The sequence below is a fragment of the Anguilla rostrata genome, chromosome 15, assembly GCF_018555375.3.
Source record: "Anguilla rostrata isolate EN2019 chromosome 15, ASM1855537v3, whole genome shotgun sequence".
NCBI lineage: Eukaryota > Metazoa > Chordata > Actinopteri > Anguilliformes > Anguillidae > Anguilla > Anguilla rostrata.
In genome coordinates this window covers 6240510-6308658 of record NC_057947.1, presented here as the reverse complement: position 1 = coordinate 6308658, position 68149 = coordinate 6240510, and the positions used below count along the sequence as shown (strand labels likewise).

Genomic DNA, 68149 nt, shown 5'->3' with positions numbered 1-68149 from the left:
CTTGGGGAATGATTGGGTTGCCAGATTGAGAAAGATAATCTGGGAATTTATCTAGGATTCTGTGAAACTGCTAATTCTTTTCAGAGAGTGTCATGAATTCTAAAATGACAGGGAAGCAAGGGCCTCAAAACTAATCTACCTTCATGGCTGTACATGAATGGTACCACTCCCCCTGCCTGTAGTTCTCTGTCTGCCTACCATTATACCTTTACTGAGCATACTATGATAACAATTAGCATTTTGTCAATATCGGCTGGAGTTTCTGTGCATTTCTGTGTGTAACTGTTTTCGTGAAATTATTTGAAATAATAGCCTTCTACATAAATTCAATTAAAAAGTTTCAAATTAGAGTAACCACAAACAACATTCATTCAGTTACTATAAAGAGAGACCCTTATAGTGTCCCAGCAGTAGTGTTATTAAGCTGAAAAGGGTTGTTCGTGTGGGTTGCATAGACATTGTGTAAACTTATTCACACAGTTCTGTTTCGATAAATAACCGTGCTCCATGCACGTGCAATAGAAATTCACACGTCTGCTGAATACATTGATCTGGTAGCTGCTGTTCGTGTCCAAAACAGCCTGTCTGTGTGCATCAGTGTGTGCTGTTTGCATTAGCTAACAGTGCCCTGTAGTTAAGTTTACAATGTCACTTCTCGATCCACAAGTAAAAGGTTGCAACCTCGCTTAGATCCTTTCTTCCTGAAAGGAAATCGTTCCAGCAGTATGAAGTCAACATTCATTCTCTCTTTGAAAGGATACAAATGACCCCTCTTGTTTCCAGCTGTGTGCCAGATGTTTGCTAAATGGCCAAACGTTTACCAACATTAAAATCGGTATTAATAAAAAGTTGCAGGTTTTCCAGTGATTTATTGTAAACATGCTAACTAGTGAACTCTCCTTCATGAATACATTCTCTGGCCATTCAGGTTCCTAATCCAAATAAAGACTTACCTCCAACTGAACAAAACGTTTCATTCAAAATACACATTTTCTAATAAATATCTCGGACTGCTGATTGGCTTGTGCAGAGGCCACAGAACCAATGGAGAGGACCTTCATGCACACGGTCCCTTTTGTTCAATCCCTTAGTACCATATCCTGATGAAAAATACAAAACTTCAATGATGTCAATGTTCACATACTATGTATGGATTAACAACAAAGTTAAATTGATCACCATTGCATTACTTTTGTACTTTTGATCACGATAACATTTCTTTTGACATACACTCCATTTGCACAGCTGGATGTGTACTGGAGAAATTCAAGTTGAGTGCCTTGCTCGAGGGTACAACTGCAGCAGGGCTTGAAAACAAAAATGGAAATGAAAACAAAGCCAGAAACGAATTTTTAAAGAACAAAAACGAAAACAGAAACAAAATCAATATTACTGTTCCTGAGCAAAAGTGTTAGGTGAAAATTTAGGAAACCGTTAATAACATTTTTTTCTCTGTTCTGTGCAATTTAGCAATGCTTAGCCTACACTTTCACTGGCCCAGCTGCTAAAATAAATAACCTTTCTTTTTTTCAAGAGATTACAGACTGCATGCATTCAAATGCATTCAAAATATAGTTATCAAACATGAAAATCTGCCAATTGCCTTCGCCAAATTATGGGTGGGCTTCACATCTTTCTGAGTACCTTCGGAAAATGGCAGATGTGGTTATTTTATCATGGTGCTGTATTAGCCAAGCCAAGTTATTCAGTGCTAAAGCAGAGTGATATTGTCTGCCCACTGTGTTTTTCATCTTCCGTAGGGTTCTTTTTCTAAACTGGGCAGGCGGTGTTGGGGATGGGACTCCATGTAGGCAGTCGTGATTCCTACCACAGCCAAAAGCCACTTGCATCTCATAGAATTACTGCTGCACAACTAAAAAAAAACAGCTCAATATTTTACTTTTGTGTTTAATATTATTTATTATTTAGGCTGGTTTCGACATTTGCGAAGTGGGAGAGAAGGAACAAAATTGTACACAAAGTGCTGTAAACAAATTTAACCAAAGTTTATAAAAATGCCCTTTAATAAAAGCCGAAAATGTGTACATTGTGTACATTAACCACATGTGGATTTTCAGATTACTAATCTAAAATTGTGGGATACAGAGCCAAATCAAGAAAAAATAGGTCTTTGTCCCAAATATTTTGGAGCTCGCTATATGTAATAATTTTGTTACTGTGAAGAATCATGATAGTATTTCTATCGATGAAAGAAATGTTAATTTCCTTTTAATTATTATTATTTATTTTTTAAAATTTTATTTAAGGGCCAATAATCAACAGCAAGGGCCAAAGTCAGTCTTTGAAAAGTTAAAGAAAAAAATGAATTGAGCTGAAAACATAACTGCAACTGCGTTATACTGCGAACTGATGCATAGCACATGAAAAAGATGCCTTTTGTACTTGCATTCAAACCACATCATGTTTGGTGTGGCTGACAAGGACTCATGCTTAATATATACCTACACTGTTCTGTCTCAGTTGTTGAAAAAATGAGGATTTTATTTCCCTCAATGTGTGATTTCGGATTTCGGATGACGACAGATGATGAGCTTTGATCTCATTGGAGGGTGGCCCACCCAGCTCCCACCAATTATAACCCTGTACTCACATAATGCTTACAAGTATTTACACATGTAATTACACATGTAATTACACTGCTACGAGTCAATTGGGAGCTTTAAGTGTTACCCTGTAACTTGCTCAATAATTGAGGCATTTGACTATTTAGTGTAAACACTGGTTTTGCTGCAGGTGATCTGTGTTTAGATTACAGGGCTCATGTGAGTTACTGAGAGTCAGAAAGGCGTGTTTATATAGCGTGAGGCTAAATGATCTTTCCGTGGTCTGCGCCATCCTGACCCTGCAGCTCAGTGAATTTCCATTAAACTCGTCAGCAGCTGTGCGCAGAGATGTATTATTGTAGGAGAGAAGCCCCTCTACGTGACAAAGACACAGAGCGTAGGCACAGGCATGTTCCTAAGTTTTATCGCACAGCCTATATATCATATCAGTCTTTATCAGATTTATTTTTGCTGACTGATGTATGTTCTGTCATTTTGAGAAAACACACACGCACACACACACACACACACACACACGAGCGCACGCACACATACACACAGACACACGCACTAATCAGTTTAAACTGTTTAAATTGGGAGACCTCTCCCTCTGTTACGCACTGGTTTGGAAGGAAGATCTGACTCACGGCAGTGAAAAGCCTGCATACATAGAGAACACATTTGTAAGCTAACAGACTCCAGTCTGGGCATCTGTTTATTAGTCATCATAAGATGAGAGCTTCGTGGAACAAAGTCCAAATGTCTAACCTGCTTCTCTCCCGCTCAGTTCACACAGCCTCATACTCTGAAAGAGGATACTCTGTACAGGGTTCCTTCGCCAGTCTCCCTCGAGATCGCAACAAAAACGCAATTTCAGCATACAAAAACGCCAAGTTACCCAGGCATGCAAAGCACTGGCTATAAGTCATTAATTCAGACTTGCAAAATCTAGGCCTGCCTTTTAAACATATTAATATCGAAACGAGGTTACAGCAAAGTTACAACAAACAATACTGGCTATCTTAGCTCACACACATTAAACAACCTAGATTATTTCATGTAAATTGGTCCTATGTTTTTTCATCTTACCATCTAAAGAGAATGTGGTCATTCAAACATTGTGCCACGTTAAATTGTCAAATAACAAAACTTGCCTCATGGAAGAAGACATTTAAATGAATGTTTTAAACAACTGTTGGAAACGTACACTCCAGAAAGGATATGTTTATACTTGGTTGTCAAGTAAATCTTACAATATGTACAAGTTCTCATGTATTCTTCAAATGAATACCGATTGTAATATACTGTACACACATATATAAATAGATGGAATACTTCATTAGCCCCATGGGCACATTGTTCTAGAATCATGTAACATTCACATTTATCTGCCTTATCATACCTGCCATCTTTTATAAGAACTTTGGGTGAGTACATTTTAACTGTTTTCAGAAGCTACGATTTAGCTAGTTCATTTAAAATTAATTTCCTTTCATACACTTTCAGTCCTTGAATCACCACTGTTTTTAATGATTAAATAATTTTTGGTACATCGATCAGTTATTTAAGCCCAAAATGTGCAGTTGTAGTAATTGTGCTTTTATTCCAGGCACTTTTCCACAGTCATGAATACTTCCAAGTGTACCTTAAACAAGTAGAAAGATAATATGATTGGAGTTATGGCCCTTTCTGGAAAATAAAGCAGGCATTAATTATCCTTCTTTTTCATTTGTCTTGGTAGACTCATTTATCCATGGTGAGGGAAAGGAACTGTCAGTCGCTGGTGGCCAGGGTGATATTCCTCTTTTCCTGCGAGTTCACATAAGCCTGACTGCAGTTGGCAGGGCGACAATGGAAACTCTTACAAACATATATCATACAGTCCCATCATTCTCACGGAGCTCATCCCCCAGAGATGGCAGTCTGGTGACATCCGGTGTCCTCGTGTACGTATGTTTCCTCTGAAAATTTTTTATTGTATTTCTGATCAGGTTTTGGACTGCGCTCATGCCTTGGAGTGCTGCTCGCAGACGACCTTTTCATCGCTACCATTATGTCTCCGGCTTGTTCTTGGCTCGAAGCTCCGCGAACAGATGTGCTTCTGATCTCGCGATGTCACAACATTCACACATAAATGGCAGAATTATGAGTTGAAAAATAGTTTGGAACGTCCACCCCCTGTTCAGGCCTGGTGCCCCGCAGACAGCAGTAATCCGTACCTTGGCGTTGACGCACCACGATGGGCAAGCGGCCCAACTTCTCACTAAGTCCATCTCAGGAAGGAAATGCCTTTTACCATATTATATTTGAGTCTATAACTCTGGTGGTCACATTTGCATCTTGCAGCATGCAAGTAAGTATCACAAGTCACATGCATGAAGTGTCCAGGAGATGGTTGCATATAATTTGGTCATCGGAAGCCTGACGTCAACGTTGGTTGCGCTAGCTAGACGCCGGCAGGTGCTATTTACCATAGACGTTCACATACAAAGTCAGTCAGCATGAACAGTGTGAGCTTCTGATCTGCTTACCATGGAACTTTCTCAGATTCCTATAAAATGGCTGAGGCAAAGTCTCAGGGGAAAACCATATTTTACCGATAGAAAAATCCATTCTCTTACTGGTTTGTTTGCTCAAAACAAAAATATATATTATTGTCCAAACGTAATAATCCAAACACAAATCAAAAGAAGAAGAAAGCTTGTTTTGTAATTATGGCAGCAGTCAATGATATGCCTGGCTTGGGCTTATCCCCTGTTAAGAGTAGAGTTTACTGGTGAGCAACTTCAGATGTTTATGCTTCTAAATTGTGCTCCAAAGTTGAAAAATTTAGTAGCATAATACTGTATCGCAATTAGTCGATGTCCTCCTAAATCATTTTTCCAGTTAGCGCACATCAATTTTTAGGAGCAAATGCCCCTAAAATGGAAGCACTGCAGAACCCCGACTAAGTCCCGGGTGTAAAGTTGTTATGCAACCAGCACCAGGTGTTTTTGCTATTCTAGAACTGCAATGTAAAACCACAACGAACCTGCTGCAGCCATTTGACTTAAAATGTAATTTCAAGCAAACGAACATGGCGGTGCTTGTGCTCTGTCCCCACTCTTGATCCATTTGTGTGTTCGTTCAGAATGCTCTTCCAAGTAAAATATTCTCAGTTGTAACGCTGAGCCTGCTGAATTCATGATGCTGTACTCAAAATGGGAGAAACTCGTTTAAGTTAGGCAGCCGTGCAGCTCTGTACAACCATAAAGCCACGGAGAGCCCTCCAGATAGTCTTTTGCACACTACAGTGATTGCTTGTAGATGTTATATGGTGAAATACGAGGTGAGAATGGATGCCTAATGAGGTGGACTTCATGGAAGGGGACAGGAAGTGCAAAGGTCAAGGTGATAGGCTGGAATGTACTCTTTATTAGCCTCGCTTCTTCTCTTTCAAACATGCATAGTTGGACATGCATATGATTCAGGCCAATCCTACCAGTGCAGCCCTGACAAAGCAACTTTAAGCAACCTTTGGTCCCAATGCACTGAATGGAATAGCTGTATTTCCAGCAGAATGTCACAGCAAATTTACGTCAGCATACCATGACTGACTTTGCTTGTGCACAAAACACCCACCTTGGTTTTTTCCAAGTTGTGGGTATGAAGCACTTTGAACCAGCTCCACCTGTTGTGGTCAACAATAACGTAATTAATCTGTTACAAGGTTGACTGAAATGGGTATGGTTGATTTTTTTTGATCCAGCCAGTGAACATTACATTTTACTCCTCTTTATATTTGTGTTCAGTCACATCACAATTGGATTTAAATATAGGTCTGAATATCTGAGACAATACACAATTTGATTAGGTATGCTGCAAAAAAATTGTAAGCTAAAAAAAGTATAGCTACTGACTGACTGCCACATCAAGCTCAGATGCTTAATGTTCATTTTACACCTCCAAAATTGGGGCCTCAAACATACATATTTAATTGTAAATTGTGTGTGTACAATGTGATTTTAAAAAACTGAACTTAACACAAAAATGTGCTTACCTCTAAGGAAGGTTCAGACCATGCCTATATGAACTATCCCTTGTGAATTATGATTGGTCAAACATGGATGATAGAATGGAAATCTCAATTCGTTTTACTGTATTTCAGGCACTCTCTGGTTCATTCGTTTATTCAGAATAAGAGGCTTGCTTATATTGTCACCCGGTACTCGCCGTCAGCCAGCATAAAACTCTTTGGAAACATTGAGGAAAACTCTCCAGCTTGTAAGAAGCAATAGCTTATGCAATTCAGTTTTTGTTTCTATGCACTATCCACAGCTTGTGAACTCCCTTGAACTACCATCATCACTGCTAATACTTAAAACAGATGACGTCCATGACATCGAATAACCTAGCCAGACAGTTAGTGCACGTGGCAGTAGGCCAACAACGGACATGTCTCCTGCTAAATAAATGATTGCAGCTTAACTAGACTGGCTATAAAAGGGCAATAGTAGCCACTGCATTTTTGTTGATAATAATTAATATTTAGACCTGCGCATTGGCAATGAGCAGGCTTCTCTTTTACACACACTGTGGCTCATAGCAGTGAGATCCCTGCCTATGTGATCCTTTGGTTCATACATACGCATACCCACTTTAAAAAAAAAAAAGCCTGTTTCTTGTCATACACGTCAGATGCCTTAAAAGCTGCTCAAGACGACACATTTCAAAAAGGCCGTGCTTTTGACGGTTACAAATTCAGACTCGCAGAGCTCGTTCCGGCCTTGCCACAGTAACGACTCTGTTGGTTTTCTCATTACCGGTCATCCCCTGTGTCTGTGCATGTGAAAGGCATCAACCCAAACCCCTGATGGTGGAGAGCGGACAGACACACACTGCTAAAACTGCCACAGGAAACACACCGCTCATCCTGATTGGTGAAGCACCCTTTATTGAAGGAACATTCCCTTACAGTAGCTCTGAGGCTGTAATTGTCTCCAATAGACGAAGAAATCTTTACAAAAACCTAGTGGTAATGTCTTGTTTTTTGAGAGATAGTTGTACTTTCTTTTCCATGACAAAATATATAAAACAAACAAAAAAAAATAAACTAAGAAAATAAAAATAAAAAACACAGGAGAGCCTGAGTAGGCTCCACTGGAGACAGCACCACTGGATATAGTTACGTGATATGTAATTCAATGCTAATAAGAAAAATTGAATAAAGCACAATCATTGTTTTTTGCTGTTCATTATTGTAAAAAAAAAAATGAAAACAGATAAACGGGCAAAGTGTCTTCAACAAATTAAAACTTTGTCAGAGAATAGGTAGGGCAAACATTTGTTTAAGGCAAACAAAGTGATTTAATGCAATTTAACAACAGGTTCTTCTACGGTACAATATTGCTATACGATGCATAATCCTGGTTAAAGCCTTTTTAATGGGCAGAATCTCCAGTATATCCACATTTGTATAGATCATGTGTGTACAGTGCAGTCAAATAATACCCATACCCTTGCACACAAGTATTATCTTAATCAGTACATTTTTAGGCAGAATTGTACACCACCTGTGTGTTGCTAATAGGAGACAAATATACCAAAGACTGGCTTAACTTCTTGATTCAAAGGCAAACAACTGCAGTTATAGCGATTTTATCCTACGTGGCATGGCTTGCCTTCAAAGTACAAATTTACCCCATGACAAGTAGATGCTCAAATTGACCTGACAAATAATTGAAGCCTATCATTAAGATAAAATGGTAATATAAGATAAGCACCCAAAAATGATCAAGGAGTTTAAAGTATGTATCACAGAAAATCTCTGTGCTGAGTTTGCCTACCACCCTATTCTCAGGTGTAAATCTCTGGTGTAAGTTCTCCTGAGCCCTCCAACCCGCCCCCTGCCCTCTACACTACCCCTCCCCTCCCCTCCCCCCTCCCATTGCTTGCTTGTCGCCCCGCCTGTCTCCAGACCTCTCAATCTAGCGAGACTTTCCGGGACACAGTTTGGTAGAAGACGCCCCTGAGCAGAGACGGGTAGTCGGCGGCCCTGAGGAGGTGGCGCTGTGCGTAGATGACGTCGTACGCCCGGCCCCGGCTGGCCAGGGAGCGCAGGTTGGCCTCGTTCACCGGGCTGCCCACGGCCAGCACGTACATCTCCACGCGGGCGTCCTGGACCTCCCGCACCTTCTTCTCGATGAGGCTCTCCGTCACGCCCTGGGACCGCCCGTCCGAGAAGATCAGCAGCTTCCTCTTCTGGTTCCCGGTGCTGTTGCGCTTGAACTCCTTGATGGCAAAGTCCAGGGCGCCTGTGACGTCCGTGGCGGCGTTCTGGAAGGCGAAGGAGTCGATCTTGCCGGCCACCTCGGTGTAGCTGGAGGTGAATTTGCCCTCTATGGCGGCCTGCCTGCTGTACTGGCCCACCGCCACGCGCACCTTCACGCCGCTGGGCGAGTCCGACGCCAGGAAGCGATCCGCCAGGCGTTTCACGAACGTGCGGGTCACCTCGAAGTTATTGCCGCCCACGCTGGCCGAGCTGTCCATCATTAGGATAATGTCGGTGTCTGCCTTGAAGACGACTGCAGAAGGGAAACGGAGGGGGAAGTACTTATTATGATGCTAACTATCGGAGGGTCTGCTAGCCTTTTAAGGTGTAAGATCACAAATATCTGATTAGGATGTTCTTATCCGCATCACTACCGGCAAATTAAAGCAATGGAGATCTAGAACACTGAATTTTAATTTTGGAATGTTCATTCCAGAAAGCCTACTCTTCAAGGGGTTAAGTGAGAAAAGTGTTCAGTCAAATCCACATACAGTCTGTTGTGGCAGCTGAAGGAAGATTATAATTGTATTATAATGATGGTAATAACGATAAAAGGAAAATGGCAATGGTTATGATAATGATGACAGTGGTGATAATGGTGATGCTAATAGTAATGAAAATACTCATTGTAATAACAATGCTGATAATGAATCCTCCAAAGAGGGGTGCTGCTGGGATTTTTAAAAAGAAGGAATTAGAAGTTGACATTTCCTGGGTCTAAAATGATTATTTTAACAGATGAGAGGAAACAGTGATCAGAAATTGACATGGATTTAAAACTTACTTGGACATTTGTAATTGGGGGCCTTCTTATCTACAAAAAGCAAAAAAAAAAAGAAAAACACAAATGAAACAACAATCAGTCCTATCAGCAAAGGCTACGCCTAAAGGAAATGCTTAAAGTCTCTTGAGAAAGCCAATAAAAACAAAGAGCCTTAAATGTTTAAAATGCTTTCAAAGACTTGACTGGTTCAGCAACACACAGGATGTGGAGGGAAAAAAACCTTCCACTTCCTGTTTATCCTCAAATTAACCGAAATTTCTATTTGGATTTTTGTGTAATTAGCAATCAAGATTATTATCATTTAAAAGAAATCTTTGTTATATTTCAAACCAAAGTACTACTAAAACTGTTTTATAATACATTTAAAATAAAATCTGATTCCAGTCAATATGATTGACTCTCTCTCAAGAGGAGGTATATACCTTGGCAGATCTGTGCTGTCAGGTTCTGCAGGAACGTATCATCCAGAAGCTCAGCATAGTTGTTGAGCACAAAAGAGAACCCGGGCTTTCTGAGGTCATTCTGACAAACCATGCCTTCAATCTGCTCCTGATTGGGCACCCTCCCGGTGTAATCTATAACGCCGAGCCCGCCCACCTGTAAGACAACGCAGTGTGAGATTTCGTTTTTTTGGCGCGACGACGCGCTTCTGCGCGAGGAGAGGCGCCCGTTTCCCTTCGCCTACCCGGATCCCCTTGTTGCAGAGCACGTTGAGCGGCACGCTGTCCCTCGTGATGTCCGAGCGGCCGTCGGTCAGGACCAGCACCACGCTGTTCTCGGCCTTGATGCGGCTGATCAGGTTGGTCAGGGAGTACTGCAGGGCCTCTCCCGTGTACGTGGCCTCAGCAAGCCACCTGAAGTCCTTAACAGCTCTGAGTGAACAAACACAACGGTTACCTGTCAAACACTCTATGGTAATCCGTGGGTATCTAGGAAACACTCCATGGTTATTTTGCTTTATTTTCCCATCTTGGAAATTTGCTTGATTCTCCCATGAATTAGTAGCTCCGGAGGACTGTTTCAGAGGCTAACACCTAGGAAGAGATTTTTATGGGAATTTTATTTTTTTTAAATGTGCACTAAAGGTAGGATATATGGAACACTGTCTTTGGATAAATAGACTTAATGCATCAGACAGTGTCTAGTGTAGTGTATACAGGATCGGTCACAAAGGCATCGTACTGTTTGAGCTCTGTGAGGGTGTTGATGTTCTGGTCACCCAGCCGCACCACCTCTTGGGCGTTCTCCCCGCTGTACTGCACCACACCCACCCGTGACTCGTTGGCGCCAAACTGGGAGACAAAATTACATCACAAGGGCCCTCAGTGACTGACCTTGGCCCAGTGGCGAAAGTTCTGTAACATTAAGGTGCCACAGGCAGTTTTTTTGTAATCGGACTCACCCTGACGTGCTGGTCTTTCATCAGTCTGTCGATTACGGTCACGATGAAGTCCTTGGAGAGGGCAAAGTTGGCGGCCCCGATGCTCTCTGAGCTGTCCACGACAAACACAATGTCCACCGGGCCACACTTGCTCTCTAAAAAAACACGGATAGAAGAAGACAAATTTTTCAAAGCCCCCATTCTATTTTAGTATTTTGAAAAATGTTTTACTGCCCAATACTAATTCTAGCAGTGCTGATTTGGTCATGGTTTTTGGTGATAACACCATTTATTTTCCATTCTGCGTCATTCCTTCGTTTATTACGGCCATTGGTTTTTTCTGCGGCTTTTCTTCAGTTATTACGGCCATTGGTTTTTTTTATGCGCCTTTTCTTCAGTTATTACGGCCATTGGTTTTTTAATGCGCCTTTTCTTCAGTTATTACGGCCATTACGTTTTCGTAATTTCCTTGATTGAATTATACGCGTGCAAATCTCTTTTTACAGTTTGCACCTGTTGGCTTTCTATTTAAACCTCTAGCTAGCCGATAGATTTTGCTTCAGTGTCACTTACGTTACACGAGAGCCGGTGATCTGTCAAGTGTGGTAAAGGTATAGGATTGTTGTAGCTACAAAGTTAGCACAGCAGTCTTTAGCCTAATGGGTTGTTGGCAGCAAGTTAGTGCCACAACCTAAACTCAGAATTCTTCTTTTAGTGTCTTACTTTTTCAGCCTCGGTTCGTTTTTTACCCAGTACGTGGGTTGTTTAGAGGTTTTATTTGGGATACTCTCCCTTAATACGAGTGTTTTTCTTTTCATTCTTTTTCCCGTCATTTTGTCTCTTAAGATTGAGGCCCTGTCCACACGTATACGGATTTTTCTGAAAACGTAGTTGTTTTCCCTCCGTTTTGGCATCCCTTCCACACGAAAACGGCGTTTTATGTCACTGAAAACGAAGCTTTTTGAAAACGCCTTCCAAGGTGGAGATTTTTCAAAACTCCGGTTTCTGTCTTGGTGTGGACAAGAAAACGGAGCTTTATGAAAACTCTGACGTCAACTCGCGCATCAGTTACCATGGCAATTGGTGTATTGCGCATCCGGCAATCGTTCTAGCGTTCTCCTGTGGACGGAGTTATTTAAAACGCCGGTCGTGTGGATACGATTTTTTTTTTACGGAGGGGGGAAAACTACGTCGCGTTTGGTCTCCAAAACCCCCACTCCATCACATTTCTGAAACCTCTGGTATTGAATCAGGAGACCACAGATCATTTCCCGTCCAGTTGTGACCAATAGCCCTACAGGCTAATGCACAATTGGCTCTTGCATTGGCCGGAGACTGAAAGGCAGATCATATACCATGGACTATATGCACTCCTCCAAAGTGTTGGAGCCAGATTATCACATCACAGTTCACAGGTCAGGCTCACACAGACATGAGCTGGAGGAAGGCACTTCATGTGAAAATGATATGATCCATGCACTAGTTCTGAAGCCTCCATTCTAAAGTTAGAAGATTAAATTTGAAGGAACAAAGATACAGTAGTCATTCGTTTAAAAAATGTATTTTCCCATGCATTTGAAACAGGGTAAATGTACTCACCACAGCAAGCTGTTTAAAAAGAAATGAATTGCATTAAAACAATACATGAGTGTATATATATATATATATATTACACAACAATATTATATAACATTATACACATGATTTAAAGCATTACATTTTAAGTTGGAACTCCTTTGTGGCACAATTTATTGCTTACTGTTGTTTGTTACTCAACTAATTTATTGTTTTAGTAGATAAGTAGTTGTTACTGGTTTTAAAAATACTTGGCCATAACTAAATAAATCTCTTAGCTGCCTGTTGTGAAGTCCATTGCCCTTGAAAAAGAAATTGGGGTTCATAAAGTCCATGTTCTTTTAGCATTCCTGTACAGTCCACTCCCAAGATTATTTGTTTTCAGAGCCCCAAAGGCCTACTGAAAATAAAACATTCTTTCTGCCCACCACAGATGTTAAGCACAGGGTAACACGAATATTTTAATTTCAGCCAATTGGTTGTATTGCTTTTAATAACATTGTACTATGTTTTATCCTACTGTAAAGTGTAATTCATTTTGAAGTTGGAGCAGTTTAAAAAAATGTTCCTTCTGTCCATCCCATTGTGGACATGGTGGGATTTGCTGTAAATGTATTGCGACAAACTATGAAAGTCATGAATAAAGAGAGCCAGTACTTACAGCACATCCTCATGATAATATCCAGGATTTCACATTCCTATCAATCGTGATGAAACGGAGTACAAAGTTACACGCAGCTAACATCATTCACACAGGAAAAAAAAAAAAAGGTTTCATTTTGGTTTTGAGATTATTTTGATAGGCTTAACAAACCTGAAGAATGCATTAATGCAAAAATTAATTTGCAGACCTGTTAAGACTCTAAACTGCTTGGGAACTATCTGAGCTTTATGGGCAGTGTTCAAGTACAGTAGGTGTCAATGTACAGGGGAGTCTTATGGTACAAATGGCTCGATTTAATCATTATCAGGCTTACATCAGCCCCCGAAGGTCCAGGTGGCCCAGGTAGTCCCTAAAAAGCAGAAAAAACAGGTGGGTTAAGGGGACCGAGAGTCCTACATAATATACAGTTATGATCAACAGTCCTAATGTGGACAGTCATAACTGCAGCATAAAAAAATCAGTACCCAAGTCTTGAGTTCACTCTGTACATTACAATATACCATAAAGAGTATCCTGGAAATCATTGCCTCCCTAAAATTAACCTACGATAGTATGATTTGGGATTCATGTCAATCATATGGTAGATCTCAGTTGTCAAATGTAGGGACCACATAAAATAGTGTCTAAAAAAATGAATCTCGCTCATGATGTGGTTACAGCTTAAGAGGAATGCACCCATTTTCCAAACAACAGGAATTAAACAGATGAACAGGAATTTCTCAACAGAATTAAAGGCGTAAGTCTGAACCAAACTCCTCCTTTTCTTCCTGTCCACAGGATCAAAGTTGGCACATATTTCTGCTGACGCCTGTGTTGCAGAAGTGCTCTCCCTCTGTGGAGGTCATCCAAAGCCAGACCAGACACCAGGAAACTGCAATCCAACTTCAAACCACGCACCACAGGCACATAAATCAAGCACTCTGTTTACTGGGGAGAGGGCCGAAGACGTATGACCAATTCCTCTGGGAGTAAGATAACATTTAAGAGGGAGGGAGGAAGAGGCTTCTAATTGGTTGGCTTGAAGAATGAAACTTTTTTTCCCCCCCTTGATATTGTCCTGATATGTGTTTTGTAATAGGGATCTGAAAAGGAAGCAATGCACATTTGAACACTCTACTGGTGCTTAACTATCAAATATAGATTCAGGTTATTGGATACTTGACCTTTGACCAGAGAACACAACAAGCAAGTTTTTTTTGTCTTCTTTTTGTCATACGGAAACCACGCAGGCTCCATGATTGCATTTTTGCAGGCTGATTTTGTCAACAAAATCCCGCGGCCACGCCCGAATCACAGAGATGCCCCGGTAGCTCACCGGCTTCCCCTCTGGTCCTCTGTGGCCTTTAAGTCCTTTCGGGCCGGGATTTCCAGGCTCGTTGTTCTGCAGGAAAACAGAAACAGCTCACATCTCAAAATGCTCTCCTACTCGCATAAAGACCAGACTGCCTCTCTGAAACGTGTCAATAAGTACAGGGTTCATAGGACACGTTGGCCTCCCTGATTTATGCAATTCATCTAATAATTATTTGGTTATAAAACAAAAATACACAACTCAAAAAGGACTTGAGATGTAAATAGATATTACTTTTTTTTTTTTTTTCGCAAATTAACGCAGTCACAGTAATAAACAACTTGGCAGAGAGACCGCAAAGACAAAAAGGTGTAAGCCCTGTAAGTGGTGAGACAGTGTGAAAAAAACATGGAGCAATTATCATGAGGTGACTTTGTTCAAGAGATATTTTTGCACAACTCTTTCCCATACCCTGCTAGTTCCAAAAAGCGACATTCTAATTCTTCATTCCAGCAATAAGTTAGTATTGGACATACAGCACAGCCTTGTCACACTTGTCTTGTAAAGGGTTCAGATGTTTTGACTTGCGACATGAGACTGCTGATTTTGCAGCATTAGGACTACAGCGCTTAAAATAGAAGACGGGAAAGCAGACAGCTGGCAAACACGATTGTCGCCTTAACACAAACTCCATCTTTTATTTTAGCTGTGCAAACTGGCTAAATTGACACTTCAGTTTTTTGGGTGCACCAGTTCTTCCTGGGTCATGCAGGGTTGCCATGCATGTCTACGCTATAATGCCAACCACATGGTCTTTTAATGAGGGGGTTTCCAGACCAAGAATCCCCCCCCGTCTTGTGTGCTGTTTAAATTACTTTCAGATTCCTCACTTCACAGGGCTCTGATGTCACAGACAAATAAAGCTCTTCCAAGGAAAAAGGGGGTAGCTCGCAAAGGAATGGTGTCATTATTTGGACTTAAAAATGACCAGATTTAGTTGCCAAATCACTTAAACTCAGTTCAGTCATAGATAAGCAAGGTGCCAAACTAATAAAAACATAACAATTCAAAAGAAAATTGAACAAAAAGCACTCCAATTGTCAATGAAACAAATGAGTGGAGCTGAACATGCCTGTAAAAATGTGCAGGTGCTAATTTTAGGTCACCCACCCTACAGGAACACAGCTCTATCCCTTTCGCTAAGCTACAGAAGTAAAAAAAAAAAAAAAAGGAGTGACAACTGCAACAATGCAGAACATCTGGCACAGGGGCCTGCAGGGGGCCCTGGCCAATGCTTGTATATTGCAGAAGTACAGTTGCCAATGTGGATTAAACGGGACTGGTGTTAAATTATCTGCTGATTTGCAGAGCCCTTTGGAGCCTTGACCACATATTTAATCATCACAGCTAAATCTTTCATTAGACCTGTTTATTTGTTATCCAATCCTACAGAGTCAGAAGATCAAAGTCCCCTAGTCCAGACACACACACACTTCAATTTGAGAGTATTTACATTCCATATTAGGTGGTCCGTGTATGAAAAAAAGTAATTGGACATAATATGAAACTGAACTGTCATATTTAGTACTTGGTTGAAAATCCATTGCATTCAAAGACTGAAGACCTGAAGTCTACAGTTTTTTTCATGTACTGTTTAGTAAACTCTAACTTAGCAGTTCTTGCGGCTTACCAGAGGTTTGCATCTTGCAGTGAACTCACTGAGGTATTCTTCTATCATCCATTGGTCTTCCGTGGCCTACCAGGTTGTTTGCTATTGCTGAATTGTATTGTGCGTTCTTGCTTCCTAACAATGTATCAATCAATTGATTTTGACACATCTAATATGTTTGCTGTCTCTGATCAATTTACTCTGATTTTCCTGTCTCATGATGGCCTACTTCAATAGCATTGACACTTATTTAGTCTACATTTGGTCAGACCTTCTGTTAGCTTTTTTGTGCATGAACTAATGATGCAAAGACACACAGTTGCCCAAGAATCAAGTGAGCAGGCAATTGTCAAATTACTTTTTGTTCCCTATAATGGGGGAGACTATTTATAAACGGGGCTATAATTCCTACACAGATCACCCTAAAAGGATGTAAACACCCTCAAATTAAAGATGACAGCATGCACTTTATGATATTCATTGTTTTATTTCAAATCAAATGTGCTGAAGAACAGAAAAAAAAGCGCTGTCCCAATACTTTTGCATATACAGTTTAATACATTTAAATTGGGTATATACACACATTGTTTTTATAGGCACAATGTTTCTATTTTTGTATTTATATCTCTGTCACTACCACAAATATGTTGGCCCACCTAGGTAATAAATGGCAGCCATTTTTGAGGACTTTGTCAGAACACCAGGTGAACTCCATATTCTTGTGAGTAGGCATTCTGGCTTAGACAGCACCTCCTACAGTACTTTGTCCTCAAGAACAGAACATACAATCATTCAGCTTACTTTATGTGAGGCAAATGTATTCAACAGTGGCATTTTTAAGTTCTCTACTACTGTAAATAAAAAGCCACAATATGCCATAATGCTTCTCGCGCTAAAGATTCAAAAACATCTCCACAAACAAACGCATCTGTAACCTGCTATTAAACAGACAGAAATGTAAACAGACCTGAAAGTAGTTTACAGGAACAAGACGTTGCTCCTAGCGTTCCCTCCCTCCATCTGGTATTTCCAAAGCTCCCTGTTTGGCTGTGCTGAAGTCCGAAGCTGAAGTAATGGCTAAACTGATTCTCAAATGAACGCTCATACTCTCTCGCCAAAGTCTGAAATCCACTCACGGATTTGCCAGCAAATTATAGGGGGCACCTCTTTAGCCTCATGTTAAACAGGCAGCACTCCAATAAATTAACGCAAGAAGCAGCCTCTCCTGACTCCTGATCTTGCCAAGTGCTTGCTTACACTTCGCAACCACAGCTTGTTTATCTCAATCAGATGGCTGTCTCGGACAAAAAGCAGCCAGCTTAAATGTAAAGTAAACTCAGGCTGCGAAACAGGCCTTGTAAATGTGTTTACATATATCTTTTATTTTATAATAAAATTATTATGACTGTGTGTATAAACTTAGCACTTCCTGACTTACTGTACAACTCGACAGCTGCACATATCTGGGGAAAACCTTATGTGTGTGAGTGACTGTAGCTTAAGGCTTTATAGAAGGTATAGATGTTGTGAGCTCATGTGGATTTACATTACATTACATTACAGGCATTTAGCAGACGGTCTTATCCAGAGTGACTTACACAACCTTTGACATAGCATTTCCATTGCATCCATTTATACAGCTGGATATATACTGAAGCAATGCAGGTTAAGTGCTCAAGGGTACAATGGCAGTGTCCTACCCGGGACACGTTACACTATACTGCTGCCCGATTTGTTGGTAAAGGTGTTTCTCCCCATAACAGCAGTTGTCATTAGTGAGAGATATGTCTCCTCTGATCAGTGCTACATCTCCTGTGGCACTGTGTGGCCTGTAATGTGAAGGATAGCCACTATTTTATGTAATGTCTGCTGTAGGGTTACGTGGGGCACAGAGGTAACAAAGAGGCACAGCCGGATAAAATCAGGCCCACAAGTATCTGGGAGTTTAAAAACGCATCCATTCACAATAAACATGCCAACTACATTCACATTACGGTTTGAGATGGGATTAAACACGTTGTCAAAGGGAACTACAGGGAATCACATTCTATGGTATGACCAATGGATGGCAAGGCACTTTTGTGGCTGTGAAACGCAATACCTAAAGCATTACAAGCTAATCCGATCAAACACAGACTCGCTGTGGGCCTTCCTCAGCAATCCGATCAAACACAGACTCGCTGTGGACCTTCCTCAGCAATCCGATCAAACACAGACTCGCTGTGGACCTTCCTCAGCAATCCGATCAAACACAGACTCGCTTGCTCCAGATCGATACAGACTCGTGGACCTTCCTCAGCAATCCGATCAAACACAGACTCGCTGTGGACCTTCCTCAGCAATCCAATCAAACACAGACTCGCTGTGGGCCTTCCTCAGCAATCCGATCAAACACAGACTCGCTGTGGGCCTTCCTCAGCAATCCGATCAAACACAGACTCGCTGTGGACCTTCCTCAGCAATCCGATCAAACACAGACTCGCTGTGGACCTTCCTCAGCAATCCGATCAAACACAGACTCGCTGTGGACCTTCCTCAGCAATCCGATCAAACACAGACTCGCTGTGGACCTTCCTCGGCAATCCGATCAAACACAGACTCGCTGTGGACCTTCCTCAGCAATCCGATCAAACACAGACTCGCTGTGGACCTTTCTCAGCAATCCTGAAAATTCCATGACCAACAAAGGCAACCGAATCATTCTCTCTGCAGATCTGTCTGATTGCACTGTGTGATGGCACAGCACATTCCACAACGGTTTCTGTGCGAAGAGGATGTGAAAAAAAATGAGGGGAGTCACAAATCAGCCCAATTTATGAGTCAAGACAGTACGAAACTTCCCCCCTATAATCACAAAACCAGGTCTGGGAAAAGTGGTGGAAGCCTACGATGGGGAACATGATGCGTTTTAGAATTAAAGCTGCGTTAGGCAACGTTCTCAATGGTCACAATGTTGCGAAAACATTTTGAAAATCATAAAAACCCCGTTGGGCCTGCCCACAGAGAAAGAGACGCACACATCATAAAGCTTGAGAGTGGTGGTGCGGCTGGCCAAACATGCCGCTTGCCCAGCGTTGTAGTTCTGGGCTGGTTTTCATACAGTACCCGATAAATGAAGCAGAAAATAAATAAATGAGCTAACCTTTCAGTGAGACAGTTCAACTCAAACACTGCAACTGACAGAGACGATTACCAGAATTATTTAGCTTGCCTTTCTCAATGCATCTAGCTATGTGTACTGTTATGTGAACACACAAGGTCAGTCTCATTTTGATAGGTTCACAATCTCTTTGATTAGCGTTTTAAACCTGTTTTTGTTTTGAGAACTAGGGGGCTGAATCCCTGGTTTCAGAACACAGATTCTGAGGGTATAAACACAGTATACAGTGCTGGATTTCTCTGCTAATCTATACCTTTCCAGAAAAAGTTACCTACTACAGCAGCCATTCCATGTTTGTCAGGAAGTGTACAGTACTCTTATTTTAAAATATAATTCTTAAAAAAAAATCACAAGCAGAAAATGTGTTCAACCAGGAGTTTCCAGATCCCCTCTAGATTGCTTGGCGATTCGTTTCTTGTATATTAAACATATGGGAGCAATTATGGGCTGTGGGCCTTGTTGATGCAAAATAGGCCCCTCAGCTCCATAAAAGAGCATTCTTGGCAATGCAAGACTTTCCAGCTGCATCTACAGTGACAGCATACACAAGTAAGGTCGTTTTAGTACAACTGTTAATATGTTTCTGAGCAGTTTTAGCAAAGCTGTGCTTCTCACATGAATCATATGCTATAAATAGAAAACAGTAAATAAATCCATAAAATGTGGGCGTTAATCTTAATTTCAATTGATTGGCCAGTACAGCTATTGCATATTTGCATAGATTGTTGATAATGAAATAAACTGTATTCCACATAAGTATGTAAGTAAATGTAAAATGTTGATGTTTCTGTGTGAAAGACCAGCTACTTCCCCTTATCGTTTGGTAAGAACCTTACATTACTTCATAATTATCTCTGTAGTTGTACAGTAACTCATTGAATCTAGTTTCTACAGCTTACATTAGGATATGGTGTCCATTTGAAGCCAGGTGGCTTGTTTTTGCATTCTTAAAGTGTTTTTATAGTGTGAGAAATGTTCAGACATTTAGTGAGAAAAAAAGACCTTGTAAAAGAAAGTCTTGAAAGATCATTTCCTGTCCCCCCTCTGAATCCCACTCCCTTGTTTCCACAGCAACGAAACATACACAGCTGAACGAGCTCAAAGCAAAAGGCTGCAGGACATCTTACCTTTTACTGAGGGACGTAAAAGTAAAGAAATAAAATGATCTGCGCCTTGCTTCCAGTACTCTCACTACACTTTTAGAAAAACCGAGTTTGACCTGGTTCATTTATTTAAGACGTCTTGAAAGAGAGACCCAAAGGAAGGATGAGAGAGTTTGAGAGGGTGCATGTTTTTCCCATCAAGTTAACAGAGAAGCCATTTTGTGTGACTCACGTCTGCCCCAGGATCACCAGGCTCGCCGTCGTCTCCTTTGGGCCCAGGAGTACCCTTCCCACCCTGAAAAGGAAAGGCAGAGGGGGATCACCAAATCAGCGTGCAGCTGAAAAACCGAAGCTTCCCGACTCTTACTGCTTGAGTCTAGAACACTTATGTCTTAAGATACTCAGCCAATTCGGCTTCCTTCCAGCCATGCTTCCCACTCAAATCAGACCTTTATTTTCCATTTTCCATTTTTTAAAGATAAATAATACTTTCAATTATTTTCTAATTTTTACGATCCAAGTTAAAGTGGAAGTGAGGCACACACTTCCAATACTGTATATTCTGTCCTGACAAACATATACCAGTTCCAGGTATAATTGTACAGTACAGTGGCAAAATTAATCTCCATAGCTTAATGTGATAATCTTTTAACATTAAGCTTCCACAGTAGCATATTAACAACATACCGGCTCTCCTGGATCTCCTCTTGGACCTGGATAACCCTGCGGAAAAAAAAAATAAAAAAAAAATAAAACAAATCTATTCAACCAACACAACTGTTTTGTGTTACACAGTAGCACAGTGACATGTGAATATAGATTTCTGCTCATTGTCACACTGGAATTTAAATTACTTGGAAGCCATGGCATCCTGCAGTGCCATTTCCTGGAGCTCCATCTTCTCCCTGAAAAATGTAAAACAAAAATTAAAGTCTGCCATATAACCTATAGTTTTTTTCTCAGATGGACAATCTGCAATACCATGTTCCTGAAGTCAAGCCAGACTTAAGATATGTTTTCCATGGCCTACTAATACAAATTGATTCAATTATTGAAGGTAGGGGAAAGACAGACAGTTCTGACATGGTCTAATATGATCAGCTTGAACAACAGACAACTATTATTTGTACAGTGTGAAAACCGAACACGTTCTCTAACGTTCTCAAGTTATAAGAAAGCTCAGTAAACAACAGAACTATACTCATTAAAGGATTGACATCCAACCAACATAACTATTAATTTGTGGCTTAACTACAGAAATACTGAATGAGAAAGCTGAGAAATACAAGTGGCTCAAACAGGCAGAACATTTGGTTGTATCCCATCAGCTCTGTTGTGGTATCATAAATGGTTTGTCAATGCAATACCACAAATCTATTTTAAATTATGTCATGACCATCTTGCTTCATACCAATCTTCAGAACTGCGGCGTTGAGCTGACTGTGATATTTAGCTGAGAGCATTATGTGCCAGATCAGATGAAAGCTTTAACCTATCTCTGAAAACTGAGCGCTTGTTGGCTGGAGATTAGGGTAGTGTAATGGAAATCCAAATCAGCATTTCATACTTTAAATAGTCTTTTATTCGATGAGATTAACCATGCAGGTGTTGACCTGCATCCAAATATGGTCCCATGAAACACAGAGCTGAGACATCCCCCACGTTCCCCATGTTCCTCCCACACATCTTCCGTCCACGAGTCAGCTTTTGAAGAAGAGACGGGGACGTGACTCACCCTCTCACCCATCACGCCTCTGTCTCCGGGGGCTCCTTTGATTCCCCTTGGCCCTTTCACTCCCTGAAACAGCAATGGAAGAACAGACTAAGAAAGCTGTAATTCTTAGGAGAGATCACTCCACAGACTCCACAGTGCACCCCAGTGAACGTCTAAGAGAATACGGAGGGTTTTGAAATTCTTCGAGGGGACATCGGTAGGATGTTAATTTCATCGATGGCAGGCGGATATAGCTGGAGAAGTTGCTAGTAATGCCAGTCGAATTTCTTCATGATCTGAAATTGGGAGGAGCTTCAGGATATTCATTTATTAGTGTTAATCTAGAGGGTCACGTGTCCAGTGAGAAGATCTTGAGTTTGATTCTTCAGTCGCTTTCCTGGGCCCAATTCCACCCATTCTGAAGTGTCACAGTTCTCACCTCAGGTCCTATGGCGCCCTCATCTCCCCTGTACCCAAGTGGACCAGGCCGTCCTATTTCACCCTAAAAAAAAGAGAGATCCATTTGTTGGCCTGATGAAGAACCTGTTGTGACCCATTCAAAGAAATTTGATAAAAAAAAGTCATCATTCATGAACAATCAAAGAAACTAGACCCATAAATGATTTCAAATAAGGCGAGGTGACTGATTAGACATAATGCAAGTAGAATGGCTGTACAATTATTTAGGAAGAATAATGCAGGTCATTTGTAGTGTAATTCTAGCGTGAAGTCCAAGCAATTGGAGAGGATAGATAAACCTTAAACTCATTTTGTTCAACTGTTTTTTACGTTTCATTTTCTAATCATGAAAGCACTCATTGGCAGCAGAAGAAAAGAGACAGATGGAAAGTTTGAGAAAAAAAGTCCTCAAGGTATTAAAAGAAAACGCCTGAAACTAATTCAACAAGTAAATATGACTAGCACAGGGCTGAGTAACTCAAGTTAAATATTGTTTCTTTTTATTTCGTAGGCGGTAATGCCTTCATTTGACCAAGGGGAACTCTGGAACTCTGAAACATGGAAGAATTAAGTACGTGAGCAAGAAAAAAACCGAAATCTTTGGCTAGAATATCAGTCTATTCATGATTTAATTTGAATTTCCCCAGAATTTCCACCAAACTGGATATGCTTGGAAGCAGACCATTTCTAACCCCTACTCCTTCTGGAAAAAATGTCCCTGCCAAGAAAAAGGTTTTTCAGTTCGGACATTGACTCTATGCTCCAAATAAGCAATTCTATCAGAAACTGCTCCTTGAAGATTTAAGAAAATTACATAAATCAATTGCCAAAATGAAAAAAATATGGTGGTACTGTCTTTCAAGACCAAAAAAAGCCATTCTGGTCAGTATTGCCTAGAGAAAACTCTATAACATGGTCCAGTGCATCAACTTAATAGAAATGTCCATTTCTGAGATGGAAACTGAAGAGGATGCATGCATAGCTGATAGCACGTCATAGAAAATAAAGAACTGAATCTGTTGCCAGAAAGCCGCTGGTTTGATTCCCATGTGGAGCACTGCCATGGCCCTAATAATCTTCAATGGAGCTTCCTAATAATGCTTTAATGGACATCCAGCAACAGGCAGTTAATGAAAAAGGAGGGACAAATATGTACATGCAAAGCAAAAGCTACCGCAGGAATGGTTCATCTACTAATTAAGCAAATTACATCCCAGCATGCAGGACCTTCAGCAACCAAAGCAGAATAAAGCAAAAAATACAACAGGAGGGCAGCCTGTCTACCCTCCATAAAAAAACTATACTGTACCTTCATGACCATACAAAGCTAAAACAAACAGCCTGCTAATTCTAGAATAATCATGAGAGTCAAAATGTCCCATTCTATTCCAGGCAATATTCAAATAGATTAAGTTCAGTTTTCCAAGACTTACGACAATACAAACATACCCGACTAGACCTATTGTACTTCAAACTTCAGAGAACATCCATTTATCAATTTACCATGGCAAAAAAAGTGAATGAATGTGCAAGAAGCATTGATGATGCTTCAACATTTTGATGAAAAGGAATCATATCTACTCTTATTTGTTGTTTCTATAAAACTCCATTGTTCTCATTACCATGCATAGCACTTTAATTATGCTGCTCTCAGCATGATTTTTCCTGTTGTTGGTCATAAATTTAACTGTTGTATGCTGGCATTTCGCTTTAAAAAATGACGTTCTTATTTTACGAGCAAAGTTTTTGTCTTCTAAAGTGCCTTAAACGTATCCGAACACAACAAACTACGTGGTATGTATTACAGTACACGGAATAACTTCACCGTTCAACATGCAAACTCTCAAAAGGCATCACTTGGTCGATATAGATAGCGATCTCACTCTAGTGTAAAAACAAGCACTGATTTTTGTTGCCAGTTTTGCCTGACGTCACTCTTGGCCTCGCAGAGAGTGAGACGGGGCAGTGAAAGCGCTGCGGCCCGAGCAGCAAGATTGCTTCAGTAGTGTGTAATTGTGTAGCTGGCTGAGGCTCTGGTTCTCAGAGTTAACGCGTTTCCCTTGGCACGAGGCGGTCTCTGCGATGCCCGCGACAGCCCCCGGCACAGTGGCACACTCAACGCGGCCAGCTCTAATGGAGGCCACCTGGCGCCTCTCTCCACAGCCAAACGTGCCCATAAATCCTGTCCTCTTTTACTCTTTTGCTCTGCCCTCCTCTTTTCTCAGCCATATCCTGCTGAGAGTGGACGTGATGGTCCACCATTATGGCTCTGTGACCTGTGACCCTCCTCGAACTTGTCGATTCGTTTTACTCTTTCTCGATCTGTTAACTGTGGACTCTGGCTTCGTCCATTTCTTCGAAGTGATGGTGGCATTTAAAACTCCGATCAGATGTGAATCAGCTCAAGACAGTGTCACTTATTGTTATTATTTTTTGATGCTGCAGTAGAATGGTCAAATATGACTGGAGAACATCAGCCCGTTATGATGTTGTACTAACATGCACTACAGTCTACATCAGAAATCCAGTTTAGATTAGAAGACTAGGTCACTGGTAGCATCACACGAGTCTACTTCAGAGTAAAATATTAGGCCACTGGCAGGACTGTCTTACTGGTTCTCCGTTGGGTCCGGCTGAACCCTCTCGTCCTTGCTCGCCCCTTGGGCCTGGATCGCCCTGCAGAGGACATTGGGACATTTGTTAAATTAGCCAGGGCTTGCTTATCACATCAGGGTATTCGCAAACTGTTTAGTTCCACACAATCCTTCCTTACTGCATATACACACAGGCATGAGCAAACTTATTATAAATTAGCTACATTTACCATTACCGACCAGCCTCCTTCAGTCAGTAAGGAAACGATAAAGAAGCTGATGGCTTTGTAGAAGGAGACTCACCTTCTCTCCCCTGGTTCCTCTGTTTCCACGAGAACCTTGTTCACCCTTCTCTCCTCCTGTTCCCTAGGAGTACACCACATATTATGTGTTATCACACTTACAGAAATAATGTTGGTAGGAAATAACAGGAATTCATTTGTCCTTTTAAACAAATCCTGATTTGTGCAGTTCTAAGCACAATTTAAGTTGTAGTTCGAAGAACCGGAAGAGCAATGTTACCCTTTCTCCACGAGGTCCATCTGGTCCTGGTTTTCCCTGAAAGATACATTACATACATTGTCAGCTTTGCTCCCACTGGACGGTCTTAACAAGCGAAAATTTTTTTTTGAATCAAACAGAATTCACGGGATCCAAAGAAAGGAAAGAAGAAAGACAATTACATCATCGCCCCTCTCTCCTTTGTCTCCACTGGCTCCCTTTACCCCCAGTTCACCCTACAAAATACACAATGAAAAAAAAAACTGTTATGCATGCACCCAACACCAAATTCTGAGACAAATGAACCAGATTTTATCTCCATCTACGTTTCAAAGTCCAGCTAAAATTGCAGCAGCTCATTTAGCTGGCCATACTAATCACTTCCTGCTTACCTTTCTTCCAGGCGGGCCATATTTTCCTGGTCTTCCTGGCTCCCCATCTCTCCCAGGCTCTCCCTGAGAGGTGAAACACAGGCTTGGGTAAGTGAGTGCAGGAGCTTTATAATCAGCAGCTGATCTGATGACAGCACACATACACACAAAACATGGCAAAATGTGCGGCGATAACGTCTGTTCTGGTCATGCTTTCACTATGGAACCCACCCTAGCTTAACAGTGTGTTTACAAGTTACTTTGTTCCGATGCTCATGCGTGCTCGCTCACCATGGACATGAATAATTACTGAAAGAAGAAATGATGTCATTCACAACACATTCACTGCCACATCCTTACTTTTCCTCCTTTGGTGCCATAAGGCCCAGGATCTCCTTTTGGACCTGGTTCTCCCTGTAATCCCTGAAAGCAAAGAAGAACAAAATATTTTATTTTTGTATCCTATATAACAACAACAACAACAACAACAAAAAAGACCAAAACAAAACAAAACAGTCTTAATATTTCCCACAGTAAATCATTTAAATAGAAACTCATCAGCGGCTTACTTATAGAAATATAAAGAGGCATGACAGAACATGAGCAGAATGAGAAGAGCCTGTGCTAATTAAAGCATGAGAGCTTTAGCAGTTCTGAAATCCAGGTTTTGTTAAGACTCGCATTTTACACAAACAAACATGGATGCCAGATGCTGACTGACGGCAGCCATCTTGCCTGAGCTCAGCTACAGCTGCAGCTGCCTGAGAACATCAGAAGAGCCTGACAGCCCCAGGTCTCTCCCCCTCCTCAATGAAAATTAACACTGCAAAAAGTTACAGGGCACATTTTCATTCTCTACTGGGGATTAATGTTCTTGTCTCAACAAAAAATAAAAGAAAAGCATTCCCCTTGAAGGGCTGCTTTTTCCCACAGTACTATAGAAAAATCCCCCATTGCAGAGTCATTCAGCTTAAGGCCAGATGCAAGCAATAAAGTGACCACATAAACAGACAACAGTTCAGCACTCAGTCACCCTACCCTTCCTGCAGCACAGCTTTGCTCGCCGCTTACCTCAGCCGCGCTAACGGCTCGGAGCGGACAAACGGCTCAAACATTCCCGACGCAGCGTTCCTCCCTCAGACGCGACATCTGGAAAACCGCGGAACGCCGCGCGCCCCGAGGCCGAGCGGAACTGCGGAGGGCTAATGCGTATCGCATCTCGGCGCAATTCCCAGCCGTAAACGCTCCGGGCGCGCAGAATGAACCCGCAGGTGAAAGGGCTGCTCGAAAAACATCCAACTTACATCGGGCCCGGGGGATCCTTTGCAGCCTGCGAGGCCTGGGAATCCAGCCTCCCCCTGCGAATAAACAGAAGACAGCTCATTGTATACAGCCCTACAGGGATCTGACCCAGCCCACTCTGGCCCAGGGAACCCCACGTATCGCAAAACCAGCTTCTCACATCAAAGATTTTAGATTTTTTTTTTCTTCCACACAAGCACAATGAGGGAGATAATTAGAGAACATGTTACCAAGAATCCATTGGTTGCTGCCTGTTTATGAACAGCAACATAGGTGAGTCTACCATTCAAACACTGTCAAACCGTAGGAGTGGAATGTGCAAGCGGTGTGTGCGTGTGTAAGGTTGCGTGAGACTCGCCTTGCGTCCATCAATCCCATCAATCCCGCGCAGTCCTTTGTCTCCCTGGGGAGGAAGTGGTGGTTTCATCGATTAGGAACAAAGACTGACTGGATATGACACAGGTAATAAAGAAAGATAATTCACCAATCGGATTTGAGCTGTGCATTTGGAAACCTACCTTGAATCCTCTGTGACCCCTCTCACCCTGGATGAAAATGAGAAAAAATAAAAGCATGAGAAATTTTGCATTCCAATAAAAAGGCATCCCTGTCATATGATTACTGTGACCCACAACTTTAAATTGGACTGGTGTATGGCATGCAAGAGTGGAAGCAGGGTCAGCGAACGTTTCTCCCTAGGAGATTGCAGGTTCACATCCCAGGTTTTGCTGGGCACTGCTGTTGGACCACTCGGCAAAATACTAAATCACTTTTGGAAATATCCAGTCTAATGGACATGCATACATTTGAACCTGTGTAAGTTACCCTGGGTAAGAACATCTGCTATACGGATAAACATTCAGCAGTAAACCTGCCATTTTGTTTCTGACACCTCAACTCCTGTCACCACCCCATGGAGAGTTTGACTGGATAATGCTAACAAGGAGCTGATACAATGCACGGTGTTTATCTGACGTTGAACAAGACCAGATTGGTCAAAACGTCCTGTTGCAGACTGTGTTGATGGGCAGAGTACCCAATAGCCATTGCTGTTTGTTCACCATCAACCAGCACAAAGTGCTAATTATGTAGCATTTTGTTGTATCTAGCACTGGTTTATAATAAACAGGTGGCATGCTTGTGCTACGTAACATGGGTTCCTCGCCATTATTCTATTCCATCACCATGCGCCTTTCTTAGTGGTTCTGTTAATATTATGAGAAGCAGAAGAAAGATTCAGCCCTTACCTTTTCACCCCTTGTACCTTTGTCTCCCTGTAGTAACACAAAAGCAAGTTAATTTCACATTTCTTAGCCAAACGAGCACAGGAATATATAGACAAAATAAAATAAAGACATGACTTGAACAGCACCTTCATGCCCTGGTAGCCGACAGGACCTGGGTCACCTGGACTTCCCTGTCAAGACAGAACAGTTGAGATTATGTTACTGTATAGCTGGTGACCCTAGAATAATACATGTCTACAGAACAGCCACCCTTACTCCACAGATCAGCTGTTTTTGCATGACTTCATTTCATGATCATATATCTCAAAACAAAAGGTAGGGTCAGAGCTGAGAGCCACAATGCTAGCCCTGGACAGCCTAATTTCCCTCTCTGCATACAGAACACACATCCAAATGGGTCTGCTGGCTTCAGCTGTGCAGGTGACAGTTGTTTCTTTAGTAATTTTAAGGGGAAGACACAGTTTACAGTAGGTTAATCTGTACTCCAGTCTCTTCATAAATCACAGCAAAGACCAGAGAGAAATCCAGCTTCTAATTCTGGTCACTACTGACCGAGCCGCACAGCTGGCTTCAAGTAAAGAAACTAAGGACGTGTGAAGGAGTGATGAGTAATGACAGTCTTGCTGCTGTTTGTCACTTCCTGAAAAGGGATTATTTGGTGGGGGACAGAGCGTAACCATCTGGATGGGCACTCTTGGCAGTCTGATTAAAATGCAGTTGGTGCCTATTAACCGCTCACTGTATGTGAACAGCTCCGGAAAAGCAGGCAGCATGTTTCACAGATGGAACCTGAGCTACAGTGCAGACACCGAAAGACGGAATCGCAGAATGTGTACATCTGGTTGAGATTTCCATTGTTTCCGACACGTGTGGTAGGTCAAAGTCAGGACAGGCTTGTTTTGTTGGATAGCTCCTGCCTGGGAACTACCCGCACTTTAGAGGCCACCTTCTAAAAACTGGAGGTCCATGCCTCCAAGTACTTTAAACACAGCACATTAGCTGACCCAAACTTGTAAAGCTGTGTACTTAAATTAAATATTATGCCAGAGCCAGTCATATATGTGCTGGACCGGTGTGATGTTACGCATTTAACGGTAGCTCGTGCGTAACTGTCAAAGGACTAAATGATAACAGCAATAAGTAGAGTCTATTGAATTAAAATGGGACCAGCTACACGCAATACAATAAGGTGTGCAGTTATCCAACATGCAGCTATCAGGAGCTGACTGTAGTGAGTACAATGATATGTGGGAAGGTGGAGGGTGCACAGTTTCAGCCACAAGTACTCACCACGTCACCAAAGTCTCCCTTCTCTCCTGGCATCCCCGGTCTGCCAGACTCACCCTAAGGGGCAAAGAAGCATTAGCATCATTAGCATTGTGATTGGGTATCAGGCTGTGGCACTTTGTAGTAAATTAATATCCTCGTCTGAAAGCACCTGTCCTCCCAAATAATGTGCTCACCTTAGATCCATGATCCCCACCAGGGCCTCCTGGACCTGATCTAGCCTAAAAACACATTTAAGGGCAGAGCGCAATGATGTCATTGGTATTTATATTGCATGTGACACATTGTGTCAAAACAATAACAAGGTTTATTTTTCATCTTATTTTTCATCAGTGAAAATCAGAGTTTCCTCAAAATCCAAATAGCAAATAATGTCTAAAATTTCAGATTTTTAAAAAATGTTCTGCAGCTTTTACCACTGGAGTCACTTACAGCACAGTCGAAGGAGCAGCACTGGAAAAACAAAGGGAAAATAAATTAGTGAAGTAAATGCGAAATAAACTTTATTGAAAGTCGTCAAACATAAGGAAATTAACGGAATAATACATACCACGTCCTTTGTTTCATTTGTCTGGAATGAAAGGAGAATCAGAGTAAACAATATCAGTAAGAGTGCACATGTCACTTAATAATAATGTTAAAATTCTACGCGTACACACACATGATTTTTGTGGTTTGATGGCACTCACAATCATGTTGATGATGGTGTGGATGGTTTTGAGCTGGGTGGACATCACTCCATCTGCGGCCGTGAAGTTCTGTCTGTAGTTCATGTTGGTGGCGATTACAGACAGCCTGGTGTCCTGTGGAACAGGGAGACACACACGTGGAAACACTGCGTCCTAATCCATACCCATTCATCCCCTTTCACTGATCCACGGAACAGGTTGGACCAATCATGCGAGACCACCCAGCGTGTAGCAGCCACACACCCTATTTATCACACCTTACAGACAGCTGCTGCCCTGTGTACCACACTCCGGAAGGCCATACCTCCTGGTCAGGTGTGACGGCCACGGAGAACACTTTGATGCCGTGTTGTCTGGCTTCGTTGGCGGCCTCTTGCAGGCCCCCGCACGGCTCCTTGTAGCCTGTGACGGGGTGTCCGTCCGTCACCACCACTATGTACTTGTTCTCATGGTAATGGGAACCACTGCAGTCACAACAGACAGCGACAATACAAGTCATGATTAATGATATGCTGCTTACTCTGGGAAAATAACTGCACATACAGTGGGTTACATGTTACACTTGTTTTTATTATCTACATATAATCCATACAATTATATAATCTATATGGCAAGTACTGTGTCTTGTTCAAAGGGTACCACTGAATCCCACCAGGGGCTATTTCAAATCCCCGTTGGCTGCAGGGTCTAAATAGAGCAGCAATAAGCTGAGAACCAGGTTGTGGCATGGGGGAGATTACATTCTTCATCACCATCTTGGCCGGTGGAAAGAAAGCCACAGGAGTCCTATTATTGCCAATCAAAATGTAACTTATTTAAATGTTGATGAACACTGCCCGTGCGTACGAGTGTGTGTGCTCGCGTGTGTTTGTGTGCTTGCGGATGTGCGGCGGTGGCCTCTAACCCAATGAGAAGCTCGGCGATGCCCCTCTTGATGGCACAGTCGGTGTACGTCCCCTTCCCAATGTAGGAAATTCCATCCACGTCTTTCTTGAGCTCATCTCTCTGTTTATTCAGCTCACTCAGTTCCCGAATGAGGATGATGTCATCGCTGTAGTGCAGTGCACCTGAGTTCCATGTCACGAATCGGTCACATGGTTGACGCCTGCCAAACAGACAGCAGAACAATGACGCAGTATGACAAAATGCTTAACTTCACTTTGATAGACACCAGTAATCAAATGTTTCCTCAAGTTTGTGTTACTTTTTAAATTTTGCATATCAATGCTTGGGATGCACAACTAGCTACTGGTTAATGTTTATGATGAAGAGCAAGTAAAATAAAAGTCAGCTTGAAACAGTACGTGTCTTCGAGCGCATCGATAAAGTTCTTGGTGAAGGTCTTAATCTGGTCGATGTAGAACTCCGGGGGCTTTGCCCTCAGCGCCACACTCTCAGAGGTGTCAAGGACGAAGAAAAGATCCACAGGACACTCTGGGGGGAAGATATGTGCATGTAAGACATAGACATAGCTCGTAGACAAGCTCTACATTACACAGTTTGATCAAATGTAAAGAGACTGCGCATGGATTCGCTGCACCTTAAAGGTGAAACGCTGACTGCCTCCAGCACATGGCACAAACAGAACTCGCATGGCTCTGTTTCCATTGCAGACATGCTGTTTCTGAGTTGTCATGTTCATAAACTTGGGTGGGATGTAGGGCTTGTACGATGGGATGACTGCACAGATTCCTACATGGATCGCCTGACGTGGATGTAAATACCCTCAAATTAAAGCTGACAGTCTGCACCACTGCTGTTCCAAATTAGACAAATTCTTTTGAACGATTCATTTTGAAACTCGGTACGTACTGCACTGTCGATGGTACATACTGAAACTAAACTGCAGCTCCTCGATTGATTCAATTCACTAAATGAGCTAAACTCCCTCCCCATCGATGTCCCCTTTGGTCTGCGCTGGCCTGACAAGTTCACCTCGCCCTTACGCTCCTTACTGATAGCAAAATAATGACAAAGCATGTCATTAAATTGTCAAAGCATCGTAAGCATCAGGCATACTTGCAATCACCATAAAAATGGGATTTTTTTTGTTTTCGCGCTTTAGGCATTGCAAATACTACTTAAGTCATTAAGTCATTGATACAAAATCACTCATGAAGACTGAGCAGGAGCGCAAACCCTTAGGACTGATCTTGTGTTGGGTTTGTTCAATTCATTAATGTACCGAAAGTCTGAAAGTATCAACTCACATGAAATGTACTGATTGTACTGAATGTACTGGAAGACTCAAAAAATGAAATGCACTGAATGTACTCATAAGATATGTACTGAAATATTCAATTGGCATGAAAACTCAAAAAGTAGCCTACTGAAAGGGGAATGAATCACTGAGTGTATGTAGCCTAATGCCTGCCTGCCTGCAGCAGCAAGACTAACAGAAAGACAAAATGTAATGTTTGGCAAAAAAAGTCTTTAGGTTTATGAAAAATAATGTCAGTGTGATTATTATTAGGATGATAATGACAAAGTTGGGTTAGGGTTAGGAAATTGGAACTTGCAACAGTCCTATGAGGGCATATTCTCCTCATTTGGTAAAAAAAAAATTAGCATATGAACCATCTCTTCATACAAAACCCAATCGAGGCAGCCAAGCAGGCTATTATTTCACTGTTCCAAATGGCCTTGTCCTTAATTACGTGATACAAACTGATTGTAGCCATTAAATTGGACTTATTTCAAATTGATATTAAACAATTAAATAACGTAGGACTTAACTGTGAAAGTCTTTGTGAACAACAACAAATCAAGTAGAAATATCTGAATATAAAATATGGATCAAATCCCAGTTGAAAATATAATAAAGGTAGCCTATGGAAAGATCCACAAATGAGAAATTACAATCAAAAAAAGAAATTATAATACAAATAAAGAATAAGTATAATTTAAATAAATACATAAACATGAAAATAAAACAAAAATGCAAAACCCCTCAGGGACTTCAGTTGCTTACACTAACAAATGTAGGATAAAGTACACTGCCTATTTATTTTACATACCGAGCAATTTATTGCAAATTGGCATTCAACTTTTGATGCAACTGTGCACAGCCGTGACCTCATCGCCACTGATCGCCAAGTTCAAGTTTCATACTGTAGCGCCCACTGCTGTCATAGAGATAGCACCGCCCACTTTCCCAGAGTCCTAAGTGCTGCAGCTCAGATTAAGACGCATATTGCAGAATAAATGTTGTTACAATGTTATAGTAGTAAGGTATGCTTAGCAGTAGCTTCTGTGTACAGTTATTCACACCATGTCAGAATTTGCTGTGTGTGGGAAAGACCCCCTTGCACGGTGCCAAATAAAGATGGTTATCCATTTTTAAAGTACCTTTTCTAAAGGAAAGAGCAATACATTCTCTCCGAACTACTACAATACATATACAATACATACATAAACTGTATATATATATACATAGCAAAACATTGCATGTGTCAATTGTTAGCTACATTGTTAAGAAGAAAGAACACACTAGTGAGCTCAGCAATAGTAAACAACCTGGTAGACCATGGAAGACCACTGTAGACAACCTGGTAGACCACTGTAGTATATGACAAAAGAATATTTTCAACTGAACTTTTCAACTTTTTAATGGTCAACCAGATCAAGAACACTGTCCAGTACATGTATATAGACATAGATGTGTCAAAGACTGCCACAAAGAGAAGACTACACCAGTAGAACCTCAGAGGGTTCAGTGCAAGACGCATACCATTGGCAAGACGCAAGAAAATAACGACCAGCCAGGTTATAGTTTCCTAAAAAGTACACTTAAAACTGAAGAGTTCTGGAATAAAGTATTATGGACAGATCAGACAAGTATAATCTGTACCAAAGTGATGGAAAGAAGACAGTGTGGAAAAAAAAGGAACTGCTCATGACCCAAAGCCTCATCTTCTGAAACCTCCTCTTCTGAAACATGGTGGAGGTAGTGTTATGGTTTGGACATGTATGACTGTCACTGGAACTGGCTAATTTGTCTTTATTGATTATATGAATGCTGATGGCAGCAGCAGGATAAATTCTGAAAGTGTAGAAAAGCATCTTATGTACTCAGGTCCAACCAAGTGTGTCGTTGGATGCCACTGACGACACTTCACCTTGCAGCAGGTGAAGTGCAACAGGAGTTCTTCAGGGCCAAAAAGTTGAATCTTCTTCACTAGCTAATCCTGATCTGACTCCAACTGTGTTTCACTTTCTGAAGACTGAAGGCAAAAAGCCCCTAAAACGAACAAGAACTGAAGATGGCTGCAGTGCAGGCCTGGCAAAGCATCACCAGGGAAGGTACCCAGCATCTGGTGATGTCTATGTGTCACAGGTTTCAGACACTCATCGAATGCAAAATATTTGTAACCAAGAACTTACATTACAACTTCATTTAATCATATATTACTGATTTTCGGTCCCCTAAATGGATAGAATCCAACCAATATGGATAGAAGTACCTTCAAATTACAGCTGACAGTTTGCATATGTATACACACACACACATATATATAACAAATTGAAGATATGGTCAAAATATGAATTAATTCCTCAAATTCCGTTATTGGTTATAATATTTTTACATGTCTTTAATTTTCATTCATCCTTACATTGTTTGTCATACTGTTTAGAATACCATTCTTCCGCATGAATCAAATTTGAACTTATCCAATAATATTGTTAGAATAGTGGTAATCTATGGACTGTGTGCATTCTTTGCATTCCATGTGTACTGTTGTCAGTAAGTTCCCACGGGGAGGTAGCCCTGGTACAGCAGGCAGAATACCCATGAGCCACAGCAGAGAGGGGCAGCATGGGTAATGACGCACAGGCCCTCCATTCTAACTGTGCCGCTAGAGGTGGGCACACAGAGATGCCATTCAGCTGCTACAATATGGCCACTCCATGCAGTGGCACAGATTTTCTGTCATGGGAACTCCCAGCCCTTGCCATGTTTCTGAAATATTCCCGAGTTGATGAGTCCCTACTGGAAAACAAGCTGTCTCCACCGGCCCAGTTCTGCGTTCTGGCACCGGGGGAATGAGACACGCCGGTGAGGAAATGCAGAGGCTTCTCGTGCGATGCGTTCTCATTCCTCAGGTGGCCCATACTACAGCTCTTGCGCTTAATCCCAGTGACCAAATGATGCCACAAACACAATTGATACCGAATTTCTCGAATCAGTGCGCATATAACCTTGGTGAACTAAATGCATTTGTTGCCGTTTACACTTAATAATGCACCAAAAAGACCTACAGTCACTTCATACCAGTTGAAGGACAACTTAGTTCCCTGGGTGCGTAAATTAAAAAAATAAAATAAAAAAGACCCAGAAAAAGGGGTAACTCGAGGTGTTGGATCATGGCACACTTATTTACCAGATTTTCGAAATGATTACCAAGTTATATAATATAAAAGTTAAATAGCATTTTAAATGATGTGCGAATGCATTCTTGTATGTTCACAATTGTGCATTAATGTTTGCATTTATATCATTTTGATGCATTACTTCAGTTAAAATCGTCCTGGTGTATGAATGCAGCTAAATAGGCTACAGTATTTACTTAACAGACCAACAAAATGTCTGATACGTAATACCGTATTTGGATCTTTTCATTAGTATGTCAGATGCGTAAAATGACTGCACCCATTATCGTCTGTTGCGCCCTTTCCCCCATTATTTGAGTTATCGTCACGATATAACTCAATTCACAATACCAACAACAAAGTATTTTCAAGCGATCAGAGTTAAAAAAGTTACTAAGTTCGACCACAACCCATTATTATAACTTACGGGTGTAAAATGAAATATTACCGAAGTAATATGGTTCCACTAACAGCAATTAAAATTTGATCTTACCTTGAAACTTCTGTCTAGCCAGTTGAGCTCGTGCCCCTACAAATAGAGAGCACAGAAGGGCTAAAATAGATGCACTTAGAGCCATAATTCCGAGATTGTGTTCGTGCACGTTGGTCGTGCACAAACGCTTTAAAAATCAAACAAAAACGTTTTTTTTTTTTTTAATTTTTTTAAAATAACGTAATGGGAAACCGATTGAGAAATCCAGTGAAAGTTTTCCCCGTGAGCAGCAGAGAGAGGATGCACTAGAGGGAAGACGCCCGCTCAGAGGCAAGTGGGCTGGAAGAAATTTCAGACCCTGAGAGGGCGGAGGAAACCTTACTGAACCCTTGGCAAATTTCTTTCTCTGAAAATACAATTTCAGTGAGACTGGATGAGTCAGACGCAATCCTATATAGATATGGTTAACGAAGTGACTTACATGATTGTGTATACAGTAATATATATCATATATTGCCCTTAATGCTTATAGTACATGTTAATGGTTGGTTTTTGTATGTTATGCCTATTGAGAAATATTTATGTAACTTAAGTTTAACTACAAATAAAAGAGTAACTGCAAGACAGCTCTACATTGTAGCGAGTAAAGACTAAGAAAATCAGTCAAACAATATTTTGTTCATGATAAAACTATCCCCTTTATCTATTCTTAGTGCTTGGTGCTCTGTTGATAATGGGGTGGGGTGATTTTGATGTATCCTGAAGTGTTAGAATTAGATGTGGTATTTCATCTTACCAGCCTACCCATACTGGTAATTTAAAAAATTCCAGCAGTACCTCTGCTCGTGGTCTCTATAGGTATGGTGCCTCTAGGAAGTATAATCATGCAAATACTGATGTTACAGCCTTTCTTGGGCTTTGGACAGAATCAGGACTTCTCTTTGACTAGTTTAATTGTGGGATTTGTGTGGGTTTGTGTGGAAAACTCATGTCTCTGCTACCATAATGCAGCCCAATTAGACAGAATAGTTTGAATTGGCAAGCAGATATCTGCAGTCTTCATTCAGCTTAATGGCTAGACAAACGTTTCAGGCAAATTGTCTGAGCTTTGTGTACTTTCACTTCACATGAAGAATGAAACAATAGGCTAATTGAAGCCTAATTTATCTATTAACAAGTGTTGTTTTTGTAATAGTGTATGTATAAATGTGTAAATAGTTAATGGTCTAAATACAAAAATATTCAAAAGGTATTAGCCCCAGTAACAGAAACTGTCGGTCATAATCTCCATCGCTTCCTTCCGTTCACACGTTGCACTTTGGAAGCTGGCCTTTCTCTGCGAACAAGCAGTATCAAATGGAGACGGCCTGCAGGCAGCGGCAGAAATGCGCAGTTCCTGTGTGGCGGGGCCCTTCTCTCCCTCCCCACATCTGTCTGAGCCGCTTCGCTGAGCCGACTGCGGGGGCGTGGGGGGAGGCGTCCCCGGCACATCTGCATTGCCTCAAGAGCGGCAGCCAGACCAAAAGTATGACCCCGCTCCCTGCTGCCAAAACCGGCACAAAGAGGGGAGGCAGTATAAGTCCCCGTGGAAGAATGGGGGGGGGGGGGAAGAAAATGATTCCTCCTTTTCCTTTTGTGTTCAAAAGGGGAACAGCGACATCTAGATTCTGAGTTCTTGTCTTGCCAGTACAAACACACAGAAAATGAAGCCTTGCAGCGGGTCTATCGGCCTGAGAAACATTCACTGGAATGTTAAGTGGAAACTGATCAGCTCCTGTGTGACCGCAGGGTTCGAACGAAAAGAAAGCAACAACTGCCAATAGAAGTCAGACGTCTTCCAGTGAAACTCTCGCAGAAATTAAGCCTGAATAAAAAGTTATTCCTTGGAAATCTTTTCAAATAATACACCATGGTTATTTCCAAAGAATATATCGCCCTTGTTTCAAGATAGTTTCATGCAGCGATGTCACATTGGTACCGAATGTTCAAAATGGTCAATTTGACATTGCAAAACAGAAAACATGCTAAGATTATATGAAAACAAACAGAAGTATTAAAACAAGATGGATATGTTGCATAAATCACTAAGCAATAGGTAGATAGTTACAAAAATTTGTCAACAATTTTTAGAGCATTTATTGTTGCACACAGCATTAGCAATAAGTGGTGGCTACAGTTGTACTTTGTTTACTCTTCCTGAACAATCATGTTATATTGTACGTTACAAGATAAATGTGATAAGTTAAATGTCAGTTGTACTCCAGGATGACCATTGTGATCCATTATACAATTCCTGCATATTTTGTGCTCATTTCTACAACTGCAAAATAAATCAATGTGGACAGCCACCGTGGTGAAGTAATAAAATTACCACGACTAGGTATACGGATCATATGTTCTATTTTATATTTCTTAAAAATGGGAAAGTCAGATTTTAGACTGAAGAACAAGAAAACGCTGTGTCTTCTCCTTTCACCTAATTTGCTTGTGACAAAGCTTGTCCAACACAGCAACTGTAACTATGTGAGTCTTGGCCTCTGTAGAAAGGTCAATTCAAAGCTCCAAGTAAGGAAAAAAGGAACTGAAGGAGCACTGGGATAATACAAACAGGATGTAAGCAAAGATAACAATTAAATAGGATCACAATTCCACAGAATAAATACCAGCACAATCCACATTCCACAGTTGTCCCACTATTGTCTGAAGAAAATTTAGCCAACAGATTCATATAGGTGAAAAATCCCATTGGATCAAAAAGCAAATATGAGGTGAGTAAAAACTCACTCAGAGAGGAGTAGGGGAAAAGAGTATCACTACCCTCTGGCCAGACTTTGATCCGTGGTCCAGATCATGCTCTGATTTTCCACAATTTCCAAAAATCGGTGGATTATGTGAAAGTCATAGGTTGTTAGCAATATGGTGCCACAAATGTGCAGAAAATCTGGTACTGGAGTGCATTTTCCCCACATTGCTACATGCTTTCCAGGTCTAGGCAATGTTACCTCTGCTCTGCTTTAATCGGAGTAGATCTTTCCCAGCCTGCCCTGTGAGCATGCAGCAGGAGGCAGGGCAGACAGCTGTTCTGATTGGTTGTCAGGGCAGACAGCTGTTCTGATTGGTTGCCAAGGTTCAGGCACGGTGAAATTTGGACTGACTGATCTCAGAGCCTGGGGCAGTCAGAGAGACAGGTTTTTTGTTTTTGTCCTTTAAATTTATTGGTATCTGTCGGGATGGGAAGGAAATTTGACCAAATGTGAACAAAATGTTCTTACAACAAACGTACATGCTGCACCTTTAAGAGTGTGAATTGAACCTAAGGGGCATTGCATTGCCCTGAGCCCAGAGCTGTGTGCTGTAGATCTCAGCAGCCTCAGCTATGATGCAGCTCAGTGTTTGAGTTGGAGGGAAAGTGCATGTGGTCATCTGCGAGCGTGGGGGGGTGTGGACGGTGGCAATGATGGAGCAGGTGAACAACGCGGCACACTGAGCAGAGTTTGGAAATAATGAAGAAAGAAAAACGACCAGTCTTTTCCCGTGGAGAAGGAAAATATTTTCCCTCACTTACTCAAACCGTTACTTCTGTGAACAAAAACACTGTGAGGATTATGTAAGACGCGTCAGAGGTGCGGCGTCGGTTGGGTGGGTGGGTGAGTGGGGCGGTGGTGGTGGGGGGTGGGGGGGGCGGGTAGGGGCGGTAGGTCTGGGTGGGGTGGGGTGGGGTGGGGTGGGGTGGGGAGGGGGTGGTGGACTGAGAATAGGCATGGAAGTCCTGAGGCAAGATTGAAGAAAATAGTCACTGGAAACGAGGGGGAAATGGGTGTGCACATGTGCGCTTTCTTTCTAAAAAAAATATCCCCCGAAGCCAGGATTCATTTCTGTTTGAATTTTATTAGTCAAGAGCGGCTGTTGGAGGTTGGAGTGAGCTTACCAGAATCTTTCCATACTGATCTCATTCTGCCGCAAAAAAAAAAAAAAGAAATATTTCATTTTACGCTCAGGAAAGAAAAAAATAATAAAGACTGAAAGGAGGACAAAAAAAAGAATAAAAAACATCTGGTAATGATATATGTTTAACAGCTTAGCCTCGGTGTAAATCAGGGGGAGCAGACTGGCACAAGTTCAGCCCTTGGAGGAGCTGAACGCTGCTTGCGAGCCTGGGGCACTGTTTATGGAGGTGATTGACTTCACATTCCCTTCACCCGAGGCCTGTATACGAGCTATGAGTTCAGCGCGATACCTTCTAAACAGTGCAAGGCCACGACCCCTTGATTCCGTATCTCTTACGGGACAAGAGAGAGGGAATGCGGGTGGGGGTTGGCGGTCATGACGGAGGTGACTTTGATCCTATCCTAGGGTCGAAGGGCGGAGCTTTTTTTAAGAACGAAGTAAATAGCCCAATTCGGTTTTTAAGGAGTGCAGCGGCGAGGCGTAAATAGGGGAAAGCGTTTCCTCGGAAACGAGCGGGAAAACTTGTGTGGAATCCATCACCTCCCCCAAACAAGTCTGTCATAGACACATAAACGGCACGCAGATGCTATGCATTGTACAATCATCTCCATGCAAGCTGATTGTGAGTGCATGACGACATGTATATACTACACAGATGTATCACATATATGCGCCCGTACGTCACATAAATAAACTCCCATATATATGGGTTATGGATAATGTTGATAATTCTCAGGCCTGCTGTAGCTGATGTGAATTGGGGCAGCAGCCCAGCCAATCCAAATTGGAATTATTCAATTAACCCCTATCTGATTGGTCAAACTAAGAAGAATATTTGAAAAGTGTAGCAATATTGATGGTCCTGATTTGTAGCTCTGCACCAAGCAGTTGAAATGGTACAGTTCATTTTGGTGGAGCTGATGTATAAGCCTTCCCTGTCCAGTTCGTAAAAGGCGCTGCGCTGACTTCATGAAGCACTAAATTCCATGACCAGTTGGAAGTCCGGGGACTACTGTACACGAGCACTCAAAATGCTTTACTATCTGGAGTTCAGCCGCACTTGTTTTACTTTCCCATACCACCCGTTCCCATTTGTTTTGGAATGTGTGTTCCCTGCAATATGGATTTCCCCATAGGTGCTATGAGAGAAAACAAAAACGCAGCAGTTATTTGGTGCTATGTATAAAGGGTCAGCACAAGGTCGGTTGCTAAACAGAACTTTGAGAAGAAATACTGCTCCGTGTGTCCCCTATCAATCATTTTAAATGAGAGTGGAGAAGTGGTTAGGGGTTTGCCCTCGTGACCTGAGACCTTTGGGTTCAACCTGCAGGGGAAAACAGCGGCACCCGTTTTGCTCTTTTAAGAGCTACAGCAACGGTGTAATTGCACGTGATCACATAACTCCAGACCCATCATTATCAGGACGTACAACCCTGAAAAATCAACTGCCATATATGGTCTACAAAGGTTTATATTTTATTCATGTATTTATATATACTGTATATTTCTTTTAATGACCTGCACGACCAACTCACTTGCAGAGGACAGTCTTCGATTCATCCTCACAAAATGGCGTTTGCCCACAATGATTAAAATATTTCTTCAAATGAGAAAGCCGCTGAAATGTGCACATTACCATCAGAGGAAATTAAATATTGAAGGGGCTGGAAGGGAGCAGGGCAGAGAACAAGATGTACATCCTTTGAGCCTTGAATACTGAGTATGGAAAATCTGTTGTCTGTACAGGAACACAGTTTCCAAGATAACGGAAACAGTACAGCCAGATGTCAAGATGTGGAATATTCTCCAATATACATATATACATAAGCATAAACATATACATATATACAGTGCATTCCGTAAGTATTCAGACAGTGACAGGATTTTTGTTGTCTTGGCTCTGTACTCCAACACGCTGGATTTGAAACAAAAAGGGGACCAAAGGGAATCAGACAAGTTGACTCAATCATAAATAAAGTTGTCATGTTTAGTATGTTGTTGCAAGTCCTTTGCAATCGATGACTACTTGAAGTCTGCAACCCATAGACATCAACTGAAACTGGGTATCTTCCCTGGTGATGCTCTGCCAGCCTGTATTACCATTATTTTGCCTTCAGCAAGCCAAACCCATGTCTAATTGTATCCAGGTCAGGCGATTGACTTGGCCAGTTGAGAACGTTCCATTTTTGGCCGCTAAAAAACTCCTTGTTTACCTTAGTAGTGTGTCAGTGTGTTTGGGGTCATTGTCCTGCTGCAAGATGAAGTTATGGCCAGTGAGTTTTGAGGCATTTGGTTTGGATCTGAGTTCACTTTGGAATTCATCCTGCTACTGCTGTCAGCAGTCACATCACCAAGACAAGAGAGCCAGTTCCAAGAGCAGACACACATGCCCAAGTCATAACAGCACTGACCATGTTTCAGAGATGGAGGGGAGGTTAGTTTGGATCATAAGCAGTTCCTTTTGTTTTCCATTTTTCCTGGAATCAACTCCAGACCGTTTGTTATCTTTCTGGTGCATGAACTAATGATGCAACAACGCACTGCTGGCCAAGAAACAGCTGAGCAACACTCATATGCTGCAGCTGCATTTAAGAGGGTAATGAGCGCTTATTGAGCTCAGGTGTGCTGGCTGGCATACTGGGGAAACCTCCAATGCTAATTATGAGCTATTGATGAAGCAGCCACCATATCTCCACTACCATTCCCCCACTGCTTCCACAGTATATATAGCAAAAATAACCAGAGTCAATCTTAGTCATTCAATAGTAACTGCTTATGAATGTGTAAATTTGTTTGAAGGTGATTATACGCCATTTCAGTTTGAATATAAATCTCCTTGAATAGAATGCTGAATTCGCTGTACACCTGGGAGGCATGGTGGTGCGGTGGTTAGCACGCAAGAGGGAGGCTCCAGATTTGTAGTCGCAGCCGGCCAGATCCTCCCTGCGTGGAGCTTGCGTGTTCTCCCCGTGTGGGTTTCCTCCGGGTACTCCGGTTTCCTCCCTCACACCAAAGACGTTTATTCTCCATTTCAGTTGATGTCTCCAGGACCCTGTTTCACAAAGCAGGATTTCTGTGTTATCTGGTTAACTGCATTGCGTAAAACCCAGAACCCTCCCAAAACTGTAACATTTACTATAGTGCAAAAGCTGTCCTGGGTTTTACTTAGCGCAGTTATCTAGCTAACTCTATAATCCTGCTTTTGCAAGTAATCCCTCTGGGGTTGAAATGTCAATTTCAACGTGACTACCCTGGTTAAATGAATTAATTCAGGTCATTATGACTGTGTCTTGGTCTCACAGGAACTGATAACTGAAAGTACAAGAGACAGCCATTTTGTACATCACAAATGTTGGCAACGTGCAAGATAGACTGAGGGTTTGTTGGATTGTTCGGCAAGCTACTTCAATGATTTTCACCACAATGTTGATACTTTGTTGTATAAAATAACAAATCTAATAATTCTAGTCTTGAAAGGATAAGCCATGGTGTCAAGTATTCAAAATTTAACAATTAGTGGGTTGAGGTGAACTCAGCCCAGTTTACTAAGTGTGGGAGGGGGTTACTGTATGGCTTTTGGTGTAAATAACGATTCACTCGATTTCGCTGAGCTACAAAAGACAGACAGGTTTTTTATTTATTTTTTCAACCAATCACCCAGGGGTCCTGTGACAATGCCGGGCCTGTTTCAGCTCAAATGGATGAAACTTAGCTAAGATCTCCTCTGCATGCCAGTTATGTCTGTGATGAGAGAAAACACGGTCTCAGTGGCAGGAAATGAAAGGGTCCGGGGCACAGAATGTGCAGTTTTACTCCGGGGTTCCAAATGGTCTGTTTCTTTCAGTCAACAGGAAATTAATAGATGACAAATTCTCACCATAGCCTTCACATAAGCATTCAACATCTGGGCCTCGAAACTGCAATGATTGGGACAACAGCCATCAGGGCTGTGTGCAGCTTGGATAAATTAATTATGCAGACAGATAACACGTGTGCTTAGTAAGAACTTTATTTTGTTTTGTTGTGGTACACGGGGGAAAAAAGACTAAGGCTAAAGAGATGCCTAATCATGACCAGGAGTGTGTGCCTACACACCAGTCATGCAATGTCTTAATTATGTTCTAAACTACATGTGCTCCATTCCAGCAAATAACTGCTAGTTTTTTCACCAGTATTACTCAGTTCTGAAATGTACACAGTTATGTTTCTTGGCCAATTTAATCACAGCAACCTTGCCTGTCATTTTGAGATATCTGCTGTCCTGTCAGCTGATCTATATATACAAAACTGTTCCGTATTCGGTTATCATTTAATTGTGTCTTTTCTGTTGTTGAGCAGGTTTCCTATCACTGACAAAAAATGGGGCGTGTACTCAAGGCTCAAGGCGGATTACCAGGATGCGTGCTTCAGGAATCCAAGTAAGTGGAACTGTGTGGATGTTCTGCTTGTTCTTTGAGTAAAGTTCTGTTCAACGTCCTGTAGTCTCCATCCTCCCTGAACATAGGCGTAATAACTAAGGCACTTTTTGTTGCTGCTGATACTGAGCCCGTTCAACAGTTCTGCCACTGTCTATTAAAAAGACGAGGCAACATAGAGACTATGCAGCTGTTTCATATAGAATCTGTACTGTTGCTCAGGAACACACTTTGAACAGGTGACAATAAATTTCAATTAAGTGTTTGCTTAAAAACAAATGAAATTAAATTAAATTAGATTACTTAATACGACAGAAGCGTGAATGGTCAGTGAAATTAAACTTAACTCAACATGCATAAATGTTCACTGTCTGGTATTCGGTCTTGGCTGAATTATATTACTGGGTACATGTGAATAAAAGGTATAGCAGAATTTGTTTTAACAAGCATTAATCTAGTTATTTTTGCATAGCATAGCATATGCCTTTAGTGCAATGCATTGTTGTGACTGTATTAAGATGGCATTTTACACTCAACTGCATGGGTTTCAGTCACATTTAACAAATTATAAGTGATATCTGAATGAGCATATTTAACATTTTTCATCTTGCCATTCCTGCATATGAGCATAGAGAATGAAACGAGGGTTAAAAAAAAAACCCTGACATCCATATTTGTAAGGGTTTCACAAAGATAAGGTAAACCGTCTACAACTAACTAACACAAGAGCAGTTACACATCAGCATGCTTGGAACTGATTTGATCTCATCCTGTCTCTTTTGTGGGGTCTGGTGTGTGGAAACTTTTACAAGTCCTGTTGTTCATGTGACAGAGAACTTGTTTGTAAAGGAGAACACAGTCATAGGTGAGTCGACCAATAGCAGCTGCAGACATAAACTGCCTTTTCATAAATTGTTTGTGCTTTCAGTAAACTGTTCTAGTACAGTTGTTCATGTAGAATGCAAACACGACACGTAGGCATCATGAGAAATGCAGCAAATGAGAAATTCTGGCAAGTGAGAACACATGCACTGTGTTGCCTCAAAAATAATGAAGACCTGTCTTGAGTCTATTTCTGTTTGCTTTGCATGACAAAATAACGAGCATGCTCACGTTGATAATGAGCTGCGTCCAGCTGATTCTTTTTTACTTAATTGCCTGGAATGTGATGACATTACCTTGGTGTTCTTCAAATGATGGTGTCATAATTGGAACAGATATTCTTTGACATTAAAAAGCTTTCCTTACATGAAAGAGACTGGAGATTACTCAGAGATATCAATCAAGTGAAATAGATAGTTAATATTTGATTGCGCTATCCATGGCAATATTTTTAAAATATGTTTAAAATAATATTGATGTAGCAGTAGCAGTGCTGGGCTGAAATATGAATATGACTGGCCATTCAAAATCAGAAAACATTTTTGGCCTCCATGGTTTAAAGAGCCCCTTAAGGTTTACACAGAGTCCCCAGAAACATTGCACGCACACACACACACACACACACACACACTCACTCACACACACACACTCACGCACACACACACACTCACTCACACACACACACTCACGCACACACACACACACACGCACACACATACGCACACACATACGCACACACTCACACACACACGCACACGCACACGCACGCACGCACACACACACACACACGCGCACACACACAAACACTCACGCACACGCACACACACACACTCACACACACGCGCACACACACAAACACTCACACACTCACGCACACACACACTCACACACACGCACACACACACAGCCTCTGTGCCTGTGCACTTTCTCTCCATTTCTCCATGTTCTCCATTGGACTGCGAGTCCTGCACATTCCTGCTTGTATCAGCGGCACTCCCCGTTCTCCGGCAGTGGGGAGAGCTGCATTAATGTGGAGGATCTGCGTCTGGCCCAGCCCCTCTGCTGGGACTCTGAGCGCAGCCCAAAAAAGTGACTGCCGGTGTCCTGTCCCAGCAGATCGGAAAACAAGAACAAACGCAGGCCTGAAAATTAAGAGGCTGCGGGTGAGCTGTTCACAGCTGGAAAATTCCTCGGTCTCTCGTTCCTTTTGAGGGAGTGATTTGTCCACAGCTGTAAATACTTTGGTCCTTTGGTCCTTGGAAGCGTTGCACTGGTCACACTTTTAAGAAATTTGTCATCTGTTGGAGGTTATTGGTAATTTGAACATTTTCAAAAGAAAAGGTCTCCTTTCTAATGCTTTGTTACAAAGTTTAGGCCTTGGTGGTAATTCTGTCGTTGTCAATATGTTTTACGCGTACAACAGATATACTGATAAAATCTCAAATTCAGGACTTGCTAGGTGCTATAGCTTACAGATGCCACAACGCAATGGATACAGCAGAACTTAAATGCGTCTGTGTAAACCAAGTTTGAGGAAATGCTGAAAATCGCAATGGCATTCAAAAGTATTCAGGCTCTTTGCTATGGTAACCCATATCATTTCAAGCTAAATTATAGGCCTCATAATGAATGCATTAACTGTCTGTGTGCAATCAAAGTAGTTGATTATACTTGATTATAGATTATAGTTAGACTGGAGAAAATACATGACTCTGAGTTTCTTTTATTAGACATGGAATGCCAAGCTACAGTACTTGCATAATGAAGCACTGTAAAATGAACAATTAATTCAATGATAAAGTCATATTGAAGCAAAGGTCAGGAGAAGGTTACAAGATAAATTTAAAGTCTGAATATGTCTTTGTGAGTGCAGAAAAGTACAGCACAGTACAGATTCACAGCCAGATAGAGTCCAAATTGAGGAAACAAGTAGAAACTTGTTTAGAAAGTCAATATGAAGCCAAGAGGGATTTTCTATGCAACCACATGCCAAAATACCCCCATTCCCTGTATAAGATGGGCCTCTTTTGGCAAGTGGCAAGAGAGAAACAAAGACACATCTTAAACATCATATTGAGAGAATTCATGCCACTGAGGACATGCAGTGGATAGTTTGTCCTGCTTGAGTCAGCCAGGAATTTAAAACTGGATTGAAATTTCGCACTTCAGCAAGACAATATCTCAGAACACATGAAGAAGACACAACATGATGGCTGGAAAAGGAGAAGGTAATTGTCCTTGGGTGGTCTGAATCCAATCAGATCTTGTTATTGCAGTCCATTACTTATTCTCCATTAACCAAGAGTCAGAATTGAAGCATGTTCACTAGCAAAAGAATAACCAAAATACAGTGCGGGTACAGTGTAGGTATGGGTGGTTAGCACTGTCGCCTCACAGCAAGAAGAAGCTGAGTTAAAATCCGGCCTGGGCCTTTCTGTGTGGAGTTTGCGTGTTCTCCCCGTGTCTGCATGGGTTACCTCTGGATACTCTGGTTTCCTCCCGCAGTCCAAAAACATGCAGGTAGGCTAGTTGGGGACTCTAAATTGCCCATAGGTATGAGTGTGTAGGTGAATGGTGTGTGATTGGCGGCCTGTCCAGCCAATGCACGCCGGGATAGGCTCCAGCACCCCCGGTGACCCTGACCCGGGGGAGGGAGGTAGGGGAGATTGTGGGGGTTGGAATTCTGGGATTATTGATCAGTGTAAATATTTGTGACACACATTATATTGTCATGCTGTTACTCCTGGATACGCAATATTCAACATCTGAATTTTAAAACCATGATTAATCTTTTCTTCAAATTTAGATATCCACAGCCGTTGGATCTGTGTAAATATGGCAACATTTCCATGGAGACATTCCATGCGATCATTAGGGGAGCAAAATTTACGTAACACGTCGTCAGAACTGATAATAACTTGGTGGAGAATTTTTCTGGGAACCCTTTTCCTCTTTTTAAAATCCTATTTATGGATATTTATCAATGTTGACGAACCATAAAACGTTTTAATGATATATAACGCTGTGATTAATTTATCAAGCATGTGTAGCTGCTCAGTATTGGAAACTATGACGGCTCATGATGTATATTTCACCACAGGGATGCTGTATATCACTTCAGTGATGAATGGGAGAACATGAAGAATTTCCCTCCTCCAAAATTCCTGCTGAGAGGACTTTATTATGGGCCATGTCAGCATGACCCTCCGCTGTACTCGTTCGCCTTTTTTTAAAAAACCAGTAGGATACCCCCTTTACAGGACCGTGGGCACCAACGTGCCAGAAAACAAGCTGCGGGTGGCATTTTTGCATGTAGTGGAAAAAAGTTTCAGGCAAACTTGTTACAACTGTGGAACTGAACTTGTGCATCTGTGAGGATGTAGGGGGGGAAAAAATGTTTGGCGCAGGACAGATTTGGAGCGGCAGCCTGGTTCTGATCCTCCTGAAAGTCAGCTGCTGGAGCTAGATCAGTGCAGCGCTATTAGGGAGTTGGCAGTAGCGTGAATTTATTTCTCAAACTCGTTTCTTTCTCAAACTTGTCTCCAAGGTGAAGGCATTAACAGGGAATCCGCAGTCAGGCTCATCACTGAACTCTGCAGGGCATCTTACGCGAATGGGAGGGCAATGGCTTATCCACAGTGCACGACACATTAGAGTAAAAATGGTGTCGACTGGCCCTTCTTATTCCGGGAAACCTCCTTTCCTTAAAATGATGCTTTTTACAGACTGTTCAAGGTCACAAATTGTCCACTAACAGAATTCAGTGACAGTAATGTTGAAATACAACATGCTTTACCACAGCTGCACAGGCTTGAACCTTCAGCGAAGTGTAATTTTCTTCACAACGTATGAACAAACGAACAATATGGTCTGATATTTCCTGTCTTGACAAAGATATTTGTATTTAACCTTCTCCATCCATACGCATTGAGTATGCATTGAATGTGTTGCATGGGAACGATGATATCTGCCCCTGAGCTAACTCTCAGCACATTGAGAAAATGCATTGTTATTTATCAGATTGAGCTTCAAGCAATATGTGAGGGAGCATGTTTCATTTCTTTCATAGGTAGCCCTATGGTTAAATACTGATCCTCTTTTTAAGTTTCTTCGTCTTATTCTTTTCTAGTGTCGACTTCCAAGTCTCAACTCAATGCAGGGAATGGCAACGGTCCAAATCAACTTTTAAATCCAGACAAACAGGACTAATTGCTGTAAACAGAGGAGATTGATTTCCTGTGGAGTCAGGCACAGCCCAGCTCTGCTATGAGCCTCTGCTTTCTGTAGCACAAACCCTCCCCCAATCCGCACGGCTCCAGCCGTGCTAGGAAGACCAAGGCAGACCCCTAGTGGCCAGGTCTGTAATCCAGCAGAGTGACTCGCATGCTTTCTTTCCACCAGGGAACAGCTACACAGCAAAAAATGACAGATACGTGCATTTGTACATTGCTTTCACCTGCACACACACAAATGCACAGAGCAGCACAGTGCTATGTTGTGGTTATACTATTTTCACCCATTCTGCCATTATAATGTGGTGATTAGCATCTGCTGTGGTATAATAGCACCACTCTATGCCAGGGCTCTCTTGCCTATCGTATTAAAGCAATATAAATTATGGTGCACATTATAGTCCAACAAGTCAGTTCATGCAATTTAGTTCGGTTGGACTCTACTTTAGGATATGTCCTGTTTCACATGAATTTCATAGGAATTAAAACATAACTGAAGGCATAGGGGAGAGGAGTTCTGAAGAAAATTCCATGGAACTCTTGGCAATCCATGTTTTTGGAAAATGCTCTGATTTCACAACACACTGATTCAAAATACCAGCTACTGAATTCTGGAAAGAGGGAAAACCTTTCCCTGCAAGAAAGGAAAATTACTGGTGCCACCAAAGTAATCCCTATTTACCTTGTGCACTTTAAAAATGCTTGCTGCTTTTAAAAGCAGTTTGTAAGGGGGAACTAAGCTCAAAAAAGGATCAGACTGTAACGCAATCGATAAAAGCGCTAAATTTGGTACGAACACTCTTTGGGACGTACAGAATCATTTCAGAGGAGGTGCCCAAAATTTCTGACCCATGAAATTATATACAAACAAAATGGCTGCCTGAAAAGCAATAAGATTCACAAAAGCTGGCACATTATGCCTATTTTGACATTTGGACTTATGGACAAATATGCAGCAGTGTTCCCAGAATTGCCCATTAAAATGTCTTCAAATACTTTTACACTGTTTCAAACACCAGAAATTCACCAAAAAGCCATTCTGAATAGGGTGAAATTTTAAATATGCCCCTGTGCAAGGTATGTTAATGATTAGAACGGCAGGTAATGATGCTTTTTACTTCTTTTTTTATACTAAATTTGTTTCCACACCCAAGGAGTTATAGTCTATTATAGAATTAGCCTTATTTTCACATTTTGGACCTAAGCCTATTGCCTTATGTATTTTTCTGATTTTCCACTGACATATATTTCTTCCAAAAAAGTCTTCAAACACATTGTTGCTCATTTATTTCACTGTGGTTGTTCAATAAAGGTGATTTCCCATTGATCCAAATCAATTAATTGCATTTTTTAATTTATTGCATTATTTTCACATTTTGGACATAAGCCTATACCCTTACGTATTTTTCTGATTTTCCACTGACATATATTTCTTCCAAAAAAGTCTTCAAACACATTGTTGCTCATTTATTTCACTGTGGTTGTTCAATAAAGGTGATTTCTCATGCGTTGGAATCAATTAATTGCATTTTTTAATTTATTGCATTATTTTCACATTTTGGACATAAGCCTATAGCCTTATGTATTTTTCTGATTTTCCACTGACATATTTCTTCCAAAAAAGTCTTCAAACACATTGTTGCTCATTTATTTCACCGGGGTTGTTCAATAAAGATGATATCCCATGCATTGGAATTAATGAATTGCATTTTTAAAAATTTAGCATTATTTTCACATTTTGGACATAAGCCTATAGCCTTATGTATTTTTCTGATTTTCCACTGACATATATTTCTTCCAAAAAAGTCTTCAAACACATTGTTACTCATTTATTTCACCGGGGTTGTTCAATAAAGATGATTTCCTATTGATCCAAATCAATTAATTGCATTTTTACATTTATTTGCATTATTTTCACATTTTGGACATAAGCCTATAGCCTTATGTATTTTTCTATTTTCCACTGACACGATATTTCTTCCAAAAAGTCTTCAAACACATTGTTGCTCATTTATTTCACCGTGGTTGTTCAATAAAGTGATTTTCCTTTGATTCCAAATCAATTAATTGCATTTTTAAATTTATTTGCATTATTTTCACATTTTAGACATAAGCCTATATGGCCTTATGTATTTTTCTGATTTTCCACTGACATATATTTCGTCCAAAAAGTCTTCAAACACATTGTTGCTCATTTATTTCACTGTGGTTGTTCAATAAAGATGATTTCCCATGCATTGGAATTAATGAATTGCATTTTTAAAATTTAGCATTATTTTCACATTTTGGACATAAGCCTATAGCCTTATGTATTTTTCTGATTTTCCACTGACATATATTTCTTCCAAAAAAGTCTTCAAACACATTGTTGCTCATTTATTTCACCGGATTGTTCAATAAAGATGATTTCCATTGATCAAATGAATTAAGTTGCATTTTTAATTTATTGCATTATTTTCACATTTTGGACATAAGCCTATAGCCTTATGTATTTTTCTGATTTTCCACTGACATATATTTCTTCCAAAAAAGTCTTCAAACACATTGTTGCTCATTTATTTCACGGGTTGTTCAATAAAGATGATTTCCTATTGATCCAAATTTCAATTAATTGCATTTTTACATTTTTGCATTATTTTCACATTTTGGACATAAGTCTATAGCCTTATGTATTTTTCTGATTTTCCACTGACATATATTTCTTCCAAAAAAGTCTTCAAACACATTGTTGCTCATTTATTTCACCGTGATTGTTCAATAAAGATGATTTTCCCATGATCCAAATAATTAATTGCATTTTTTAATTTATTGCATTATTTTCACATTTTGGACACAAGCCTATAGCCTTATGTATTTTCTGATTTTCCACTGACATATATTTCTTCCAAAAAAGTCTTCAAACAAATTGTTGCTCATTTATTTCAACGGGGTTGTTCAATAAAGATGATTTCCTATTGATCCAAATCAATTAATTGCTTTTTTACATTTTTGCATTATTTTCACATTTTGGACATAAGCCTATAGCCTTATGTATTTTTCTAATTTTCCACTGACAAGATTTTTATCCAAAAAGTCTTCAAACACATTGTTGCTCATTTATTTCACTGTGGTTGTTCAATAAAGATGATTTCCATGATTGGAATTAATGAATTGCATTTTTAAATTTAGCATTATTTTCACATTTTGGACATAAGCCTATAGCCTTATGTATTTTCTGATTTTCCACTGACATATATTTCTTCCAAATAAGTCTTCAAACACATTGTTGCTCATTTATTTCACCGTGGTTGTTCAATAAAGATGATTTCCCATTGATCCAAATCAATTAATTGCATTTTTAAATTTTTTGCATTATATTCACATTTTGTACATAAGCCTATAGTCTTATGTATTTTTCTAATTATCTACTGAAATATTTTTCTTCCAAAAAAGTCTTTAAACACAATGTTTCTGATTTATTTCACTGGGTTGTTCAATAAAGATGATTTCCATGATTCGAATTAATGAATTGCATTTTTAATTTATTGCATTATTTTCACATTTTGGACATAAGCCTATAGCCTTATGTATTTTTCTGATTTTCCACTGACATATATTTCTTCCAAAAAAGTCTTCAAACACATTGTTGCTCATTTATTTCACCCGGGTTGTTCAATAAAGATGATTTCCCATGCATTGGAATTAATGAATTGCATTTTTAAAAATTTAGCATTATTTTCATTTTGGACATAAGCCTATAGCCTTATGTATTTTTCTGATTTTCCACTGACATATATTTCTTCCAAAAAAGTCTTCAAACACATTGTTGCTCATTTATTTCACGTGGTTGTTCAATAAAGATGATTTCCATTTCCGAATCAATTAATTGCATTTTTAAAGATTTAGCATTATTTTCACATTTTGGACATAAGCCTATAGCCTTATGTATTTTTCTGATTTTCCACTGACATATATTTCTTCCAAAAAAGTCTTCAAACACATTGTTGCTCATTTATTTCACCGGGGTTGTTCAATAAAGAGATTTCCCATGATCAATTGAATAATAATTGCATTTTTACATTTTTTGCATTATTTTCACATTTTGGACATAAGCCTTTAGCCTTATGTATTTTTCTGATTTTCCACTGACATATATTTCTTCCAAAAAAGTCTTCAAACACATTGTTGCTCATTTATTTCACCGGGGTTGTTCAATAAAGATGATTTCCCATGCATTGGAATTAATGAATTGCATTTTTTAATTTATTGTATTTTTTTCACATTTTGGACATAAGCCTATAGCCTTATGTATTTTTCTGATTTTCCACTGACATATATTTCTTCCAAAAAAGTCTTCAAACACATTGTTACTCATTTATTTCACCGGGGTTGTTCAATAAAGATGATTTCCTATTGATCCAAATCAATTAATTGCATTTTTACATTTTTTGCATTATTTTCACATTTTGGACATAAGCCTATAGGTCACTTATTGTTAACCTCTTCCCATGAATAGTTATCAAGCCCACTATTAGGGCATATGACTCAAGACAGTTTTAAGCTTAGAAATGGGCCAAACTTTTACAGTAAGTTGCAGAGAGTAGTACCCAATTTGGTACAGTTACTCTCAAATGGGTTTTCAAAAATTTAGAACCATATACAGCTTTTTAAAGAGGGAAATCCAACATGGCATAAAGGATTTTTAAAAAAGGAAAATCCAAAATATCTGCCAGAAAATGTTCCTGCAATTACAAACATGTTTACATGACTAACAAGTGAAATGTAAATATTCATGCCCCTAACATACTCTTTTCTGAGCTATGGTATCTGTGTATAAGAAAGCAGTGATGAAGGTAAAGAAGACCTTGTCATTATGATATAGATAAATCTGCTTTTCCATATTCTGGCAGGCAAGTTGGTCGGTTGGAAATTATGCGAGCTCTAGAAGGAGTTTTTCTGGAGTAAAACATCAGCGACATACATTATAAAGTGTCATGGTTCTGTGTTTTCCTGTCTGTGTTTCCCTTGTTGGGCCGCCAGATGGCGGCACTTCTGTTTTGTGTCCTGCTCCCCCCCTGTTAATTGTATGATTGTTTTCAATTGTCTCGTTATTCCATCATTGTTCCCACCTGTGTCTTGTTATCCTCTCCTTCTGGTTTGATTGTTTTTTGAGTTCACCTGCGTCTTGTTACCCCCTGTCTATTTAAGTTCTTTGTCCCCTTGACTCAGGTGCTGGTTCCTTGTGTTTTGTTCCTGACTTGTGTTTGTTTGACCTTCATGTATCTGCCTGCCTGTGCTTTGACCTGCTTGTGTGTGTGACTGAGTTTCCGCCTGTGTGTTCTGCCTGTTAGTTCCTGCCTGGTTTCTGTCCTACCTGTGTTCTGCTCTGTGTGTGTTTTGAATTTTGAGTTTTCTGTTTTGTGTTTTTGGTAGTGCCCTGCGTGGCCTTTTGGTTTCCTGTTTTTTTTTTTTTTTTGTCCCCTGTCATGTAAGTAAAGTCTTTGTTAATTTTCCCTTTTTGAGTTTGTGTTTTTTTCCATCTGTGTTTGGGTCCCCCCTACCCGTACCGTGACAAAGTGTGTCATGCATCAATCGATAGTTTACTGAATCAATAGTTGATCATTTACAAACTAAAATTCACTGCTGCCAACTTTTTTCCAGGCCAGGTAGCTACTGGAAGTTCAAAATGTCACTAGATGACTTAATTACAAAGCATATGTAATGTTGATTCATTTGTACCATCACAAACTATGAATTGGGGCTGCATCTACAACACAATGTACAGTAACTGATGTGCTCACTATTAACATGAACTAGTTGCTAGCACCCACTACTAGCATGTTAACATCGGCAGAATGTGAGACATAAATCCTCGAAAACACACACTTTATCCATATACACACACACACACACATATATATGTGCTCTCTGGGTACAATATTCCTATATGCAAGCAAAGGGTCTGCTTTGATTGCACCCCTTTCTAAGGACAAGGGCACAGAATGTGCATTGGCTCTATGTGGTTACAAAGTTAACTCTGAAGTGTTTATCTGTTTATTGATTTTCGGGACCAGCATACCAGCAGGAAACGCATCAGGAGCCAAATTACAGGCAGAATAATACTGGCCTCCGAAGCCCCCCTCCTGGTGCCAGGACGGATTCCCTCAGAACTCATTTACACACAAGATTCAGTTTTTTATTTTTTTTTTTACAATTATAATTTAAACAATGGTGAGTTGTGCTGCATCTTGTTTTAAATGATGGCAAGCTATATTTTTTCAAACAGCTCTTCTATACTAGAAGGAAAATGATTCACAAGGGCAACATCAAATAAACTGCAGCAGTATGACATTATGCTGGAAAGACTGGTAGCTTTTATAGCGAATAATGCTTTTTATGGAACATTCCAGCACATAAATGGCTTGCTATGCTGAAATAGAAAGGAACAGATCATTATCCTGAGATATTTGAGACATAAAGGTATACACACTCTCAGTCATCCAGGAGATATTAAACACCTGTTTCTGGCATGAGAAGATGCTGATAGTTCATACACCTGCAGCATCATAACACTTGCTTGTATATTGGCATCTGTGTGCAGGTAAGAAGGTTGCACTGGTGAGTCCTGTGTGGCATTGTGGCAAACGCGCCTGCCACAGGTGGCTTTCCTCGGGCCCTCCAGCACAGTCCACCTTTTTTTGCAAGGGTGGCAAGATGTTACAGCCAAGGAGCAGATGTAAAACACTGTCATGACAGAGAGGCTCTCCTTGTGTGGGTGGGGATGGCAGATTTGACCTGTGCGCACCGATTACGCACAGGTGCAGCCACCCCTGTTCCCGGGTCCAATTAGCCTGCCCAATTATCTAATTAGCTTAACCAATTATCTAATCAGCCAGGTCTAATTAGCCTGACCCAGGGCAGGTGTGGCTGCTTAAACCAGCCATCCCCACACCACAGTCATGAACCAGTTTTGATGTGTGGGTGGGATAGAAAGTTTATTCTTGCAACAACAAAAAAAAAGATTCAGACAAGGAATTCAAAAGCATTTTTGAAAGTGAAAAGCAAACTCAGTAAAAAGCTAGATAGGCGAGTGGTGTTCATGGGAGCGGTTGGCATGACCTATGCCTACCAAAGTTAAAGCATCCACATTTCCAAGGCAAGGGAAGTTAGATTCAATAAACATTTGGTCTTCTCTCTTTCACTGTCTGTGAGGTGGTAGCACCATTCACTCATTGGTTTCTGTGGGTTAATTGTCCCTGATGAGCGTCAGGTGTGGGAGTCCTATATCTAGCCCCTGGTTTCCAGGGTTCAGTGCAGACTCATTGTTTGTCGTTGCTCTAGGTGTGTGGGTCCTATATCTAGCCCCTGGTTTCCAGGGTTCAGTGCAGACTCATTGTTTGTCGTTGCTCTAGGTGTGTAGGTGTGTAGGTGTGTAGGTGTGTAGTGTGTAGTGTGTAGGTGTGTAGGTGTGTAGGTGTGTAGGTGTGTAGGTGTGTAGGTGGGTGTCCGCAGAAGTTACCGCATCGATCCTATCTGCGAGATTTGACCACCATTTAGTTTCTTCTGAGCTGATTCACTCAGTGCTGTGGAGGACATTTTGCGCTCATCTTTTTAGTTTACCTTTTCTGACCTGCCTGGCTGCAAGTGTCATTTTCTTTAGTAGGTTATTCCACTCTGTTTTCCTATTGGGTTTTTACTTTCTTGGTAGTTACGCTGCGGTGGTGTTTAGTTTAGTCCACTGACAGAAGATTCAGTGAGTAGTGGGAGCGATTATTTAGAGCTCTTTATTATTTGGTGTTTCCCCTGTCCCTTTCAAAATCGCTTGGCAGTTTTTGTGGTTACCCCTAGGGGTTAACTTTTAGATCCCTTCGGTCCGCAATTGCGTCCCACCTCCCATTACCTTGACACTGTCAAATATGTGGAGAGTAAGATTTTTTTTTTTTTTTTTTTTCCCTCACCACACAGGCTTATAAGTTAAGTCTGGCATTTACTGAACTTGCCAGACTGATTGTGAAGAAGCCCATAGCCTACATGAAATCCTGAATGAAATGTACTGGAAAAGAAAATATTAGCTGAGTCTGGGCCATTTCTTCACAAAAGCATTGTCACCTGAAAATACTTCTGGTAGTTTTGCTTAAAAATTCTGAATCTCAGCAGGCACACTTCATATCATTTAATTACAAGTTATAGAAGATTTATCCCAACATGACATCAAATGCTACATAATTGTAAAACAAAACAAATTAAATAGCTGCAAGCAGTAATTAGTGTTACAAGCACCCATAATAAAAATAGCATTATGGAACACAGACTGACAGATAAGCAAAGGTTTCATGAGGATTGGACAGGCAGTTATGACTAATTTTGTTAGGCATAACATTTTGAAGTTTATGAATCATCAAATTCCTCTAGAAAGTACATAAATAAGCTTTTTTCCCAGTTGCCACAAAATCATAGTATGATAATTTAAGTTTCATGTGTGGGATCATAAACATCTTTCTGATAGCTGACTACTCATGCCTTAGAAAAGGCAACTTAGGGACTTGAACCAACAACCTTTTGGTTTTGGATGGTTGGGAGGGTTGTAAGGGGTAGAGTGTCATGACAGTCCATGCTATGTTGAAACTCAGAATCTTTATTAGTTCCTTCCATCTTTTGATATGTTTATGACAGAAGGCCATCAAGGAAATCATCTTCTTTCAGCAATGTAGGAGGGTAATGCCTTGGGATCAAGTTGGACAATTAGTGTACATTTCCATGTGTGGGATCAATTAAGTGTGACTCATCTCTCCATTAGTCAACCTTAAAATTCATAAAATGGCATATATACCACCCTGTTTCCACTAATAGTTCACAAACAGATTGTAACTTTGTGATTCAGATTGACAAGCTTGCACATCAAAAGCCTGATCCATAACCACTAGGCCATGGGGTTGTAACAGGTGGAGTGTCACAGCAGTCTAAGCTATGTTGACAGCCTCATAGGATTATTATAACTTTATTAGGACCTTCCATCATTCGAACTAAAAATGTCTTTACAGACAACATAACATAAGTCTTTAGTTTGATGAAGATTCATAAAAATGCATTGAAGGTCTCACATTGTCAATTCACAGGACTAAATGCAGCTGGTCATTTTGGTATGCCCAGTTTTCTATATTCATTACTTTTTGTATAAAAGCTAATGAACGTCTGAATTTCAAAAATCATATTGGTTTTTATCTGTTACTGACTCTTTAAGAGGAAAACACTATGTGGTCAAAGTTTTTGTGCAGTTTTTGCTATAAGCAGAGTGGGTCAATGTCGGAATCAGTGTTAGGTGCCTGTCTACAAATGATTTCTCTCACTTCAACCAACATGTCCTTAATATTGCAGCTCTCTAGGCCAAAGTGCTAAGATTAAAGACCCATTTTAGCCTTTTCTTCCATTTTGAGTTTGGAAGGTGTATATAGTGCTACTTTTTGAAATTGAAATTTTGTTAATTGTCGAGCTAATGGCTGTTGGTGACAAGTTTCAGCATGCAAACTTTAACTAGCTAATGGGAATTTGCAAAAAAAAAAAAAAAACTTGTGACAAAGTGTCCATATATAAATAAAATCTTAGGTTAACCACGTTTCATGATTGAACTGCCAAGGAATTCTGACCAATCATGTACTGTAGTTTCCCACAATTTTTTTGCTAATTTAGTTGTTAATAGCAGCCAAATGTTTCATGTGATTGGTTCAGATTATGGTACATTTATGTGTCTCAGTTTCCTGAAGCTGAATACCAAGTTTGATGCAAATAGAACCAATCATTTAAAAAACTGTATCTAAAACAATATGGCAGGAAATCAAGATGGTGGACATGGGCAGCCCCAACGTCAAAGTTGTAGATCTGGGAATTAAGTTTGGTATCAATTGGACTTGCGGTATGAAAGTTATGGAACAAACTGTAAATATGTGTTATATCGCCACCATCCTTATCAGAGTTAAAGAAAGAAAGAAAGAATTCGAGCAAAAATGGGTGGATTTTTTTTCCTAAGGATGCTAGCTGTCAGAGATGGCCCATGTGCAGGAAATAGGGGAGTACCAGGACCCTAGTTGCCTGCTTTCGCAACCTTTAGACTGCTTTACAATTGCTTGTGTGTGATCAACAAGTTTGAAGATTTTACTGAAGGTCCTCCATCAGCATTTGGTTCCTTTTCATCGTTTTAATATGAGTACTTATGTGGTCTTCATTGAATCCTTACACCTCATAATAAAAAAAGTTTGGGAAACACTCAAATTAAAAAATTGGTAACATTTCTTTTAAAATCTTCAATCTTCATTTATCGTCAAACATTCCCATTGGACGTGATATGCAATGTGATATGGAACTGAAGCCTTTATTAAGCTTTCCTCAGCTTCCTTTAGAGTGTTAAGGCTATATCTGACAGTTTGTTTTACTCAGTGAGTCAGCTCCCTGATTGCTTGCTCAGTATGCTAATTTTAGCTTTAACCACTGCACCCTTCAGAGACAGTTGTGCATAATGTACAATTACAATGCATTAAGGGTAAGGGCATGGATTCATATAATTAGTTCATTGCAAAAGTTACAAAATATTGCACATTGGAACATTGGGCTAGATTAAATTCATTTGTTTAACTTCACTGATTATGCCTAAATTTAAAAGTTGCAGTGAGGAAAGTTTTTTTCAAGCATAGTTCGGTGAGTTCAACAAGTAAAGTAACAAATTAATTAAGGCCATTATTATTATCCAAAATGGAAAAATACAAGAGATAACCTTTTTGCCCATTTTAATAAAGCATGCAGGAGTGGGTTAGATAAATAAACGAGGATGGCTCGGTTGATGATGGGTAATACTAAAATTGGCAACACTTTCCCCTTTGAAGAATAGGTTTTTTAAGATGTTTTTTTTTTCTAAATTTTAAGTCAGTGTTCTAGAACTTCACGCTTCCAATCCCTAGTAGTGATTTTAGACATCAGCATTAGAATATTCAGATAAGAACATTATAATCACATATTTTTGATGTCATACTTTAAATGGTTAAGACCACTCATTAATTGTGGTTCCTAGTAAATTCTCTTGGCTTTATAGAATTATTCTTCTAATAAAAATAACAGTAAAGATCCTCATGAAAGCCTTTAATATTATATTTAAAAAAACAGGTTCAGTAGACTACAATGATCAGTTTAAAGTTCATTGCCCCATCTTTCATGGGAGCAAGTCCATTTCTGTTTCATGGCTGCACATTTTAGGAGTCATTTCTGAGACTGCTGGCATAGGAAAGAGAGAGTAAAAACAGTCATAACCTTAGTCAGTTATCTTAAGAGCACTAGCTGAATAAATCGGCTTTGGACAAATGTTGGACGACATCCATTTACAGGAGCAAAATAAAATAATGTGAGTATTTTATGGCAACACCACATAATAACTTCAACACCACATAATAACTTCTGTATTTTTATGTATCATATTCTTTTACACATTTACAAGTGTAAACAAAACAGGTATTTGTTGGTGGTAGAACTTATGGGATGTATTTTGGCCTGACATTGAAGAAAGACAAGAGATGAGTTGTCTGGGGAACACTGGCAGGCAATTTCAGAGTCAGAGAAAGATAAATTAGGAGAAGCAGAACAGTCAGGATTTTGGTCAAGATGGCCTACACCTTTTAACATCTCACTTGACTTAAGGTCAGCATCGAGAATTATCAAACCATTCAGAGAAACCCCTTGTATTACACTAATATGTAACAATAATACAAAAAATAAAAACAATAGTTGTATTTTCCCACAATGCTTTGCTGCAGCTCGCTGTCTGAAACGATGACACGGAGAAGGGAAATGCTGAACTTCAGCAGCCTGCACGTGCTCCTGGAAGCCCTTGGAGAGAGAATGAGGAGCCATGTTGCCTCTCATAGCAGGGGGAGGGGTTTGGATTACCACTTTGACGTGTAGGGGGCCTGCTGGTACATTAAGGTATAACTCCTGTTTGGAAAAATGAAGTGTTGGACTGGAAAAGGCAGAGGAAACTAACTGGCAAAAGAAAAAAGGAAAAAAAGCCCATTACAGTGATACCCTTGTCTTGCACCAGACAAACTCTGACACATCTCAGGCATAATCTAACTCTCTTTACTTCGGTGAACACTAATAAATCCTTTACCAGCTTATGTGAATGTTATGAAATATCAGCGTGCCCTCGGAGAGCAATTACTGTGGGCCGCGATGACTCAACCAGCTGCCCTCCGTCTGATAACACGAACCCACACTGAACTCTAATAACTGCATTAGACTTACCATAGGGAACCGGCAACTGGCCAGTGAATTAAAAGGCCGTCGTTTTTACAAAGATTCAGCCACACTACCCTCCCAAGTCTGATTTCAACCCACTCATGAAATATTTATACTGGAGGATTGGAGAGAGAGAGGGGGGGAAGAGGAGGAGAGAGGGGAGAGGGAGGAGAGAGGGGGAGAGAGAGAGAGAGAGGGGGGAAGAGAGAGAGGGGGGAGAGAGAGGGGGGAGATGGAAAGAGAGAGGGGGCGAGAGAGAGAGAGAGAGAGAGAGAGAGAGAGAGAGAGGAGGAGAGACAGATACATTACTGGCAGATATTATTATCATCTCTGTTTCTCTTGGATGTTTTCAGACTGGCTCCTCTTGGTGGGATGGCATTACGAGGGAGCGCTGTTTTCGGAATGCCTCGTGAGACCATCACCGTTCCAACCCTCCTGCTGCAACGTTACGTGTGGAGATTAAACAAAATAAACAATGAATATTTTTTAAAATAGAAAATATCGCCATATTTCCGTGGTTGAAAATTCTTTTCCAGGTTACCTTTTGATTTTTGGTTCTGTCTGAGATTTTTAAGAAAAATAAATAAATAGAAATTCAGCTGAGCACAGAAATGAACTTCATGCCGAACTCTGTGCAACCTCCCCTATCTCCCCCTTCCCCTCAATATCAGCGTTGTACGGCTTGAATTATTCAGCCATAGGTACCAGATTTCTCAGCAGACGAGTATTCCGTGCATGAAGAGGCCAGGTCGATGCCCCTCAGACTGTCCAGAGCAGAACTCTCTGAGAGCCGTGACCTTATTTCATGCTGGTTGTTTCTTCAGGGATTCAAATAATGTCTTTTTTTTTTTAAATTCAAATAATGTGCTACATTCATGTGCTACATTTGTGTCCAGGTTTGCCACTAGACAATGTTTTGGGCTCTTTCAAGCCCAGACATCTTTCAGATCAAACGAATGCACACTTGTTGTACAGTACTGAGCGCTGCCCTGAGGAGTTTGGACGTTTCACGAAGAATACGAGCCGTGAAATGTCTGCTGTGGAAAGGAACGCGTGAGAAGCCAGTAGAAAATGAGCTTTAAAACTGGTTTGGTAGCAGACAGACATGATGAGTAGATGACGGACCGTCCCTCAATTACTTGGTGACACAAGAGCCTGGTCTCTCAAAACAACCTAAAACTCCACGTAATGTAAATGGCGATACTGAGGAAGAAAGACGAAGAATGGCTCAATGTCCATGTAAAAAATAGTTAAATTAAATAAATATATAAAAACAAATACACGGTGCCTGGGAAACAGGATCGGGAGTTGTATTATAACCGCGGAAACGTTTGGAAAGCATGCGTGAGCAGCTCCCACAGTCTCCATGAGGTCATGGACCCTTGTTAAAAATGCATTAAGGCCACAGAAGAGCAGACTGCTGGAATGAAGACAGGAGGGGGAGACTCATCACTGTTTCAATCCCCCATCCCTGCTGCCTAGCCCACTGTCCATTGGCTGCTCTGTCGGAAAGCCAGCTTTCGCTCAGGCGGTGTTTCGCCGCCCGCCCATTAATACCTGAGCGCTGTGACAGAAAGGGCCGATGCACAGGCATGACTGTTTCTGACAGCGGCACGAGGCGGGGAAAAGAGCGGAGAGACCGCGACATAATGTGCGTCTACACGAGCAAGCATTCACGGGGAATTATACTTATTCTGGAACTGGTGTGCTGTTCAGAAGAAGACGGCATGTTCTCTCCCTCTCTCTCATGCACACACGCGCACACACACACACACACACACACACACACACAAAGAAATAAGCTGAAAATGCTTAGAAAGCCACAGTATTATACAGTCATCAATTTGTTATAGATTTTTTGGGGATCATGCTATGGCTTTTTGCTATGGCCACTTTGTGGCTGGACAGCAAGATACCGAAACACTTGCACATTTATTTATTTACTCTCTGTAAGACTCGGGTGTATTCACCTCGATTGCTGTATTACAGAATTCTCTGAAGGCTCTGAAAATACTTTCTCAATATAAGAAACCTGAGGGTGTGTTGGCCCCTATGCTTGAGAGTGAAATACGCTTGTTGTGCTTTAGGTCTCACATAAAAATATAAGTGTACAGTGAATGACAGAGAGGCCTCAAATGAGGCGACAGAGCAGTCAACGTACAGTTAAAAAGGGTCACAAGCGAGATTTTAAGTACGTCTAGTTTTAGGCCCATTTGTAAAGCTCAAATTCCACCTGAATTATTTGAATCCCTGAAGCACGGCTTAGTGCTGTTTCTTTGATTGTAGCATAGGTACAGACATCTTACAGGAACTCAACAGGTGTCTGTCTGTCCCCAAATACATCGGCTTCTTTTCACAACTTGGCACCAAGAACAGTGGAAGAACAGCATTAGACAAATCCTTCAGCTACAGCCATCAAGAAATCCAAATCCATCATTTTTATTTCACACATGTCAAAACACTGAAAACAAAAGTTATCTGCGCCCATCCAAACCGACTCTTTCGTCAAACCGGTCGTCACTTTGCCATTTTCCCTGGTTGGCAAGGCCTTTCTTCTGTCTTATTCTGAAAAAGTTAGTGTTTGTTTTACAGCTGCTGTCAGCAAGTGCGGACTCCCACACCAGGAAAATAATAAGGCCTCAAGACAATCCTCAGACTGTAGTTATTCTCATGACCAGCTCTCGGTTGCTGTTGCTGGGCTGTCCGCGCGGCTCCTGCTGCCTCAGGTGGCTGAGGAGGTGAAGGAGGCTGTACGTACAGTGGTGGTCGGGCAGGGAGAGACCGTTGCTCTGGTCGGAGGGGTCCTGAGTCATCGGGCCCGTCGCCGTGGGCGTTTCCGTGACGACGGTGGCCATGGCCGCCGCCATGAGGGAGGAGGTGGAGGCGGAGGTGCCCCCCTCCGGGCGCACAGCGCCCCTCTGCGCGGGCAGCGTAAGGGTCCTGGGGTGGGCACCGGCCTTCGTGTCCTCGCTGTCCTTGACCTTGTCGTAGTTCAGCACCTTCCACTGCTGGTTGACGGCCTGCCAGCGGTTGAATATGCGAAACACAGAGGGCCCTTCATGGATGATGAGCGCTGGGGGGGGAAGCAGAGGCAGGGCGGTCAGCACTCCACACTTCAGCTCCGCGAAGCTGACCTTCTCACTCCCCAGACAACAGTTTGGCACCGTGACCCCTCACATTTGTAACAAATCTCATGTCGGGTTTGGTAGCCATCACGGTGCTATATTAAATAGTTCTACCCTAATAGGTCCTGCAGGACACTTACAATACATCGATATTTTGATCACAGATGAATACTGCAATGCAGCATGGGACAATCCTCCTGTTCAGAGGTCTACAGTGCAGATAAGCTGGTGCCTGCTGTGAATGCCTGAGCATAGTGTCATATACTAGTAAATATATTTTTATTTACATGACGTGTCCTCCACCTACGTCCAATACATTTAAATTTTAATATGTAATGAGTATGGACCTTATTATGAACAGTTGGATCATGTATAGGACGGAGTGTAGCACAGTGGGTAAGGAACTAGACTTGTAACCGAAAGGTCGCAGGTTCGATTCCCGGGTAGGACACTGCCATTGTACCCTTGAGCAAGGTACTTAACCTGCATTGCTTCAGTATATATCCAGCTGATAATGGATACAATGTAAAATGCTATGTAAAAAAGTTGTGTAAGTCGCTCTGGATAAGAGCGTCTGCTAAATGCCTGTAATGTAATGTAATGTATTGTTTGTGTTGGGCTGACATTCTGTGACAGAACAGACAGAACTCTCTAATTATCAACCAGTAGATATTTGATATCACTGCCAGATATCAAGATCAGGCTGCTGTGGTGGTGCTGATCATCAATGCAATAAAATTCAACATCTATATAAAGTAGCTTTGCAAACCTATATTTTGCTGACATTCTAGAAAGAAAAAAAATAAAAGAAAAAATAAAAGCAATGCTTTAAAAATATCTTGGAGGATTTGAGGTAACAGACCTACTTTATGAAAATGCCATAACACTCCTCCAACATTGTTATATAATAATATTACATAAAACCACATTGAAAATGTTATTGTAAGCCTATATAACACCATTAGTTAGAATTGCATAATACCTTATATATGTGGTGTCAAAATAAATCCCACAGAGTAGCATGACAGGGAAGTTAGTATTTCTGTTGCCCCAGTTAGTATGTAAATTCAGCACAATTTTTGTTCATCGAAAGTCAGACAATCAACGCACCAAAAAACCATGTGCCTACTGCAGTATAACACAATCTGGACAAAAATATTTCTTCTTGACAATTGGCAGTGATATAAGGATATAATGTACATATGACATGTGGTACCATGTATTATAGACTCACTGTAAAAACTATAGACCTTTTACACTTGTATTTGAGAGATTTTCTAAGCCATATTGGTGTGTGCACAGCAAGGACTTTCCCTAGATTAAATATTTACAGCCATTAAGGTGTTCCCCAGCAGTTAAAAAAAAAAAATCTGAGAGATTTCTCCTTTTGAAAGCAGGAATGCCTTAAATTTGAATGCAGCAACACTGAGAGAACGTGCTAGGAGCTTGCAACTGCACATTCTGTTTTGTGTGAGTGCAGATCACGTCCTCGTGCTGGAGCAGGCGTGTTTCTCATGAACACATTGTGCTGCTGTGAGCGGAAAGGTAGCCTCTCGTTGGCTTTATTTCTGGCTCAGATGTGCCACAGCGCTCCCGTCCTGACTCTGTTGTCAGGCCACACACTTGACTGTGAGAGCAGAGCTAATTATAGAAAAAAATTATAAGCAAAATATAGAGCCAATTATTTCTGAAGCTTGAGTCAGCAGATACTTCACATCTGAAGATTTCATAATATACATGTGTGTCCTCTGGGGTATAACAATTCTGAGAAATTCTCTCTCTCTCTCTCTCTCCCTCTCTCTGTGTTTTCCCCTTCAACTGATGAGAGAAAGCCAGCCGATCCATTCTTTAATGTCAGCGAGGTGACTGACAGGTTAATCTGTGTAAGTACAAAACTAATGACCCTCCCCACAATGGAGGTAGCAAATCTCTGTCCTGATATAGCATGCATTCAAATTCTGTGTTTTTCTAACAGGAAGCAAGAAGTTAGCTGTTCCATAGTGTCCCCCTACCCTACACCCCTTAATACATGACACTCTCCAAACTACAGGCCCTGGGGTGACTTAAGACACAATTTTAAGATATTTATTTGTCACCATACATAAGTACATAAGTTTGCTCCAATAGTTAAAACGTTAGATGGCTTCCTATCATTATATTTATCAAATTAGTACATTGTTATTGAATGCCCTCTCATAATTTTTATTGTTGTTTCCACTCTAACACACACAATTATCAAGATATTCAATTAATAACACCTCACAGATTACACCAAAGTATCCAGTGAAAGATTTCAAGTTCGTAAAAATCTTAGTTTTCCCCCCTTTGCTCTAGATCCAGTCAGGCACAACTGTTTCTCTTCTGCAAATTCATCTATCTGCTCTGTGTGCTTGGTTATGGTGGATGATAAATTCAGCAGAAAGATGGGGTGGTAAGTTCAGGCGAGCGCATCGATTGGTTTAGAGCAGAGGAGGGGATGAATCGGGTGGATCCATTGCAGCGTTCCAAAGACCCTGCTGACACTGAAGTAGCCTATATTTTTCCCCAATAAAAATCCCAATTTCAAGAGCCATTACAACTTCAAGCATCACATAGCAAAAAAGATGACAGTGAAACATTTCTGCCACATTTCTGTTATGAGTCCCCGTGGTGGTGCTGTGAATGTCTCTCTCCACAGCAGGGAATTCACCCTACTGCGGTGTGAGCAGCTGTCCCCATAATCCACGTTCTTATAGCTGTAGTTACTTTTCCAGTCTTTTTTTTTTTTTTACTTTTATGGTGCTGTGAATCAGGACTTCGAAAGTTAATTAAATTAATGTCTTTG

General features: G+C 40.9%; 2 protein-coding genes across 2 annotated transcripts in view; both read right to left on the bottom strand.

Moving 5' to 3' along the window:
- Positions 1 to 7479: 7479 nt before the first annotated feature.
- Positions 7480 to 36821, bottom strand: LOC135240414 (collagen alpha-1(VI) chain-like). Its single transcript, XM_064309838.1, has 35 exons — positions 36529 to 36821; positions 31970 to 32099; positions 31570 to 31770; positions 30970 to 31129; positions 30666 to 30779; positions 30527 to 30547; positions 30409 to 30429; positions 30153 to 30197; positions 29980 to 30033; positions 28815 to 28859; positions 28690 to 28716; positions 27961 to 27987; positions 27801 to 27845; positions 27445 to 27498; positions 26501 to 26563; positions 26162 to 26224; positions 25952 to 26005; positions 25791 to 25826; positions 25572 to 25634; positions 25288 to 25350; positions 22655 to 22717; positions 22237 to 22299; positions 21356 to 21406; positions 21189 to 21224; positions 20734 to 20796; positions 14594 to 14659; positions 13592 to 13627; positions 13276 to 13312; positions 12639 to 12647; positions 11061 to 11194; positions 10841 to 10950; positions 10344 to 10530; positions 10081 to 10255; positions 9659 to 9688; positions 7480 to 9127 (listed from the first exon to the last, which is right to left on the bottom strand). The coding sequence occupies exons 1-35, from the start codon at positions 36611 to 36613 to the stop codon at positions 8526 to 8528; spliced, it is 3033 nt and encodes a 1010-aa protein (XP_064165908.1). The 5' UTR covers positions 36614 to 36821; the 3' UTR covers positions 7480 to 8525.
- A 27786-nt stretch (positions 36822 to 64607) lies between these two features.
- Positions 64608 to 68149, bottom strand: part of LOC135241063 (E3 ubiquitin-protein ligase MARCHF4-like) — an 18274-nt gene continuing 14732 nt past the window's right edge. The window contains exon 4 of the mRNA XM_064311169.1: positions 64608 to 65273. Coding sequence (XP_064167239.1) covers positions 64852 to 65273 — 422 coding nt within the window. The 3' untranslated portion in view covers positions 64608 to 64851. The remainder of the gene's footprint in view (positions 65274 to 68149) is intronic.

What these genes read in the sequence shown, in the direction of transcription:
- LOC135240414 (XM_064309838.1), bottom strand. Translation starts at nt 36,613, where the DNA reads ATGGCTCTAAGTGCATCTATTTTAGCCCTTCTGTGCTCTCTATTTGTA. An exon ending in GTGGGGATCATGGATCTAAG is followed by an intron (nt 30,034 to 30,152) that starts GTGAGCACATTA and finishes TTTGCCCCTTAG; the next exon opens with GGTGAGTCTGGCAGACCGGG. An exon ending in CCCCAATTACAAATGTCCAA is followed by an intron (nt 9,128 to 9,658) that starts GTAAGTTTTAAA and finishes TCCCTTCTGCAG; the next exon opens with TCGTCTTCAAGGCAGACACC.